The 72,089-nt window shown below is 38.7% G+C and overlaps 1 pseudogene; it reads right to left on the bottom strand.

Annotated features, from left to right (window-relative positions):
* Window positions 1-13,392: 13,392 nt before the first annotated feature.
* On the bottom strand, window positions 13,393-42,164 carry LOC119809444 (annotated as a pseudogene).
* Window positions 42,165-72,089: the final 29,925 nt, after the last annotated feature.

The raw sequence follows: 72,089 nt of genomic DNA, 5'->3' as shown, positions 1-72,089 counted from the left end.
ATTTTTAGCTTGTGTCAGTTGGTCATGCTGACTGAGGGCTGACACTAAAGCCAGCATATAATGAGATGTCATGAGTTCTTACTTTAATGCATTCACCTTGGGACAGTCATTATACCAAGTGAACAGCTCACAGCTTCTTTTCCTGTGTCTCCTAGTGCCATTTCTGCTTCCTGTGGTTCTTTCAGTCATCTTTACCCCTCTCCCACCAGCACCATCTCTAGCCAGGGATTTCTACCTCTATTGCTGAAAATTCCAGATCCTCGGGACTCCACTCATGTCTGAAGTGAAAGAGTGCTTTCTCATTGAAGTCTTTCACAGAGAGTGCCAAAGAGCAGTGCACAAAGTTAATAGGAAAAGATGCCTGGCCTTATGCACTGACATGCTTTTGCATTCACCTGCAGGCAACAGGTATAGTCCAGTGGAGCTGAGCATAACAATACTCAATGAACACCAATGTCCAGTGGTTTAACAAGCTCAGAGGCAGGGTTTAAGAATGTTGCCTAGTTCTTGAATGCAACATCTGAAAGGATCATGCTTTTTAGTGTGACCTTTAAAGGCTGTCTACCATCATTCAATTGAATTGATTTCTATTCTGCATTTTGGATTTAGCAGGTTCTCAATAATCTGTTAATGAAAATAATTGTATTAATAAAACAAGTATGAAAACACTGATGGATGTCTCTTATTCATCATAGCAGAATGAGTAAAAACAAAATGTTTCTGTGAAAATAATGTCACCATAAAAATACCTGTTTCTGACTTTTAGTGACTAAGATATAAACATATTTCATAAACGGCTATGTATACCTTTTGTTGTTCATACACTTCAAAGTAAAATTGTTGAGTTTTAAGACATTTACATCTCAGTTTTAATCTACACTTTGTTTTTCCTTTAACTTTCTACTGTAAATAATTTTTTATTGTGACATAGACTTTAAAACTAAATAATATTTTTTAACAGCTATGTAATAGTTCATAAAATCATTTTAATGCAGTTTAGTCAATTGTTTTTCTACTTTCCCGTGTTTTGGGTTATAATTTTAGAACTTCATAGAAAACATGTATAATTTTAAAACTTAATTTTGGAAGTAACCAGTTTGATTTCATTTATGGGATGCTCAAATTGCATATCAGGAGAGACATTCTTAGCATGCATATGCACCTGCTTACCACTTTATTCGAGTGGCCTTGAGAGAGGTGCTATGCTTACAAAGAGTAAAAAGCAAGGCCTTAGGCTCTCAAGCTATCATCACTATGTGGCTGGGTCAGAAACAAGCGTGGTCTTCCTCCGTCTCAAGGGTAGATACTTTTATGCTTGTGATGTTTTTCCTCCAACAACATATTCAGAGATTGATTACTCCAGCATTAGACACAGATTTATTCCTCCCAACCGACTCTTATTTTGGGAGGGTGGTAGAACCCTACTAGGTAGCCCAAAGAGTCAGATTTTCATTTCTTCTACCTCAGCCTCCAAGTGCTTGGATCAGACATGGGTCTGACTGCTCTGGCTCTTAATGGCATGTGCCCTTTGAATTTGCTGAATTATTAATTAACTTGCTACTTAATTAAATAATTATACTAACACAATTAATATATAAATAGCCAATAACCAAAACCCAAAATATCTTCTGCAGTTTTGTTTGAGGTTTATATAGGTGACATTTCTTTTGGTGACAAGGTCCATTTTCAGTGAACATGACTTTATAAATTTCAAAACCACACAATGGCCCTAAATACCTATCCCTATTCATTATTTTTCCCAGCAACTAGAATCTTCACTGTTTATTTCTTTCAACAAACGAGAGGACTAAAATTCTACTATATTATTCAATTAAACCAAAGAAACACAGTGAGAGGTACTGAAGACAGGATTACTGTTCAGAGGCTTTCCTGGTTTCATGTACTGCTTATTAAGTCATGTTTCAATTAGGGCATCATTTCATATTCCCTGGTGCCTCATGCAAATGCAAAGTGCTTAAGTTAAGGAGATTAAGTTTTTAAGAACTCCAAATTGCTTTTGAACATAAATTCCAGGAAGCAGACTCACCTTCAGAATGAAGAAGGAGCTTGTAAGGCGAGGATTGCACAGTTGTCTATTTATGCATCCACCAAATGCATTTTCTTCTTCATTTAAGCTTATTTAGAAGTGGGGCAGAGGTCTAAACAATCCTCCTGCCTCAGCTTTCCAATACACAGCTCATTGTACGAGGAACTCAAGTTTGACAAAATAAGCTTGGAAGGTTCATCAGACAACAGTCACATTTTATTCTGCTATTTCTTTTAAAAATATTTTTATTACATTTATTTATGTATGTATGAGTGTGTGGCTGCCAATGTGGAGGAGTAGTTTGTGGGAATTAGTTGTCTTCTTTTACTATGTGGGATCAAGCAAGCAACTTTACACAATGAGTCATATGACAGGCCCTCCCTGTATTATTATTAATTTTTTGCCTTTGGCTTTTGGGACAGAGTTTTATTATGCAGCCACAGCTGTTCTCAAGCTCATGGTCCCCCAGCTTCAGTCTCCCAACTGTTAAGTGGTTGGAGGTCAGCAGGTATACCTATTTTCTGTGCTGTTTGTTGTGCTGTGTAGTGAGACTATCAACAACCACAGAACCCAGGTAAGTGTACCATATACAACACAACTTAGAAGTGCTGCATCCAATAAACTCTTACTAAGCTTCATGGTGATTTAAAGCTTCTATATTTTAGGATTTCATGTTTCCAAATTCCACTGGTGATTTTGCTGTAAATAATTATAAAAAGCACAGTATATTCAGATAAATAACAATACTTAAATAAATATACATACTAAGCAGCTAATGGCTGACATGGTAATGTAAGCAAAATTAATAAAATGGCTATAATAGCTCTTTAAAACTTATTGTATTAAGAAGTACATAGCAGTAGGGTGATAGTGGTACTTGCATTTAATACCAGCACTCAGGGAGGCAGAAGCAGGCCAGTCTGGTCTACAGAGTGAGTTCCAAGACAGCCAGAGATACACAGAGAAACTTCATCTTGAAAAGCCAAAAAAAAAGTACAAAGCAGGACACATAATAATAAAAAAAGATTTCCTAATGCATCTAGTTCAATGCATGCACAGGAAATAAACAATGTAACCTCATAAATATGAGATGAACACAGTCTGTTGGCCCTTGATTTCATTATTTGTTTGGTGCAGTGGTGCTGTCACACCAGAAGGTAGTCCCGGGTCTTTGGGAGGCTGATGCAAGAGAATAGCTTGAGTCCAGAAATATGTGGATGACCATCCTGGACCGTATAATGAGATCATGCCTCCAAAACCAAAAATATATCCCTCTGATGTTAAAAACAAACTCATAACAAAATTAATTTTCTTACTAATTGTATGTAAGCAAGTACCCCCACACGGTAGCTATTGCACATTGACTAATAAGCTAATTTTCAGATACTGAAGAGGAGAGAGACAGAAATAGAGATACATAGGGAATGAGAGCAGAAATAACACCTTTATTATTTATAATTATTGCTGTTGTTTTGTTTTCCTGAGACAAGGTCTCTCTGCATAGCCTTGGCTGTCTTGGAACTAACTATGTAGACCAGGCTGGTCTGGAACTCACAGAAATCTGCCTCCCAAATGCTGGGATTAAAGGTAAACACAAACACATCTTGTTAAGGACATTTTTTTTTTTTATAATTTGTTTTTGAGACAGAGTTTCTCTTTGTAACAGTTCTAGCTGTCCTAAAATTAGCTCTTGCAAACAGGCTGGCCTCGAACTCATGGACATCCACCTGCCTCTGTCTCCTGAGTGCTTAGATTAAAGATGTGTGCCACCACTGCCTGGCTGACAAAGGACATTTTTTAAAGACCAAAACAAAACAAAACAACGGCAGTACCCAAGGAGTTTTGTTACTTTGTAAACTATTGAGATGTTTTTTTCTCATTTTTTTTTCTCATGGTTTATTTTTTTTATATTTAAAAATTTCCATCTCCTTCTCTCCTCCTCCCCCCTCCCTCCCCTCCTTCTCCCCCTTCCCTCCCCTCCCCTCCACCCATACCTCCCCTCCCTCCCTCTCAAGGCCAAGGAGCCATCAGGGTTCCCCACTCTATGTTAAGACCAAGGTCCTCCCAACTCCCCCCAGGTCCAGGAAGGTGATCGACCAAGCTGAGAAGGCTCCCACAGAGCCCGTCCATGCAGAAGAATCAGAGCCCAGAGCCATTGTCCTTTGCTTCTCAGTCAGCCCCCGCTGTTGGCCACATTCAGAGAGACGGGTTGGTCGCATGATCCATCAGTCCCATTCCAACTGGAGTTGGTGATCTCCCATTAGTTCTGTCCCACCATCTCCATGAGTGAACACACCCCTCTCGTTCCTGACTTTCTCCCTCATGTTCTCGCTCCTTCTGCTCCTCATCAGGACCTTGGGAGCTCAGTCCAGTGCGCCAATGTGGGGCTCAGTCACCTTCCCCATCTGTCGCCAGACGGAGGTTCCCTCACGGTCCTGACTTTCTTTCTCATGTTCTCTCTCCTTCTGCTCCTCATCAGGACCTTGGGAGCTCAGTCCGGTGCTCCAATGTGGGGCTCTGTCATTTTCTTCATCTATCGTCAGGTGGAGGTTCTATGGTGATATGCAAGAAATTCATCAGTATGGCTATAGGAACTGGCCTTTTCAGGCTCCCTCTCCTCAGCTGCCCAAGGAACTAACTGGGGGCGTCTCCCTGGAAACCTGGGAACCCCTCTAGGGTCAAGTCTCTTGACAACCCTCAGGTAGCTCCTTAAATTAAGATATATGCTTCCCTGCTCCCATATCCACCCTTCCTATATCCCAAGCACCCCATTCCTCCGAGCTCCCCCCGTTCTCCCCTTCACACTTTTCTCTCCCCATCTTCCCTTGGCCCAGTCTCGCCCAACCCTCAAGTTCCCAATTTTGCCTGGCGATCGTGTCTACTTCCAATATCCAGGAGGATTACTATATCTTTTTTGGGGAGTTCACCTTCTTATTATCTTCTCAAGGATCCCAAATTTATAGGCTCAATGTCCTTTAATTATGGCTAGAAACCGATTATGAGTGAGTACATCCCATGTTCATCTTTTGGGTCTGGGTTACCTCACTCAGAATAGTGTTTTCTATTTCCATCCATTTGCCTGCAAAATTCAAGATGTCATTGTTTTTTTACTGCTGAGTAGTATTCTAGCATGTATATATTCCACAGTTTCTTCATCCATTCTTCCACTGAAGGGCATCTAGGTTGTTTCCAGGATCTGGCTATTACAAATAATGCTGCTATGAACATAGATGAGCATATGCTTTTGTTGTATGATTGGGCATCTCTTGGGTAGATTCCCAATAGTGGAATTGCTGGGTCCTGGGGTAGGTTGATCCCGAATTTCCTGAGAAACCGCCACACTGCTTTCCAATTCTCATTTTTTTTTTTATTAAAGATTTCCATCGCCTCCCCTCCTCCTCCCCCTTCCCTCCCCTCCCTTCCACCCATATCCCCACTCCCTCTCTCTCCAAGCCAAAGAGCCATCAGGGTTCCCTTCACTATGTTAAGTCCAAGGTCCTCCCAGCTCCCCCTAAGTCCAGAAAGGTGAGCAACCAAACTGGCAAGGCTCACAGTGAGCTCGTCCATGCTGTAGAGTTCACGTTCATTGCCGTTGTCCTTGGTTTCTCAGTCCTCCTCCACCGTCAGCCACATTCAGAGAGTCCGGTTTGGTCCCCTGTTCCATCAGTCCCATTCCAACTGGACTTGGTGGTCTCCCGTTAGATCTGTCCCACCATCTCAGTGGGAGAACGCACTCCTCACAGTCCTGACTTCCTTGCTCATGATCTCCCTCCTTTTGCTCCTCATCAGGATCTTATTGAGATGTTTTTACGTTAAAACATTTTTTTTTCATTGAGCGAGTTACATATTTTTGCTAATACAAAGATCTGAATGAACTTTCCTTTCTGTGGATAAAATAGTTTATTTAATGTCAAAATCTTGGCATTTGCCCTAGGTTGGTCTCAGACTCATGGCCCTCCTGTTTGATCTTCCCACGTACTGGGATTACAGGGGGACACTGATATATTTAGCAGAAGAGAGTCAGTCTTTAGTGAATTCTGCAAGTAGGCTGATGCAACTCAAATCCTTCAACTTAACCCATAGTGTCATAGAATTTTCTTGGTGAAACTCACCTTGATTTAAACAGTTAATATTAGGATCTTGAAAGTCATTAGTTAGGGAGATGGTTGAGTGGGTAAAGTACTTGCTGTGAAAGCTGAGGGACTGAGTTTAGATGCCCAGCACCTAAGTAAAAGCTGAGCATAGAGCAAAAGCCATCAGAGACCACATTACATAGGGATTGGAGACCGGTAGATACTGGAACTTGTGTTACTGAATTAGTTGAGATGTGGGTTCAGTGAGCCCTGACTCAAAAAGGATGGAGAGCAGAAGAAGTAGATAAGTGATATTGTCCTCTGTCCTCCATATGAACACACGGAAATTTGTGCACACCACCCCTCAACACACGCACATGAGTAAAAGAAAAGAAATAAGGTTGAGTTAGGCATGGTAGTTGTCTTAGTTAAGGTTACCATTCTTGAGATAAAACAGCATGGTCAAAAGCAACTCAGAGAGAAAAAGCATTTATTTTACCTTATAGCTTATAAATTCATCACCTAAGGAAGTCAGGGCAGAGGTTTAAGACAGGAGTCGGTTACCAAATACTTTACAAAAAAAAAAAAAAAAAAAAAAAAAAAAAAAAAAAAAACAGGAGCCAGAAGACAGGAGCCGATGTGGAAGCCATAAAAAATGGTGCCTATTGCCTTGTTCTTCATAGCTTGTTCATCTTGTTTTCTTATACCATCCAGGACCTCTGACCAGGGGATGGCACCACCCATAATGGGCTGGACCCTTCCATATAAGAAATTCACTTAATGCCAATCTGGTGGGGTGTAGCAATAGTTTGTTTGTGTTTTAATAAATAAAGCTTGACTGAGGATCAGAATGCAGAATTAAACCACCAGAGGCCAGGCAATGGAGGTACACACCTTTAATCCCAGGATTCAAGGCCACCCTGGGCTTCACGAGACTCAGTCTGTCTAAAAAGAGAAACAGAAGTCACACAAAGGTGATCCCAGCACTTGTAAACCCATGCCTTTAATCCCAGCACAAGGGGATGGAGACAGGTGTGTATGGCTTGGCAGAGACAGGTACATAAGGAAGAGGAGACAAGAGCTCATTAGAGTCTGAGGTTTGGTGAAGACACAGTGCAGTCTAGACAGTCTAAAGATCAACCCTTCAGTCTGAGCATTGGGAGGTAAAGGTCTCTCTAGTGGCTTACTGCTCTGCTTCTTTGATCTTCAGCTTAAACCCCTATATCTGCCTCTGGGTTTTGATTAATTTGTCCAACTAGAATTCGTGCTACAGTGGGGATATTTTTTCAATTGAGGTTTTCCCTTCCAAAATACTAACCTGTGTCAAGTTGACATAAAAACCAGCCAGTACAGTGGTGCTCACAAATAAAGCCTCTATTTCCTGCCTCGGCAGGAAAGCAGCAGATTCAAGGTCCTTCGGAGCTTCAGAGTAAGTCTATGTCCCCTTAAACAAAGAAAATATTTATGCCAGATTGAGAAGACGCTGGGAATCTAGCAAGGAGCTCATGAGAGAGGAAATAAAAGACTTAAGGGAAAAGAGTGAGGAGGACAACAGAAGAAGTCATAATGAGAGAGGAAGGAGGAATATAGCAGATAGAAAGGTACAGTGGAGACAAGGGGCGGGGAGCTGGGGGAGAGAAGAGGATGAGGGACCAACCCAAACAAAGTCTGTATGAAATTTCCATTAAAACCTGATACTTCGTAAGCTAATTAAAGGTAACAACCACAGAAGAACATTGAGTGCAGGTGAGATTCACTCCTGCTAAATACCAATACTCTCAAAGGGGTTTAATTTTTGCTAAATAATCAAGAAAATACTCAAAACAAAAATGATATATGCATTATATGTGTTTTATTAACAATGATTATCTTATTGAATGAGACTTTTAGAAGCAGAATATTCCACTTATTAACACACTAGATATGATAACACTGGTGTGACTTTTAATATTTCAAAACTCACAAATGAAATAAGAATGGGTATTGTATTTTGTACCTATACATGCTATTAATTAATAAGCTATTTATAACATTACTAAGTGCATTCTATATTTATAGAATTAAGAAAGATATTAGTTCAGTCCAGTTAAAAGGAATGGACCCCACTGTGACTAGTTTAAGCAGAGCGGGACTTATTACAGGATATGGAATGGTGGCTTTGAGGGATAGACTGTGGGATGAACTTTGTAAGAGCCACGTTAAAGAACTGGTGCTAAGGGAACTGCTGTTGCTGCCACAACCAGGAAACTATCCTGTGACCTGGGAAGCTGCCTGACAAAGTACCAGCTCCTGTCTCCAAGCTGCCTCTCCTGCAATTTCTACAGCCAAGAACATGCCTGATGCCACTTCTCTGTCATTTTCTCCAGAGTCAACCTCTAGACTTGCATGAGTGCAGCTCATGGAAGGACTTGAAATTCTGAAAACTAATTGTAAGGGAACCAGAGAAGCTTTCTGTTTGTTTTATCTCTTTAACTCTCTAGGCTCTACAGTATATTAAACGAGTGGACAATTCATATGATATACTACAGAAAAAAAATAACATAAGGGAATGCCAAGGTTAAATATGTACTAAAGCTTAAATGATGGCATATATAGGTTCATTAGTTTTCTAAGTTTAGATTTAAGACATACATTACTTTTCAGAACTTGTTTAGTTGAAGTCCTAAATTCTCATTTTTGCTGAGTTTCCAAATATACTATTTGCATAATCATTCAACATCTTACATAATCTTTTTGATTTCTCACTCATTTGCTTTAGTCCTCATGTGTTCTATCTTCACAATGGCCACTTTTGTTCTTTTGGAAATGTTCTCTTGTTCATTTTCTGAGTTCATTTACTTCTGAGCTAGCTCTCAAGTGTCAACACTAAGTGGTAGTACTTCAATGAAGACATTACAAGCATCTATTTCACAATTATATTTTCTTAATTATTCTTATATTTACATGAGTATTCTGTAGCCACGTTACCCTTTATTTTGTATTGGCATTATAGACTTCTTGATTTTCAGTAAGATAAATTACTTATCTGTGTGAAAGATTTCAAAGAGTCGTTAAAGGGATGAATAGATATTAAAAATCAGTTTACATAACAGTTGTTCCCATGATTACACTATATGTGAGTGCCTAGAATGAATTGAAACAAGTTCACACTATGTAGCCCTGGTTGGCCTAGAACCTGTTTTGTAAATAAGGATGACCTCAAACTCACAGACATTGTCTGTCTCTGTCTCCCGAATGTATGCTCCACCACATCAGATACACTGCTGTGAAATCTGACTCCAGTGATGTCCAAATTACATTCCACTCAATTCAGATTTGAGGTTGTGAGTATGGAGTAGTCTTTTCAAAGTCAAGTGCACTATAACTACAGTACAAGGTAGAGCTAGTTGGTTTGCCTTATTTTCATGGTCACAACATTAAAGACCACATCTTGTTTTGCTTATGAGATGATGTCTTTCTTTCTTTCTTTCTTTCTTTCTTTCTTTCTTTCTTTCTTTCTTTCTTTCTTTCTTTCTCTCTCTCTCTCTCTCTCTCTCTCTCTCTCTCTCTCTCTCTCTCTCTCTTTCTTTCTTTCTTTCGGCTGGAGAGATATAGCTTTGACACTTACATAACATGTGTGAGTCCTTGGACTCAGTCCCCAGGACTTCTTGTGCCTCTCATAAAAATGAACTAGAAAGGGAGAGAATGCAAGACTAGAGAATGTCTACCCCACTTGTGATTGCAACCTATAAGTAGAACAATTAAGAGATTAATTTACATATTACTAACTTCCTAAAATTATTTTCGAGACAGGGTTTCTCTGTAGTTTTTGGTGCCTGTCCTGGAACCAGAGAAAGAGAGATATGGGGGTGCACATGTCAGAGAACAACTGGGGGAGTCAGTTCTTTCAGTTCTTTCCTTCTGCCATGTAAGAAATGGGGCTCGAACTCAGGTCATCAGGCTTGGCGGCATGTGCCCTAACTCAGGGAGCTGTCTTGAAGGCCTGATTGTATGACTGTTTTTCAAATCTTAGCTGGTTTCTAGGACAAGAAGGGATAGTCAGTATTTGTGTTACTGATGGTAATGTTTTTGGCTTTGTAACTGTACTGGATTGCTGAGGAATGAGGAGTGGTATGCAGATGAGCCAACCACTTTCAAACTCCTTTTCAATAAACACCAAATGAAAACATGACACTGCTTTCCAAAGTGGTTGCACAAGTTTGCATTCCCACCAGCAATGGATGAGTGTGCCCCTTACCCCACAACCTCTCCAGCAAAGGTTATTATTGGTGTTTTGGATTTTAGCCAATCTGACAGGTGTAAGATGATATCTCAAAGTTGTTTTGATTTGCATTTCCCTGATAGCTAGGGAGGTTGAGCATGACCTTAAGTGTCTTTTGGCCATTCGAACTTCTTCTGTTGAGAATTCTCTGTTCAGTTCATCGCCCCATTTTTTAATTGGGTTAATTGGCATTTTACCGTCTAGTCTCTTGAGTTCCTTATATATTTTAGAGATCAGACCTTTGTCAGTTGCAGGGTTGGTGAAGATCTTTTCCCAGTCAGTAGGCTGCCTTTGTGTCTTAGTGACAATGTCCTTTGCTTTACAGAAGCTGCTCAACTTCAGGAGGTCCCATTTATTCAATGTTGCCCTTAAAGTCTGTGCAGCTGGGGTTATGCATAGGAAACGGTTCCCTGTGCCCATTTGTTGTAGAGTACTTCCCACTTTCTCCTCTATCAATCTCAATGTGTTCAAATTAATATTGAGGTCTTTAATCCATTTGGACTTGAGTGAGGTAACCCAGACCCATAAAGATGAACATGGGATGTACTCACTCATATTCGGTTTCTAGCCATGATTAAAGGACATCGAGCCTATAAGTTTGGGATCCTTGAGAAGATAATAAGAAGGTGAACTCCCAAAAAAGATATAGTAATCCTCCTGGATATTGGAAGTAGACACGATCGCCAGGCAAAATTGGGAACTTGAGGGTTGGGCAAGACTGGGCCAAGGGAAGATGGGGAGAGAAAAGTGTGAAGGGGAGAGCGGGGGGAGCTCGAAGGAATGGGGTGCTTGGGATATAGGAAGGGTGGATATGAGAGCAGGGAAGCATATATCTGAATTTAAGGAGCTACCTGAGGGTTGTCAAGAGACTTGACCCTAGAGGGGTTCCCAGGTTTCCAGGGAGACGCCCCCAGTTAGTTCCTTGGGCAGCTGAGGAGAGGGAGCCTGAAAAGGCCAGTTCCTATAGCCATACTGATGAATTTCTTGCATATCACCATAGAACCTCCACCTGACGATAGATGAAGAAAATGACAGAGCCCCACCTTGGAGCACCGGACTGAGCTCCCAAGGTCCTGATGAGGAGCAGAAGGAGAGAGAACATGAGAAAGAAAGTCAGGACCGTGAGGGAACCTCCAGCTGGCGACAGATGGGGAAGGTGACTGAGCCCCACATTGGAGCACTGGACTGAGCTCCCAAGGTCCCGATGAGGAGCAGAAGGAGCGAGAACATGAGGGAGAAAGTCAGGAACGAGAGGGGTGCGTTCACTCATGGAGACGGTGGGACAGAACTAATGGGAGATCACCAACTCCAGTTGGAATGGGACTGATGGATCATGCAACCAAACCCGTCTCTCTGAGTGTGGCCAACAGCGGGGGCTGACTGAGAAGCAAAGGACAATGGCTCTGGGCTCTGATTGTTCTTCATGGACGGGCTCTGTGGGAGCCTTCTCAGCTTGGTCGATCACCTTCCTGGACCTGGGGGGAGTTGGGAGGACCTTGGTCTTAGCATAGAGTGGGGAACCCTGATGGCTCCTTGGCCTTGAGAGGGAGGGAGGGGAGGTATGGGTGGAGGGGAGGGGAGGGAAGGGGGAGAAGGAGGGGAGAGAAAGGGGAGAAGGAGGGGAGGGAGGGGGGAGGAGGAGGGAAGGAGATGGAAATTTTTAAATATAAAAAAAAATAAACCATGAGGAAAAAAAAAAAAAAAAAAAAAAAAAAAGAAAACATGACACTGGCCAACTCCTAGTGCACCTAAGTGCGTAAGTCACATTTGTGTGCCTAACTCTGAATGCTTGGATATGATTTCTACAAGCTGGCATTAAACACTCATGAGGTTTAAGTCTATACACAATGCTTGCTCAGAGACTAGTCAGTCTGGGAGAAGAGTAACTGTGAGTGCCACCATTTTGCAGCCAAGGAAGAGGCAAAAACTGGTTGAGAAATTCCGCAGGGCACATCACAAATTAGGGAAAGAATTAGAATGAAAATCCACAAACATTGAAGTTCCAGTCTGCTGCTTAGTCACAGAATCTTTCTTTTATTCAGCCTTCAGTCATGGTCTTCTTTCAGATTGAAAGACAGATTCCCTTATGAAAGTTGGTGCATATATTGTGATGGGGGTATGAACACAGTGAGAGTCCAAGTGGTGTTTCTAAATGTCGCCTTTGTTGACGCTGCCAAATTTAGTCAGTAAATATTTTATTCATTACTTAAGCTTATTCTTCATGCTTTTTTTGGCATTATAGTAAAGGAAGAGTTTCAATAAAAATTCAATGTTCTGCCACTTTTTTCTTTGAAGGCATGTGCACTTATTAAAAACAGTGTTCATTATATTCTAATTTTGCCATTCTTTAAAGAATGCTTTGAGATTTCAAAAAAGTAATTATAGAAGAATATTTCACTAAAAAGTAATTATTGCAAAATGAGAATTTAATGGGTGAAATTGTAAGCCTGAATACAACCTTGAAGTTGAAAACACAAAATGTGATATAAATTTATAGATTACTTCCTAGCTATATAGAAGGCTAATATGTGCTTGTTGAAATATGAGTATATATGCTGAATAATGCATATGTAAATATATTCGTTTATGTAATATAGGTGCTATGCATATTCTACATATAAAGAGAGGATGAGAGACTGAATTATTTTTTCTCTATATGTATACACATTCATAACTGGCTCAATTAGATGGAAAGAGACCAGAGAAAATACTAAAGTTTTTACTGGAATTGATTTAGCTAATAATATTTTTTAATATTAGCTACCATATATTTTGTATCTATTTCATACACAATACTTAACAAATATATTTTTTCTTCCTACAACACCTAAAAAAGATATGTCTATCTCATTCCAAATAAAATAGATATGTCTGTATTCACTTAGAGAATTTAAGTGAATTCTTCAGAAATCACACAGGTTGTTAATAATTTCATTTGAACCAAATTCTAAATTCTTTAATTCTTTTTTTGAAACAGGTTCATCTTTTTATTAGCTATGTTAACAAAACATTTAGTGAAAAAGACCAAAGTCCTTGTCAGCATCGGACTCCTCTGATTCTTCCGTCTTTGCTTTCACTTTCTTCTCAGTTGAGGCAGCAGCGGTAGAGGGGCAGCTGGTGTGGCTTCAGCTGCTGGAGCAGGCCCACCAGACCCTACTTAGCACATGAGGCTCTCAATGTTGACTTTGGCCAGGGCCTTTGTAAACAAGCCAGGTCAGAAAGGTTCAACATTGATGCCAACTGCTTTTCATTAGCATTAGTAGTATCCCAAATACATTTATAGAATTAAAAATCAATTGAACAACTCAAATAATGCAACAGATTAACAAGCAATCATGTGACATTTCATGACAGACAAAAGCCACAGTTGAGTGCAAAGTCACCAAATATGCTCCGGTCTTGTTCCTAGTGACAGATATAAATTAGTGATCGATCATAACATATTTTCCATTTTATTATTTAATTTTTTTTCAATATATATATATATATATATATATATATATATATATATATCAACCCCAGTTCCCCCTCCTCCCTTCTTCCCACTCCCCAACTTCTTCCCCATCCCACACCACATCTAGTCCTCAGAGAAGGTAAAGCCTCCCTTGGGGAGGCAGTGAAATCTGCTATACCAAATTGAGGCGGGACCAAGACTCTCCCCCCCCTATATTAAGGCTGAGCAAGGTATTCTACCATAGGGAATGGGGTCGAAAAAGTCAGTTCATGCACCTGGGATAAGTCCTGGTCCCATTGCCAGGGTCTACCCCTCTAAACAGGTCAAGCCACATAACTGTCACCCACATTCAGAGGGCCTAGTTCTGTTCCATGCAAGTTCCCCAGCTGTCAGTCCAGAGTCTATGATTTCCCACTAGCTTGGGTCAACTGTCTCTGTGGTTTTCCCCATCATGATCTTGAACCCTATTGATCATACGATCCCTCTTTCTTCTTTTCAACTGAACTCCAGGATCTCAGTCTAGTGCTTGGCTGTGGGTCACTGCATCTGCTTCCATCAGTTCCTGATTGTAGGTTCCAGGATGACAATCAGAGTACCCACTAATCTGATTACAGGGTCAAGGCCAGTTCAGACACCCACTATTGCTAGGAGTCTTACCTGGGGTCATCCTTGTGGATTCCTAGGAATTTCCCTAGCACCAGGTTTTTCCCTAACACCGTAATGGTTGCCTCTATCAAGATATTTGTTTCATCCCTTTTCCAACTCGGCCTTCTAGAGCCCTCATGTTCTATCCCCCATCCTCTCCCTTCTACTTCTCCTCCCAGTTTACCCAGGAGATCTAATGGATAAAGAAAATGTGGTACATTTAGACAATGGAGTATCACTCAGCAGCAAAATAAAAAAAAAAAAAAGATTTATTGAAATTTGCAGGCAAATCAATGGAACTAGAAAAAGCCATCCTGCGTGAGCTATCCCAGACACAGAAAGACAAACATGGTATGAACTCACTTTTAAGTGGATAATCAGGCTACAATCTACTACCCCAGAGAAGCAAGTTAAAAAGGAGCATCCTAAGAGGCACATGCATGGTTGGCCCCAGGAAGGGGAAATAGACACCAGCTGCTTTAATGATGGCAATGATCTTATCCTCCATGTGAGTCACCTAGTGCAGGATGAGGGTGGAGTAGATGCAGATGAACTCAGAGACAGAGCCACATTCCAGTCTGCCCACGTGGTGCTAATCCCCTGATTAAGTGAGGGTCTCACCCTAACGTGGCCTTAGCTTCCTTAGAAGGACAGAGCACCTTGGCAACAACTGAGGGAAAAGTCTAAATTCTTTAATTCTAAAGCCTTCCATCATGCATCAATATCCTTGGTAAAAGAAAAAAATTATCAAGGGGATGACATTAAATAAAGTTTATTTGATAAAGTGCTTGTACTGAAAACACAAGGACCTGAGTTCAGACCTGTAAAAGCCACATAAAAGCAGGCACAGTGGCAGGAATCTGTAACTTCACAACAGGGGATATCAGATACAAGGAGCTCATTGGCTAGCCAGTGTAGCCAAATCAGGAAGGGCATGTTCAATGGGAAGCCTTGTCTCAAAAACATTGGTGGAGTGCTACTGAGGAAACCCCTCTGATATGAGTCTCTGGAATCCACATGCATGTGCACACACATGCATGCACGCACACACACACATACACACATGTACACGTGCACACATGCACGCATGCACACAATGAACAAGTACACACATACATCACACACACACTAACAGAACGAAAACAAATAAATTGAAATGATGCAAAGGTCACTTCCAAATAGGAGAGTCATATATTTTCTCCTTTAGTCTTTATTTTAAACTGCTGTAAATGAAGTATAAAAGCTGCTTTTTCTGAACCTTTCCCAAAGTTACAGAGAGGAAAATAAGGAAGTCCCCACAGAGTTGGTAAATTCCTGGAGTGATCGCTCTGAGGATGGCTTTAGCAGGTGCAAGGCATAATAACACATTTTGGTGTCTAGATCTGGATAGTTTCACAAAAGGATGGATGCAATTAAAAGCCCATAATGAGGCAAACTAGTCTCTAGACTTCAGAGAAACTCAGTGACCTACTGAGCCTTATGTACACTTTTTTTACATAAATTCATGACATAATGTTGCTGTTGTCTTTTGTTATATATGTATGTATATATATATGGTTTTTCTTTTAGGTAAATTGTCAATAAAATGAGGCCTAGTATTTTGAGATTTTTAGGCTGGAAATACACATTGGATGAACTACTCAGCTTTTCATGTCACATGAAAGCATTTGACTCCAATTGGGTATCATTTTTAATCCCAAGCTTTGGGAGGCTGAGGGAAAAAAATCATTAATTTAAGGACAGCCTTCATCACACAGAAAGAAGGCATATAATTTCACAAGTTTGGCAGTAGCTAGATTTGTGTGTTTGTGTGTGTGTGTGTGTGTGTGTGTGTGTGTGTGTGTTTTCAAGACAAGGTTTCTCTGTGAAACTAAACTTGGCTGTCCTGGAACTCACTCCGTAGACTAGGCTGGTCTTGAACTCACAGAGATCCACCTGTTTCTGTTTCTCGAGTGCTGGGATTAAGGTCATACACCATCAGCTGCCTGGCTAGATATATTTTATTAAACCCATTCATTTCTACATGCCTGTCACTAGTGGTACTGCATCATTTTTTTTCTCTTCGTCCCTTTTTTCTATCCCAAGGGGCAATAGATCTGCATTCCACCACTTATATCATTTATACCTAAGTTTATAAACACATAGTTTACATGTGTTGTGTCAATATTTTATATTTATTGCTGTTGCTTGAGCCAGGGTCTTACTAGTCTAAAATTCCCTCCTGAACAATGGCGTTACAGCCACCATACTTGGTTTTATTATTTTATTGTTTGTATCCTTTCAGGATAATTATCTTCACTTTATCCAATGTTGTGTACCAATAGTTCATCAGTGGTTAATTGTTTTTTATTGCTAAGTATATATATATATATATATATATATATATATATATATAAAATGTATTCACAATAGTTTATATTGACCAACATTTAGGTTAATGCCATGGGTTCACTGTTGTATTGAATCTGCTGTAACTTTTCATACACACTACTGTATAGACAAAGAATTTCTTTTTGGTAAACACTTAGGAATTGTATAGCTGGGGTGTATTGTGTACACATGCTTAGCTTGCCAATAAGTTACCAAGTACTGTGCAATGTTGAACTGTTTTGCAGTCTCACCAATTATATGCAAAGAACACCAATATTATTATTTTTCCCCACCAAGGCAGGGTTTTCTGTGCAGTCCTGGCCATCCTGGAATTTGCTCTGCAAACAAGACTGGCCTTATACTCAGAGATTCACTTGCCTCCTTTGTGCTGGGATTAAGGTCGGGCACTACCATGTCCGGCTAGCACCAGTATTCTTGTATGTTTTTGTTTATAGGTAAGGATCTGTCCTTTTACCTTTAGATACCCTGGTCTACTTATCATTTAAAAATAATATGGGCAAGTTGAACAACATGTTTTTTTTTTGGGGGGGGGTGTTACTGTAAAAAAATGTCAAAAGACTTTCTTGAATCATTTTATGATTCATCATTACATTATGTCTGATAATGCTATAATCATTTCTGTTTAGGTATTTACAGTTAAAATAACAATTTTAAGTAAAGAAAATGATGGCTTATAGGAGATTTTATAGCTTAGTCACCCTTGATATCTTTCTTGTTCAATTCTCTCATAATATGTTAATTTGGTAGTAGGTCTTTTTATAACAATTTTGCTGTCTTAAACATATTTTAGAAATAGCATTTTTATATTTTTGTTTCAAAGGTTGTTGGCTGCTGTGGGATATTTGTACAATGAATGAAGATGTATTTGCTGTGATTTGTATAATTAAAAAGCGGAATGGGTAATAATAGGAAGGGTTTAAGTAGGACTTCTGATACAGACACTCTGAGAAAAGGAAAGGTAGAGATACCAGGAGACATGGAGAAAGGAAACAGGAAGTACAAGATGGAAGAGAGGTAAATGCCACGTGGCAGAACATAGATTAAAAATGTGGGTTAATTTAAGTTATAAGAGCTAGTTGAGACAAGCCTAAGCTAAAGGCCAAGCTTTCATAATTAATAATAATTCTTGGTGTCACTATTTGAGAGCTGACTGGCAGGATAGAAAAATAATCAATACAGGTTGTGTAAATGAATCTGTTTCATTTTATGTTTAAATTTGATAACCTCATTTCTTTCTTTTTAAAAACATAATTTCATTATTGATTCTCCAGGAATTTCACATCATGCACCCCAATCCTGCTTATTTCCCTGTCCCCTCATATTGTCTCCTCAATATTGTAGTATCCCCAAAATAAAATTTAATAACTCAAACCAAAGCAAAGCAAGCAAACAAAACAACAACAACAAAAAGAAAGAAAAACAAAACAAAAAATATCTTTGATTCTACGTCTTTCCTACCTCTCCAATGCCTCTTTATTCATGGTGGCATTAGGAGGAGTCATGATACATTACATAGTATACTTTTTTTGTTCAATCAGCTTTACTAGCAAATGCTCATGGCAAAGAGTCATTGGTCTGGTTCAGGCCTCTGGCTTCTGGTACACCATCATCACTAGATCCTCACTGAAACTTCTCTGGGATATCATGTTGCTGCCCTGAGTCATGCAGATCCTAAGGGTATTGATCCCCAGGACCAGTCACTCCATGAGTTCCAACAGGTCCTAGATAAGATAGATTTTAGGGTGGTGTGGGTATAGGAGAGGTAGCTCTGCCCTCTTGCCTGAAGAGGGTAGGCCCCAGTGGCTCAGACTGACTAACTCAACTACCACCCAGGCCCACAGCTAGGCTGTGGGTTGGTCCATTTTTAATTCTTTTCATGCTTTATCTAGATTCATTTGAATTTTTAATGCATGTGATGACATTTTTTGCAAATGACATCCTATACCTTCTTTCTTTTTCATATTAGAATGAATTGATTGTAAATACTTTTTTCCAGAGAGAAACATTTTTAAAGCTCTCTCATTAGTGTTCAGCGTTAATCAAGTAATCATATGACATGATATTTCCCAAATACCAGAAGTCTAGTCTTAAATGTTTAATATGAGTATAAATAAATGTGAGCAAGTAGTTGATTTAACTGAGTTCTACTTTTCTCATCTGAGAATAGAGATAATAAAAGTATTTAGTGACCCACTTTACTAGAAAGCTGTGAATGTAAAATTAAATAAAATATACAGAATAAGTTCTAAATGTTTTATGAATCAGAGATTAAATTATGTACTTGTTAAGGAGGAGACATGTTATGCTATTAGGTAGTATTGTTTTAAGGAAGCTATTTATTGAACATGCTTTTAAATTACTAGTAGAGTGTATAAGAGCAGGTTTTGTTCTGTGATATACTCAATCTGGTAGAAGAAAATGTAGCATTAAAAATTAATATAATAAAGAGAAAACTGTAACAGTTTCACCAGTGAAATGTAAAATATTTAAGAAAGTACGTCATGCTTTTACTATACTTCATCTCATCCAGAAGGTTCAGAAGCGATAAAGCTGTATTTATGAATGTATAACTATGTGCTAGGATATGGAGAAAAATACACTGCCTTAGTTTAGAAATCAATTTACATAAAAGCCTGAAATGCAAAGTCTTGTCACCACAAATGGCCCATACAGCACACTGGTCACTGTTGCACTTATATTTTCATAATGTATAAAAATTCTAAGAAAGCCAGATGACGTATCTATGGGAGTTTTCTTTCTATTTCTTTTTTAAAGTAGAAGAACATACAGCTACATAGAGTTGTGTAGAACTGTGCATTATAGCAAGTTCTGAAGTACTCATCAGACTAGTCATCAAGAAATGGTGGTGATCTTTGAAGTAAGACTTGCATTCTGATCACTGATCATTCACTCCTCTTGATCAAAGGCAAACCAGTTATCAAAGGAAGAAAGAAAAAAAGAAGAAGAAAGAAAAACTAGGTCAAAGGTGAAAGACAAAATGAAGAACAAATTGAAAGAAAGCATCTCTCATTTTTTAGTTCGTTAGCTTATTGTGTACTACCTAAAAAAAAAATCATTGAAAATGTTTCACTATTGCAAAATTCCATGAGTTATACCAGTTTTCATGTATATGGATCCACAAGGAGAATTTAAAATGACTACATTAGTGAATAACAATTTTCATTTCTCAGTGGAAGGTATACTTCATAACAGAAAAGCAGGATTTTTTTTTTCTGCACTAGTCACACTCAGAATCAGCAAATAAGTGTATTTTTCAACTACTGTTTTATGTTCATAAAACGTGAATAAACTAGTTCAACAACAACTTCAAGGAAGAGGAGTCTACTGCCTGTGGAGGAGAGTACTGTCAGCGTCTGAGCTGCGCAGAGTCGTATGTACTGTGGCTTGGACGATGACTTCTCAGGCTTCTGGATCAGCTAGAACGTCTTCTTTCTAAAGAAGGTTTAGAGATTCCTAAGTAAAGAAGTAATGCAATCAGACTCAATCAAGTCTTGAACATCTTCAATCTTCTATGTTATTTGTTCCAATTTAATGTAATTTGCTGCTTAGTCCTTCACTTGACTTTTCTCCTGCTGTCTGCCGGCGTTTCTCTCTCACTGTTTGGTCCACTTTGAGTGGTGTTCAGGGTTCTTGTCTCTCCCTTCTCATCGGCATTTTTCTGCTGGGCACAGCAAACAGTGGGCTCAGATTTTTAAAATCGTTTCAGCTCTGTTAAGTTTAGCCCTCAGTTAGTTTCAACTACAGACCAACCACCACATGTGAATGTTTTATGTCAACAACTTTTACAGTTATAATTTCGTGGACCTCTTCAGCTCTGTCCCATACCCTTATGAAGATGTGTTGTCCTTTCATTGTGACTTTTAGTCTTTTGACCTCTTAATGTTTCTTAATGGTTTCTGTTCAAATGCCTTTGTTTCCACCAATCTTCCTGTTTTGAAATTTTTCTAGCTCTTAAACTGTGAAAACTAATCATCCATCAACTGTGCCAGACACCATGGATTTGAAGCATCTTCATATCTCTTCAGCTACGATTAAAAATAAACTATTGTTATGTTTCCCTGTAATCAGTTTTGTTTTATTATCACAATGTACCGATTCTATTGTTATTTCTTTTTTGTTACAGAACTTATCTGACAACCCAACAAGCCAGAAGCAAATTCTCAGAATTCACCTAGTATCTAATTTACAACCTTCTGTGACATTTAACATATAATGGTTTAGGATGGAGCTACTTTTATACCTGTAGGTGATCCTGCTCCTATTTTTAAAATTTAAGGTAATGTCTTAATTTCTTTTAGAAGTCCAAGTGTCTGGGCCAGTTCCTTAAATACTGTTCAATATATATTTGTTGAATAGATGAACAAATTAATTAAAAGACACTACAAAAGGCTGAGTGTTGGGAGCCAGAGTAAGGGTGCTGAGCAATATGGCTGACATAACACTATTTTTGTAAGTAAAACAATTGAAGCTTAAAGAGGGCAAAGGGTTTCTTGGGGTCACATCACAAATTAGGAACAGAATTAAAAGGGAAACACAGAGGCCCCGAGGTTCCACTCTGCTGCTTGGTCACCGCAGCTTCCTTTCAGCTTTCAGTCATGGCTCTCCGAGATTGAAAGAAAGATTCACTTAAGGAGAATGGTGCATTTAATGTGACAGGCAATGAGTGTCTGGACCCGTAACATTTCCATATGCTCTCGACAAGATATGCTGAGCTCAGCATCTTTGTTTTTCATCTTTTCCCACTCCACCTTTCAGGCTAAAATACAACCCTCTTTCAATTTAGTCTCACAACCATGAGGATGTTTGGAGATTACTGATGCAAGACACATAATATTCTGCAAGTGCCACAAGAGAAAGGTGTTACATAAACACAAAACATGATTATCTCCGCCACTAGCAATAGGACAAGGCTGTGACACATAGTTCACAGGCTGTGGAGCCTCTAGCAAATGATGTACACTACTGCCTGCCATCTACACGGATTAAAGTGGGGAAGATTTCCTTCGGGATAGCTGGATCGTTTATTCCACTTAAGTGTTTTCTTTTGGGAGGTGTTAGAGAGAGAGGGGGTTTGAAGTGATATTAATTTTAGATTAAAACAAGCATAGGAAACTGAGCAAGAAAATATGTATAAAGGGTTAAAAATTAACATAAAATTGTGCTCTTTTAGGTTTTTTGCTAGCATTTCTTTTGTGGCACAGAACTGTTTTCTGAAACGAAGTATTGGATTTGGTTGGAGATGTAGAATAAAGATTATGAGAGCTCGTAAGAGAAGGGACTTCAGAGCTCATTTTAAGAAACATTTCAAATCAATCATACCTTTAATCTTTACACATTATTCACCTTTACATGTCCTATTAACATTCATATTGCAAGGCCTTCGATTCAGAAACTTGAGGGTTTTTCTTTCTTTTAATTTTTCAAGACAGGTTTTTTTTTTTTTTTTTTTTTTCCCTTGTCGCTTGCTGTCCTGGAACTTGCTCTGTAGGCAAAGTTGGCCTTGAACTCAGAGATCCTCCTGCTTCTGCCTCCTGAGTGCTGGGATTAAATGTGTGTGTGTGCCACCACCACCAGGCACACTACAGTTTTATAAAAATTTTACCCATAGTCACCAAGAAGTCTACACCAGATTTTTATGTTCTAATGATTCTAAATCATTAGAAAATTCATGAAAGCATTATTGTCATTGCTTTAAAGCAGTAATGTTTGAGGCTAGTATATGTCAATAGTATCATGGTATGTGTTAATTATATTACAAGAAAGTCCTCAGATATCCAGTTACCAAGACAGTCTCATGAAGACTTCATGATCTCCACTGAATAAGCTCCCCTTCATATGCTTCTATTTGGACAACTACTGAGAAGCACAGATTCTGGGCATCTGGACCATTCTTGATGATGCTCTCAGCTATTTAGAAGTGAGGTGCACTTGCATTACACCAAGGATAGCAACATCTTCCCTGCATATTTACAAGACTGCAACAAATTCCATTTTAACTACTGCAAGTGCACCAAATGCTAAGAATGGCCATGCCATTCATGACATGCTCACATCTGGAGACCTTTCAGAACTCATTCATCATCATTTGTCAAAGGAAGCTGCAACTCTTTACTCTGGACAGGTACCCTTAGAATAAAAAGAGGGAAGAAAGGGGACTTTGTCCCTCAAATTTCTGAGCAAATAGAGGTCTAAGAGAGCAGTTTCTTATGAAGTCATTCTCTGTATCAGCTAACCATTATCCGAAGCACAGCTATTTTTCCCACACACCAGATCTTAAAAAGCTGATAACATCTTCCCAACGTGATTCCTAGCATTCATTCACTGACACGCAGTCCAACTGGAGCGAAGTTTCTCAGAGTGAGCAATTCTCTACACAAACATCCAAGGGTAAATTATTAGCATGGAGGTGAGAGGAGGCCAGTTCCCAGTTGGGAATTCTATCGCACAAATTCCTGATCTGCTTAGGACAGCAAATAACCTATCAAAGCAGAATAAACCCAAACCAAAGGGCACACAATGTTCAGTAATTACAAATGTGGAACTTAAAATGTATGCGCATGTATTTTCACACATATTTACATGTAACAAAAAGTCTGGGTCAACACGTGTTGCTAAAGCTTCAAGATTTTTCATCTTCAACATTCTCCGGGAAGGCATCTGGCCCTTGGTGGAAGGTTTGTGGCAGTGATGACAGCAGTCAGAAGCACTTTCGTGTGGAAGTGCTCAAGGGGCAAATACGAACACAGGTACACAGAACTGAGCGTGGGAGGCTGGGGATCGATGAGAATCAAATAACATTGCTTTATTTTTCTCAGCTTTTTCAGAACCAAAACCAAACAAACCATACCAAAGCAAAACCAAAACCAAAACCAAAACCGAAACTAACCTACCAAACCAAACCTCTTGAGGACACAAACCGTATGCTGTAATCCTTTCATAGCCACCGTCAAACAAAACGAAAGATAAAAGGGCCCTTTCTGTTTGTACTTTCAAACAAATGCACAGTGCAGCAAGAAGGTATTGAGCTGTGGCTTCTTGGGAGAAACGAAAACTGGGACGAAATGAGGCCTCCAGCAGCTGAGTCTCTATGTGAGGTCTGCCCATGACCAGCAGGGTGTGCTCAAACTGAGCAGTTCGCTTTCAGTCTCCGGACCCCACAGTCCAACCTTCTGTCCGGCATCATCCTGTCACCACCTCACAAATCATTGGTTCACTTGTAACTGTGTGGCACCGCTTCACACAGCAACTCCTTCCCTTCTCGAAGAGGATGGTATGTTGAGGGCTGTGTGGAAAAACTCATGGGTTCCATGCCCACATAGCTTCGAACTCCTGAAAATCTATTTCGCTGGGAATGTTTCTAAACAGTGTTCCCAGTTCTCTGTCGGAACACCATCAGGTTTCATTGCATTGATGGCTTGTACAAGGTATTTAGATGCATCCTGAACTAATTTTTGTGCTGCTTCATCCACATCCCAACCAAAATTTTCCATCCAGGTTACTATGATAACCATTTTTATAGTGATGTCCAGATGTCCACATTAACAATATTGATTTCTATCTGTCTGTAAGACCATGGTAAATGATTTCATGCACTGAGGTACAGCAAGACTTTGGGAAAATATCATAATTCAGGGGAAAAGGATAGTAATTTATGGCAATGCATGCTAAGTACACAGCACAGTTGATTTCTTCAGTAGTTATATATGCCTGGTACCATTAACTGGGTGTGGTGGTTTGAATAGGGATGCCCCCACACCCATAGGCTAATACATTTGAATGCTTGGGCATTAGGGAGTAGTAGTACTTAAAGGAAGTACTTGATGAGGAAGTGTGGCATTGTTGGAATAGGCATGACTTTGCTGGAGGAAGTGTGTCTGTTACTTGGAGTAGGCTTTGGGATTTCAAATGCCCAAGCCAAGAAAGTCTAGTTGTTCTTTCCTTGCTGCTTTCTTCTGATCCAGACATCGAACTCTAAGTTACCTCTCCAACACTGCGACTGCCTGCATGCCACCATGCTTCCTACCATGGTGGTAATGGATTATAAGCCTCTGAAACTGTAAGCTAGTCCCAATTAATTATTTTTTTTTTTTGCTTTTGTTTTTGTTTTTGTTTTCTTTCGTAAGAGTTGCTGTGATCATGGTGTCTCTTCACAGCAATAGAATATTGACTAAGACACTGGGTCAAGCTCTCATGGCTGGGCAGATCACAGGCCTTAGTGGGGAACTTACTGCTAAGATTCTGTTAAATGAGAGCAGTATTAGACTGCCTGATTAGTACTTATATGTACACCCATTGACTAATGCAGCACTCAAGTCTTATTAGGTCATCTTTTTGCAGTAGATGGTGAGGAATACAGAGACCCACACAGGTCAACATGTTGATATTTTCAGACTGTAGAGTGTTCAGTTGCAAATGGGATGTCTATATTACTCATTCCTTCCTTTGAGGCTGAGAGACCATCATAGAAGTCAAGGCAGAAAGACCGTAAGAGTCAGATGTAATGAATGAACATAGTGAAACTGTTTTCTGAACACGACAGGGCTGTTGCACACACGGATACATAGTGATTGTAACTATGTGTTAAAAACCTGTGTAAGATAAAGCCAGGTAAAATACCAGAATGAGATAGGAGGGTTTCAGGAAGCCTTATCCCTCCTGAGGTGCTATTGGCAGTTGGTGGACACTGGATGAGGGAGTTAGTTTTCTCAGGGATGTGGCTCCTGAGAAGCTACCCATGCTCTAATTGATATCCTTACACTCATGCACATGCAGGCACTATCAAATGGACTAAGTGGCTTTAAAAGCAAAGTGCATGAAGTTGGAAATGAAAATTGGTGATTGTGGTAATTGGAAAGGAATTGGAGGGGAAAGAATGAGGAATGGATATAGTGAAAACATACTATATGCATATATTAATTTTTCAAACAATAACAAAGTGACTAACATTCACTGATTTATACTATTTGAGACTAAGTCTCACTCTGCCACTCTGGAATGTAGGCAGTAGTTTCTGTTTCACTAACAGCTTCACTAACACACTGAGGCTTATAGTAATTACAAATACTTGTCCAATAGCTCAGGCTTATTACTAGCTGACTCTTACATCTAAATTAAGCCATATTTCTTATCTATGCTCTGTCATGTAGCTTGGTACCTTTCTTCAGTATGGAATTTTCATCTTGCTTCTCCCTACATCTGCTGATGTCTCCTCTGACTCTAGCTTTCTTCGTCCCAGCATCCTTAGTTTGGTTGTTCTGCCTATACTTCTTGCCTGGTTACCAACTAGTCAATCTTTATTAACAAATAAGAGTAATATACATTCATGGTATACAGAAGGATTATTCCACAACACTGGACCTCTATGTAGGTTGTCCTGAAAGAAATGTGCCTGCCTTTGTCTCTCAAGTGCCAGGATTAAAGTTATGCACCACTATGCCCAGAGAGGAAATGTTATTTTTCAAATAATGTTATATCTATTTGTAGGATGCCTTGAGTTTTTTGCATCTCTCAAGTCTAAAAAAATGTGATTCTAGGATTTATGAATGATATAATAACATTTAGTCATGAGTGAGACTGGCTGATAATATTTGCTGTTGTTGAATGTTTAGTTTTGGAATCAGATTAATCCTGGCTTCATAAAAAGTTTGGAAATATTCTCCCCTTTTCCATTTTGTGGGATGATTTGAAGAATATTGATGTTAGTTCTTTGAAGATCTTGAAGAATCTATGCTGAATTTATCTAGGCCTGAACTTACTTTTAGTTGGGAGATTTTACAATTACCGCCTTTATTTCATTGGTTGTTCTGGGTTGGCTTAAATTATTAATTTCATCTTGATTTTATTTTGATAGGCCATACATAACAAGCAATTAATCAATTTCAAAAGTTTTTTCAGTTTAGGGGAGTATAGAATTTTTAAAAGTATGTATGATTCTCTGAATCTCCTCAGTATCTGTTGTAATATTTCTTTTCATTACTGGTTTCATTGAATTGAATATTATCTCTTTCTTTTAGCTAATTTGTGTGTAAATTTTGTTAATCTTTTCAAAGAACCAATACTTGCTTTCATTAATTTTTTGTAATGCATTTTCTTTCTAACTTACTAACTTCAGCATTGACTTTTACTGTCTCTTCACATTTTTGTGTAATTTTTCCATTTTCCAAGGTTTTCAGGGGTAGCATTAAGTTATTAAAATGGGATCTATCTAGTTTTTGATGCAGTTGCTTAACATTATAAATTCCTTTCTTACTACTGCCTTCATATGTCCTTTATATAAATATGCTGTCTTCATTTTAATTCAATTATCAGAATTTTCAAATTCCTTTCTTACTTTCTCCCTTGATGCAATTTTTATTCAGTAATGTGTTGTTTAGTTTTCATGATTTGCTATACTTTCTGTCATTTCTGAATATACATATATGTATATATATACATGTATATGTATATATATCCGTAGTCACAAGAAAACATGCAGGATATTATATTTTTCTAAATTTGTTGAGACTTCTTTTGTGTCCTGATATATGGTCAATTTGGGAGAAAGTTCCATGGGCTGCTGAAAAGAAAGTATATTCTTTAGTGCTTGGGTGAAATTTTCTGTAGGTGTCTATTAGATCCATTTGATTTATGATGTTATTTAACTCCTAGGTTTCTATTTGCTTTTTGCTTGGATGATATTTCTATTGATGAGACTGGAGAATTGCAGTAACCCTCTATCACCGGGTCAATCTTAGGTTTAGATCTAATATTGTTTGCTTTATGAAACCAGCTGTCTATGTACTTGGAGCATAAATGTTTAGAATTGTAAAAATTCTCATGAGAGATTTTTCCTTTAATGAGTATTAAATATCTTCCCTCATATTCTGATTATTTTGGTTTGAAATCTTTTTTTTATATTGATATTATTGAGCGCTATATTTTTCTCTGCTCCCCTCCCTGCCTCTCCCCTCCCCTTCAACCTTCTCCAATGGTCCCCATGTTACCAATTTACTCAGGAAATCTTGTCTTCTACTTTCTATGTAGATTAGGTCCATGTAAGTCTCTCTTAGGATGCTCATTGTTGTCTAAGTTCTCTGGGATTATGATTTGTAAGCTGGTTTTCTTTGCTTTATGTTTAAAAACCACTATAAGTGAGTACATATGATATTTGTCTTTCTGGGTCTGGGTTTCCTCACTTAGTATGATGTTTTCTAGTTCAATATTTTTGCCTGCAAATTTCCAGATGTCGTTATTCTTTTCTTCTGTGTAGTACTCCACTGTGTAAATGTACCACATTTTCCTTATCCATTCTTTGGTCAAGGAGCATTTACCTTGCTTCCAGGTTCTGGCTATGACAAACAAAGCTGCTATGAACATAGTTGAGCACATGTCCTTGTGGCACAATTGAGCATCCTTTGGATATATACCCAAATATGGTATTACTGGGCCTTGAGAAATGTTGTTTCCTAATTTTCTGAGAAATTGCCATACTGACATCCAAAGAGGCTGTACCAGCTTGCACTCCCACCAGCTGTGCAGGAGTGTCCCCTTTTCCCCACAACCTCTCCAGTACAAGTTGTCATCAGTGTTTTTGATCTTGGCCATTCCTACAGGTGTAAGAAGGAATCTCAGAGTTGTTTTGATTTGCATTGAAATCTATTTTTAAGTTCTTTAAAATAGCTATATTTGCTTGATTCTTTGCTCCATTTGTTTAGAATTAGAATACCTTTCCCTTTCTTCCATCCTTTTTTCCTTTTTCTTCTTTTTATTTTTATTTTTTTAATTTTTCAAGACAAGGTTCCTTTGTGCAACCCTAGCTGTCCTGGAACAAACTATCTGTGATCAGGTTGACCTTGAACTTAAAGATCTTCCTGCCTCTGCCCCCTGAGTGCTTGAATTAAAGGTGTGTGCCACCACAACCTAGTAGGATATTTTTTCTTATCCTTTTACACTAAGTTGGTATCTGTCATTGATGGTGACATGTTTTTTGGAGTTAGCAGAAAGATGGATCTTGTTTGTCAATACAATCTCTTCAATTGTGCCTTTTTCTTGGAGGGAATCAAGACAATATTTAGAATTATTATTGAATAATGTTTATTATTAATTTCATTTATTTTGTTGTGATGGTGGTACTGTTTTATTAGACATCTTTTGACTAACTATTCAGGGATTATTTATTCCTTGTCTCCTCTTGGGTCTAATCTTTCCTTCAGACTGAAACATTTCTTCAAATGTGCTCTGTAGAGACAGAAGACCTGAATACAGTAGTCTGAGCTGGCATCTGCGGTCTTTCAGAACTTGTAGAACATTTATCCAAGCTTTGCTAGCTTTCAAGTCTCCAGTACAGAGTTAGGCATTTTTCTAATAGGTCTGCCTTTATATTTGACTTGGTCTTTTTCTCTTGCAGCTTTAATATCTTTTCTTTGTTCTCTACATTTAGTGTTTTGACTATTATGTGATATGGGGATTGTGTTTTCTTGTCCTGTATATATCCCTCTTGCACTTTAATAGGCATGCCTTTCTTTAGATCTGGGAAATTTTCTCCTGTGAATTTGTTGAAAATAGTTTCATTGCCTTTCACATGGATTTGTTCTTCTTCCAACCTATTATTCTTATGTTTGATATTTTCATTGTGTCCCAGATTTCCTAGATGCTTTGGTCCTTTTTAGCATTTTCTTTGATAGACTCATTTCTTTTGCCTTGCCTTTGAGTCCTGTTTTTTTTTCTCTTCCCCTTCATTCAACCTTTTGGTGAGTCATTCCTTTGAGCTCTTTGTTCAGTTTCTTAAGATTTTCATGTTGAATTTCATTTGTTTGGCTTTTCTCTAGATACTCTTTTTATTAAATACTGCTATCATATCTTGAATTGTTTTCACTTTTTATACAACTCTGTTTTCATGGTCTTCATTCATACATTTATTCATATTGTCTTTACCACTTTAAATTTATTTATAATTTCTATGTTGAATTCCTTGTCTTGTGTATTAACTAATTCGCTTACCTCAGAGAATATTGTGGTGGTCATGCTAGTTTCTAGAGAAGATTATGGTCAGGTATTTTCATGTTTTGCTGCTGTTGTTTGTACTCTGATTTCATGATGTGACGTAGGTGTCTGGACTTAGGACATTTATTTTGCTTCTTGGTATGGATAACTGGTCTTATATTTGTTGAGTAGATGCTTGAATCTTTGCTGTTACCTTAACTTGTCAGACCAACTGATGAATGTTTGGCTTTCAGCCTTGTGACTTCTCTAAGTTTTTGGATTTAGACTCGAAGTGGTTCCATGTAGGGATGGTGGGTGGGGTTTCAGACAGTTGAGTAGACAAGGGATGTACTGTCTGAGTGTTTCTAAATAGGGTTCCAGAATAAGATCCATGTAGTTTTTTCTTCCAGCAGTGGGAGTGGTGGCTGAAAGTTGAGTAGGATGGTGGATTGGTTCTGGGAATCCCTTCCCAGAGTTCTGGTTTGGATTCAATACAGTCCTAGGTCAACTCTTTGGTTGGGCTGGAGGCAAGTAGGTGGATGGGGATAAGATTGGTTCTGGAGGTCTTTAATCTAGGTCTTTAAATTTTGGTCTGATTCCATCTGTTCTTAGGGCCCAGCACTGGTTGTGGTTACTCTGGTTGCTGATAGTATGAAGAATGGTTGAACTGGATCTGGACATTTCTACCTTTTGATCTGGTTCAGACTCCAGGTTTGAACTCCAAATGGTCCTAGATTGGCATAGTGTGGATGGGGCCTTATATGCTTTAAAATTATACATGTGTATATATGTATCTGTGTATGAGAATGCAGACTTGAGTGCAGGGTGTCAGATCATCCAAGCTAGAGTTGTAGGCTGAGAAGTTCACCCTAGGTGAGTGCTGGGAACCAAACCAGCTCAGGCCCTTTAGAAGCACGATATGCTTCTTTATTTTTTTTTTTTACGATATGCTTCTTAAGCACAGAGTTATTTCTCTAGCCCACCAATATGTAATCTTTCAAATGAAACATGTCTTCTTATGCTTATTAGTGATAGTATCTATAGCGACAATACTTTTGAGAATATATAGCATTTTATTTCACATTATTGAATCTTCTTAATGTAGTCATAGTGCAGAAAATTTTTCTCATATGTAGCTTTACCAAAATCTTGAATCATTCAAGGAAACTCCAGCAAATGGTGTATTTAAGTATATTTTATTTCTGTAGAGGGTTGCTAGAAGGATCACTAATGATTTTTACATGGGAGTTCCTTTAAAATTCAATTGACACATAGTATTTATACATATTAGTAGGATATACTATAATCATACACATATATGTGATTTGCAGCTTGTAGTAAGGAGCAGCGGACTGTGTTCCTTTAGCCCAGCTCCCTGCTGCCTGGCTAGCTTATGCCCTGAAATAACAACACACAAATTGTATTCATTTAAACACTGCCCAGCCCATTAGCTCTAGCCTCTTACTGGCTAACTCTCACATCTTGCCTAACCCATTTCTAATAATCTGTGTAGCACCACAAGGTGGTGGCTTAATGGGAAATATTCAGCATGTCTGACCTGGTGTCTGGCTTCATAGTGACTGTCTTACTGCCTTTTTCCTCCCAGCATTCTGTTCTGTCTTTCCTGCCTACCTATGTTCTGACCTATCAGGCCAAGAAGTTTTCTTTATTAATTAACCAATGAAAGCAACAGATAGATAGAAGACCCACCTACATCAGCAGCTCATATTTATTTTGAGACATTTCTCAATTTTTATCAAACTTTTGAGAATTTTGCACAATATATTCTGGCCATAGTCACTCCTCTCCCAGATCCACTTCCCTTTTTCTACCAACCCAACTTATCTATTTATTTTGAACTAATGTAGCAAAATTTATCTTTTCTCTAATATTCATTATTACGTGTATGTGCATATATTCATACAACAGAATATGTGATTTGAGTTATAATATACATGCTACCCTAGTTTGGCTATGAAACAATAAGTGTTTGACAAGGAAGATGCTACAACTGAGTCGAGGACTTCAAATGCGTTGTCACTATGTCTAATACCATCTCTCCAGCTGAAAGGATTATTTTTGTAAAAAAGAAAATTGCAACTTTGGGTTTAGTTCCTAAGAATGAGCCTAATATGTTTTCTGTTTGTAAATTCATCTTTTTTAGTTTCTTTTTTATAAAAAAATTATATCTACCAAGTAACGGATAGTTATTATTTGAAAACACACTTAGAGTCAAGAAAGATAGTTCATTGAGTAAACTGTTTGCTAGAACCTACATAAAAAGCTAGATGTGCAGAACCTACATAAAAAGCCAAAGCTGGCACTGTGTATCTATAACTGCAACCCTAGTTCTGGTGACAGGTGTACACAGAGACAGGAGGACACTGTTGTTCATTCACCAGCCAGACTAGCTAAACTGGTGAGCTCCTGGTTCAACAAGAGATTTTATAAGCTGGAGAGTGATTGAGAAAGACATACAATGTTGACCTTTGACACATACACACACAAACACACACACACACACACACACACATGCATACCTGAACTTGTAAACACATGTGTACCACATACAAACACCATACAAACAGCCAAATTTCTCAGTTATTCTACTACTTTTCAGTAAACAAAGGTTAATGTGTAGCATATAATTAATGAAACTTTCAAACTAGCTTCTTCACTCTACTATTGATGTTGGTTTTGGGGATCAGACTAAGGTCTTTGGGCCTCCACAGCAAGCACTTCCCCAGTTATGATATCTTCCTAGTATTTGAATAGTTTCTTTTTAAGGGAGGATTCTAAAAGATTCTTTATACTATTCTTTCAAGATTCATAGAAAAGGGATGCCAGATGTGTTTTTATTAATGTCAACATAGCAAGGGAAAAAGATCTAGCTCAATGTCTGAAATGATTAGTGGAGAGCTGTGTTCTGATTTGGAATCAGAAAACATTCCAGAGAAACAAAAATAGTTGTGAAAATGATCTCTGAGAAAAAAAATGTTTAAGAAAGAAAATTTGAAACAGTTAGGTGAGGCTAGAGAAAGAGTAGTTGGTAACAAAATTCTCAAGTACAATTTGTTAGAGAGAATGGTTTCCAGAAAGCAGCCAAGAAATATTTTTTTCTTCCTAAGTGAAATTATTAGATCCTTTTTTTCTCTATAAGTAGGCATAAATCAAACAAAATCTGCTGTGGGATAATGGTCTTGTACCCTGTAAAGATTTGTCACTTGTATTGTTTTAATAAAATGCTGATTGGCCAGTAGCCAGGCAGGAAGTATATGTGGGGTGTACAGGTAGGAAGTATAGGCGAGGTGATGAGAACAGGAGAATTCTGGGAAGATAAAGGGATCAGTCTGCAGTCTTCACCAAGACACAGAGGAAGTAAGATGAGAATGTTTCTCTAATGAAAGGTACCAAGCCACGTGGCTAAAACAGACAAAAATAATGGGTTCATGTATAATGTAAGAGTTAGTTAATAAGAAAGTCTGAGCTAATAGGCCATCCAATTAATGAAGGCCTCTGTGTGTTTCTTTGGGACTGAACAACTGCGGAACCAAGTAGGACAGACACCTCTGTCAACAAAAATCCTGGTATATTACAAAAATGTACTTGTTTTAGTGGTAAATCTCTATGTTAGAACAAGTTTTGATATATTAATCACTCTTTGAAGCTGAAGATTATGCAGTAATATAACCTGCAGAGACCTCAGCTGCTGCCTCTGATTCTCCATCATCATCTCCTTTTAATCTCAAGTCTCTTACCTTTTTAAGACCCATTGCCACAGGGCATCCTCATATTCCCCATCTACACTTGATGTTCTTCGTATCTGTGACTTTGTATGTACTTGGGCCTTCTGCCCTTTATTTTTTCCTATTATTTAATAAAATTCATTATTAATTTTCAAGTGAAAGTTTTCTTCCTCTAGGAAACTTTCCTTGACATTTTCAACACTGAAACTCATTTTTCTAGTAATAATCAATGTTCAATAAATAATTTTTGGAAAAATCTCCAACTGAATGTCTTTGGAGATTTCTACATGTGTTCCTAGGGAGAAAAATCTTCGAGCAACTTTATAAAGACCCAATGGGGTCACAGTTTTATAACAGCTATGGGCTGTATGAAAAGCTTTTGACCATTGGGTTAGGCAAAGTTATTCCAGAAAGATAATGTAGAAGCTGGATAAATGGCGCAGTAGTTAAGAACACTGGCTTCTCTCCCAGAGGACCTGGACTTGATTTCCAACACCCATGTGGTAGCTTACAACTAACTGTAACTCTAGTTCCAGGGGATCCAACACCCTGTTCTGACCTCTGTTAACACAAGTCACACAAGTGGTACAAAATCTCCCAACCTCTTCTCTCTCTCTCTCTCTCTCTCTCTCTCTCTCTCTCTCTCTCTCTCTCTCTCTCTCTCTCTCTCTCACACACACACACACACACACATACACACACAGAGAGACACACACACACAGACACACACACACACAGAGAACATCCATATGCATAACATACGAATGAAGAAATTAAAAAATGACTATGTAAGTAACTAGGAGATATTGAAGTGAGTGTTTTAATATAACAGCAAAAGAGCTTAGACTTACTGCAGTGAGGCATCACTAATTGGGAATTTTATTTCATTTGATACATTTTAAAATAGTTTCTGTCATTTATTTGGTTGTCCATATATCTACTTTTGGGAACGTACACTAAGCTATGAGAAAACATGAATAGTGATAACACATATTGTGTTCTGAGGATTACAGTCTGGTTAAAGGTAGATAATTTTATGGCATGAAGACAATCCTACAGGGATAAAAACATTTGACTAAGGAGAATGTAACAGATTAAGTGCAGAAAAATGGAAAAATAGGCGACATTGGTCAACTCTGAAGACTGAGCTGGAAGGTGGCAAGGTAAAAGTTCTCAGAAAACATCAGGCTAAGTAAATCATTTATTTTCCTGGAAATGACTTTAAGAGGTATGAGAAGAGCACTGTAACAAATTACGACTGACAGGGACTACTGTGGTGTTAGTGAAAGGGTTATACCTCTTTATAACCTTAGGACATTAACATGAACTAAGTCTTGGTTTCCACATCTGTAAGGCGAGAATGGAAAAAGGAAACGTAAAACATAAAACCCTATGCAGACACAAAGAGAAAAATAAATGAGACACTGTTTTTTTTTTCTTTAAAAACCATGGCCATATTTCTAGTATGCTTTTATATAGTACAAACACTCTGGAATGCTGAACAGGGCATCCTATTCTATGTGGGATGTCTCTGACAGAGATCCTGTGGGATAGCCAATTCCAGAAGAGAAAGCTGAGGGAGACTGCATTGAACTTGCTGCCCAACATTGCCTATCATTTCTGCATTTGTAACTTGCATCTTTACCCTTTTATCTTCATAATGATGGTTTATGTTTAATTTAACCATAAATCACATTAACAGAGTTGTGACTGGTATGTCAGAGGGCTGAAAAACCAAGCTAATGTCACTCTAAGAGCTAAAGAGTTTATAAGGTCTGACATGTTTGTCAAGATGATCCAGTCAAGTATGGAGAGATACTAGGGAGGTTATTTAAATTTCTTCAGAATCTGAAGGGTGGAAATTGATTTAGCAGAGAACATTTACTTTGTATTAGTTAAGATGAGGATTTATGACTGTTTAAAATGACATTAGCCAAGGCAAAAATGTCTCTACAAAGCAATAAATTAAATATTATGCTTATGTTATTTTCTAAGGAATTTGCTTACGTGAGAAAGCATCAGTGAAATGCTATGTTTCCCCCACATTACACAAATGTATAATGGCAATGACAGACAGGCATTAAATTTTCTGTACTGGAAATGGTAGCTCTAGAAGTCAATGATTTCTTTAAGAAAAAACTAATAAAGACTTCATTTTTTAAAAAAAATGCTATTATTACAAAATTAACATGTATTTAAGCAAGAAAAGTATAAAATTAAAAAAAATTGGTGCTACTGTTGACATTCTGATGTGTAGTTATCAGTCATGATATGGTATCTGTTGAAACATACACTGTGAATAGGTATTGGTTAGAAAGCAGATGCCTTTTTATCACTCAGCATTAGGGCTTCTAGGGACTGGTGCGTGTGCATTGTTGCTCTGCCTCCATGTCACATGGCATCACTCAGCAGGGCGTGCACCTCCAATCTCCAGTCAAAGGAAATGAGAAGGTAGGTACATATGTTATATGGCAGACTACACTGGTTCTGGGAAATGTGATCTAGCTATGTTTTCTGCCTGCAGGAGAGAGATGTTTGTTGTGCATCTGACATTCTTTGCCATAGTAAACAAGCTTGGTATAGCTGTACATTTTGCTTTATAATACAATTTTTCTTGTAGTCTCACTGATACAGATGTTTGTAGAAAAATTATTTTTATAAAATACAAGTAAATTTTCTCAAATTCCTAAATAAGTATTACAAAACTCCTGGAGTGTAAAGTACATGTTTTTGACAATATTTCTGATGTTACCATTTTAGACAATGCTATTTGCAAATATGCTAGGTGCACACGCCTTAGAACCTAAGAGGGGCTTAAATGGAACAATATTACTGTGTGGCTGTGGGAGAACTACTGATTGATTATATCTAATCTCATGATTAGATATCTAACCTTAAGTGATAATAGCACCAGAATCAAATAGAGTTGAGCTTGTGTGGTTTAGATCCAGGGAGGCTTGAAGGTCATGAAGGAGCAGATGATCTGAGAGTGAGGAAGCAGCCTGCTATTAGAGATGCGCATCAGCAAATCTTCTCCAGAGAGGAGGATGTTTGTAAGGGGCTTCCAGCAACTGGGGTGTAAAGGGCTCTGCTAGAGCAGTGGAAGGAGCAACTGCAAAGGCCTGGTGGCATAAGAATGATAATAAAACGTGGTGTGCCTTGTTCAAGACAATAGAACAGCTGCAGAGTTTGGAGCTGACGAGCACACCAAACCCAGCTGCTGAAGAGCCCTGAATGAACAGCTACAGGAAACACACACACACACACACACACAAACCCACATGTCTGGAGATAAAGGGACCAACGTCCATGAAGAATCAATGTGTTTAGAATGTAATGAGTGATCATCCTGAACAATGAAGATTAAAGTCTAGGGAGAATTGTTTTTTTTTTTTTTTTTTTTTTTTTTTTTGGTTTTTCGAGACAGGGTTTCTCTGCAGCTTTTTTAGAGCCTGTCCTGGAACTAGCTCTTGTAGACCAGGCTGGCCTTGAACTCACAGAGATCCACCTGCCTCTGCCTCCCGAGTGCTGGGATTAAAGGCGTGCGCCACCACCGCCCGGCAGGGAGAATTGTTTTGACAGTTATTTTTGGCTATAGAAATGTACTGTAAATCTACCTTAAAACATGTTCAGCTCTCTGCACTTGCTTGAGTTGGTTGTGGTCCAAATTTGCTGTAACTAAAACACTCTGTGATCTATTTATGTGGAGGCTAAAGAAAATCAGTTTAATCACCATACAAATAGTCCCAAACTCTGAGATAATTTCCATAATTTTAAGATATTTATCATAATTATAATGTACAGAACTAAGCTAACTTTTTCTTCATTGGCGATAATGAGCTTTTAAGACACACTGTTTGGTATAAGAATGCCTTTCTACCTTAGAGCCATTAGAGGTGCTGATGTGGATTTAAAGCAAAACCATATTCTCTCAAATGTCTTTTCATCAAATTATGTAGCATTTCTCTCTTTCTTTTTCATTTTTGCACAACATAATGTAGTCTGACAGAGAGTAAGTGTGATTTTAATTGTTAGACTGTTTATTCCAGAAAGCACTTATGGTAATTAACATATTTTCTTCAGTCTTCTCATTTTGTTAATGATATCTTTCTTATTGAAGGCAGTGCAGTAATTACTGCCCAGTGAGGTACATACACTGAAACAAATTAATGGCCAATGACCAATAATGATTACACTTGTAATTATCTATTGTGAAGTATAAGCAGAAAAAATAAAATTACAATGTTCTTTGAAGATAAAATTAAACTGTTTTGTTGAACTGAGAACAATCATATTAATGACGCAACTGAGAAATAATATTCTATGGCTTTATCATTTCTGTCAGTTTTGTAAAAATTATCAGAGTCTCTGCCTTTTCCAGTATTTTGCATTTTCACCCTGGGGAACAAAAGTAAATGTGTTAGAGTAAAAAACATTTTATATTTACATTTATGTATTTTTATGTACTTAGGATATTTTAACTCAATGTCAGTGATGGTGGAAGGTTAATTTTTCGTTTCAGTTTTTAGGAGGAAGTTTTACATCACCTATCCACTTTGGAGAAATTCAAGAATACCTTATGTGGTGAGAGTGATTGTTAGGTCTCTGTTTCACCTCATTGGTATATTGAGATAGTAAGTAAATTCAGTGTCCTCTCTCCAGTACATCAGGAGAGAGAAGTGGGTGAGGAGACAGACTCTCAGGCTATCCATGTGATACAGTTTGAATGTACTGCCAAGTGGCTTGAAGCTCCTTTCACCTTGCACTAATTAAACATGCACATTTTATGTGAGGAAAATCTTTATTGCAAACTTTATCTGGGAATTAGTATGATGGCTTGTTGGCATTTACTGGACTGGACTGCAGAAGACCTGGGGAATAAATCTGTGTGGCTACCTCACTGGCTTCGTCATCTTTGGAACTTGACTTTCTGAGCTGAGGAATAGAAGCATGTGCATTCTAGAGGCTACTTACAGGCCTTGAGCTCTAACCATGTTCAAACAGAGAACACAGAAGATCTTATCAGTAGCTAAACTCTTGTGAACAACTGTCCTACTGAGATTTTCAGAAGATTTAAATTCTTTGTAGTATAATTCATAGCCAAAATTTCTTATGTATAATTATCAGATCTTATTAAATATCTAGGATATGGAATAGAATAATATATTTATTTTCTTCTGCATAGAAAAGCTGACAATAGCACTTAAATGTACATAAGTAATTTCAATATATGTAATATATTTACGATATTTCAAAATGTAGTTTTAGTAACAATAATTATCACCTTACTGCATAATGACATTTAATTTCTTAAAAGAATTTGAGGTTCTATAAATTATAATTGGTGTTTATGTATTTTTTGTAACATGACTCATGAGTTTTCAATAATTTTTTAAAAGAAGATAAATGAATGTTAAAATGTATGTTTCTTGTCATTTCATATATTGTGTTGTTTTAAAGTGTTTTGAGTGAAAAATATCTTGCTTCCAACAAATTTCATCATACAACGAAACAAAGCTTGTTTCTTTGAGTTAAGTTTATTATCTGGATAGTAATAGCACAATGAAATTGTTATGAGTTGAATAGCATATTCAAATTACAATTTTCACATATAAAACTTGAATGTGGTAAGAGTTAATTTGCTATATTATTAATATCTAAATCTCAGCCCTAGAGATTTTAGTTTACCAACTAAAGATCATTAATAATAAGTCCTATTTATAAGTAATTAATGAAAAATGAGAAAAGTTGCTGTGTCCACTTTGAAATTCTTTAGGACTTCTGACTGAATTTAAATTTTCCTTTTAGTTCCTAAGAACTGATCTTTCAGGCCCATGAACTTGATTCAGATTTTTTTAGGTTTTTTTTAATTTCATATATTTCTGACTTTAGATGGATTTCAAAATGTCCAGACCACTCATATCTGAGTAAACACGGCCCAGTGATTTATTCCAAGTTTCCATGGTACCTCTAATTAATATTGTCAGTTTCTACAGATTATCTTTATCTTGATAAAGCTTTCACATAGAGTTTGCTAGATAAATTACTAGAAATTTCAAAAAGAAATGTTTCAGGATAGATCTTGATGGCAAATTCATTGTTTGGGACAAATGGGAAGTGACAGAACAAAGGTGTTTTCTCCTTTCTGATATGAATCTCAAACAAAGTGGCTTTCTAGTCCCTCCCCCCTAGCCTGACTCTGGAGGGCTGGCAAACTGAAGCGGATGGGGTGTACACGTCACAGATAAGTTAGCCTTACTGTGATCAGGAAATTTTATTTATGTCCAACCTTGGTATAATATCATTGGTTATATGTTTTAAGAGCCCAAGCAAGTCTAAGAAAATTATTATCTAGAATTGTGATGAGAAAAATACTGTTGTGTCTAACACTGAAATGGTAGAAATGTTGATTTTCATCGTTTGGTTTATTTTCTTAAAGCCACTTAAAGAAAGTTATTGAGACAAATAAGCAAATACACTTAAGTTTTCAAATCTGAATGTTAGCAAATGGAGACTGTGGAGAGGTCTATAAATGCTTTATCTGCCTGCTAAGCTTTCTTGTGACCTTCTGTAAGCAGATTGTCATCTAAAAGGTCTCTGTCTTTTACTGATGTACCATTTGGGGCATCACTAAAGTCCTTCCAGGAAACATTTGCTGTCTACAGATGTTAGTGTTAATGGCTCAGTAACATTATTTTTGTATCGTTCCAAATTATAAGAATTATAGACATGGTCTCAATGTAAAAATATTAACTGTGTTATCCCTGTGCATGAAAAGAAATCTAAAGGAATAAATTCCTTTCCCTACTCCCCCACCCCCACACACATATTCTGAAAACTTCTGTTCAAGTCGTTTCCCTCAGTGACTGGAATTATGTCCACAGTAATACCACTTTTATTATTGATAGTTTTGGAAACAGTTCAATATCTCTGTTCAAGGACTGGCTGGATCATGTTTACTCAGGCTCTTCAAGGCATCTGCACTAGCTACAGCTGAAAATGGGGCCTATGGTGCAGACAGGGAGAATCCACCTAGAATTTGTTGAATTAAGTTCTTGCACCTGGCCATAATTGTCGAGCTGCTGTGTTGGGGTTTTCTTAAGCTACCAGTAAAACAAATTAGTTCAATTTAAACTGGCATCCAGTAGAGAAGCAACAACTTACTTCATATAATGTTTTTCAAATAATTATTTTTGTATTACCAGTTTTACCTCATGAATATTTTCCTGGGGCCCAAGCAAGAAAAAAAAATGTGGTTAAACAAGAGATGTGATAAAATTCTGTTGAAGTTGTAGTCTCTGATATTATCGTAGTGTAATTAAGATATGGGTGAGTATATGGGAGTAATTTCAGTTACGGTGGATTTTTCCTTGCTAAACATGACAAAGATTCATGTATTTACTTGTGAAGTAAATTTGAAGAAATAATCTCATATCTTTATGCTGATTTCATAACTATTGCTATGTTTTCTGTGGATGTAATGCTGTAACTATTTTTGCAAGTCGATAAAAAGCATGGAGGAATCACAATACCCAGGATACAATGTTTACTTGTGTTTGTCAGTAGACCTTGTGAATCTCATTTTGTTATGCATTTTCAAGTTATTTATCCTTGGCAATAGAATTCACAAACTTTTGGAAATCCAACAAACTAAAATCTTTAGTGATTGAGAAGAGTGGGGCTGAGCTTTATAGGGTTAGGAGACCCGAACACATTTTCTATGCATTCATGCTTAGCCACCTAATTCAAATTTCTCGGACACCAAGTAGGTGTCAGGCAGGATTCTTAGCCTGGAGGACACAGCAGGAAAGCCTGGAAAAGTATTTGGTTACTTAATTTTTTATTTTAACTAGGGAGGAAAAGTCCTTCAATTGAAAAGGAAACAAAGAAACATTGTTATTTCAGTCAGTGTTGAGGATTATGAAGAATATAATAGACTAATTTAGAAGACACAGTTTAGTAGAAAGCTTCTTAGAGCAAGCGTTTGTGATGATTTATGTGTCATTATGAATTTACCTTACCAATGTCCATGGAGCTTTGTCTTGTTCTTTTGTACTCTGAATGCCTTGCCACTGAAGCATAAAACAAACAAAAGAAAATGCTACACTTGGTTAAGATGGAAGGTACCTGAATTTACAAGGTAATACATGGGTGGATGTCAATTATTAACCAAATATACAAAACAGAGAATATCATCATTGTAAAATAATTATGAGTATTTGGGCATAAATTCTTACAAAAACTTTCATAATTATTTTTCTTCAAAATAATTTGTATATAATTTTTATTTTGTATTGCATTGACATTAGTATTATACAATTTTTTTCTTTTGATTTTGCTTACTACCCTATCTTTGTCTTTATATTTCCAGCCTTACACCATGTCTATAAGCAAATCAAGTGTTCTTCCTGGTGTGTAATAGAAGAGCTTTTCTTGCTCTTTAGTGTAAATGTTCAGAACCAATAACATGGTAAAATCTCACTTGTATGCTGATGTTCTGATAGAAATGGCTATTTAATGTCTCAAAAGTGATTCTGAGTTCCAGAACTCCAGTGAGCCAACCCATGCTTACGGTTGGCAGAAAACTTTGCAGCGAAGTGTGGTTGGAATGCTGCTGCTCCTACTGCTGCTGCCACTGCTGCTGTTGAGAAGAGTTACCATTTGTCAACCCTTTCTAAGATTTTTTAGTGCATAGTTTCACCAAATAATGACAATGAGTCTATGAGCTTAGAATGACAGTCACCATTCCTGCTTTATACTGAACTATACTATAATGGTATACTGCATTCTACTTATGAAGTGTATAGCATATACTAAAAATAACACAAAGTTTCAAACTAAAAAGATACTCCAAAGATGGCAAAAATGATCAGTATAAGAATCTCTTCAACATCACTGATCAATAGGGAAATGGAAATCTAAGTCAGTTTGAGATATCCCCTCACATCTGTTAGGATAACTGCAACAACAAACAGAAAGAAAGAATCAGTTTGGGTCATGAAAAAAAGGAAATGTTATTTACTGTTGGTGGAAATGGTGATTAATGAAGTTATGGGAAATGTATAGAAGTTACTAAAGATAGTAAAAATAGAAGTGCCAAAAGTCAACCGTCAGTGTTCTGGGTATACAGCTAAAGGAAGAGAGATGATGTCATACAGGCAACTGGACCCCATGCTCACTGCAACTCTAAAACACTGCAATAGCAAAAACATGTGCTGACAAACTAGGTTTTCATTCCTGAGAAAGAAACTGGACAAACATGCCCATGCACACACACACACACACACACACACACACACACACACACACACATACACACACATACACAAACATGTACATGCATACACGCACATGTGTTACTGTAATTCTTACTTGATAAATGCTTTGCATATGTGATTTTATTATGTTAAAGATAAAACCTTTCTTCTTATTAGACAAAAAAGGGGAGATGATGTGGGATGTCCTTCTGTATATGTGCTCCTTTTATTGCTTAACAAATAAAGCAACTTTGGCATATGGCAGGACAGAATATAGCCAGGCTGCAAGGGATACATAGAGAAAGTAGACAGAGTCAGGGATGTAGCTGCCAAAGGAGAAAGATGCCGGCTACCAGTCAGAACCTTACTGGTAGGCCACAGTCTTGTGATGATTCATAGATTAATAGAAATGGGTTAATTTAAGATGTAAGAGCTAGCTAAATATGCCTGAGTCATTGGCCAAACAGTGTTGTAATTAATATAGTTTCTGTGTGATTATTTGGGTTTCAATGGCAGGGAAATGAATGAGCAGTCTCTGCCTACAAAATTCACGCACACACATACACATGCATAAACACATACACAGCATGGGATGCTACTAAGCCTTTAAAAAAGGTCATCTTTCTGCTTTACACTGAGAAACAAATATTCTTGCTTATATGTAAAATCTAAAAAGCAACATGACCTATAAATACAGACTAAAATGATGATTATCAGGGATTAGGTGGTAGGAAATAGGTAGATGTTTGTCAAACTATGTAACACAAAGGATAAACTAGTTGAAAGATTACATGTGCACTGTCAGAAATAAAATCAATAATATTTTGTTATTTCAGTGTACTTTCTAAATGAGCAGGTATGAAGGACATATTCATTTATTCTACCACAATAAGCATGTTGTTGTATTTGCCTCTATGATATTTCCTGTACCTTAAATGCATGCAATAAAACTTGTTTGCAAAATTATAATATGACTGCTTTATATATGTAATATATGTAATATGTGTTCATTGCAATGACATATTATTTTTAATGTTTGTGAGAAAAAGATATGAACTGACAGGCTTTGAATTAGCATGTACTCATGAAAAATGCATGTCTTCATCTTCAGAAATGTCCTTCAGGGTTCCAGGTCCATAAAGTGTTCACCCCTGTTTCCAAAGCACAGTTCACTGTGCAGTGCAGACAAAGTATTTGCTAGATGTTTTCTAGAAACACAGAGCAGCTCCATACATAGGGAAATCTATATCATGGAAGCCCCCAGTGTTTTTACTCCCATCAGTTGTAGAAATAGCACACATGAAATGCAAAACAAAATGCCCATTTTTGCTTTTAAAAAATGTAATAACACAATTCTTTATTAATTCTTTTGAGATTTCATACCATGCACCCCAATCCTGCTCACCTCCTAGTAATTCCATATTCTTTCCTCACCCCTGCACCATCCCCCCAAAAGAACCATCCTTCAAAATCAATAAAAAACAACACACACACACACACAAATGCACTTTGCTCCTCTATCTTTCCAACACATATTAATTCATCCTAGTGTCATTGGGGGTTGTAATATGTCATGCAGCATACCCTCTTTCCAATTACCTCTACCCACAAAATGTTCATAGCAATGAGTCATTTGTCTGGTTCAAGGTCTCTGGCACACCATCACAACTGGATTCTCACCAAAACTCCTCTTGGAATCTTTATGTTGCTTCATGGAGATCCTGCAGTTATTGCTCAGCAGGACCAGTCCCTTCATAACCTCTGACAGGTCACAGATGTGGAAGATGCTAGGGTGGGCCAATCCAAGGCCCAAGATGTGGGTCTGGGTGGTAACTGAGTTGATCAGTCCTGGACACTCAGACATTTCCCTTCAGGTGAAGTGTGGAGTGAGTTCTCCTAAGCTCATGCCACTGGGGCCATGCTTGTCATGGAAATGGTGAGGGGTAGGGTCATCTGAGTTCAGGGTTTCATCTCTCACATAAGAGTGGGGCCATCTCTCCTGCTGCAGTGTCCAGCAAGGGGCAAGGCCTGCTATCCCAGGGACAGTGAGGAGCAGGTCTGGTTCAGCATAGCCCTCAGAGTTCATCATGCATGAACCCACTGTGGCCACATGGACCATGGACATTATCACAGACCCCAACTGCAGCAGGTACATGAACCCAGAGATGGCCCTCAGCAGCAGCTCAGGCCCAGATGTCACTATGGCCCCAGTGGCAGCACAAGTCACCCAGGACAGTATGACCCCAGAGACATCAAGGCTCTCAGACATCAACATGATCTTCAGTGGTTGTTCAAACCTTGGGTATGCATGCAGCTCTTGGTGGCAATAGGAGCTATGGGCATCAACCCAGAACCAGGTCGATATGGCCATAGACCCAGAGAAGACCTTAGGCCTAGGACTGGGCACACCATTGCTCTATATGGCAGTGTAGGCAACCATGTGGCAGTTCAGGCAACCCAGATTGACATGGCCCTAGTAGTAGCATGGCCCTCAGGCACCAACATGGCCACACATTGTGACCTAGACCCTGGGAGGCATCTGTATGGTCTTTGGTGTCACCATGGGCTACAAACATCAACACAGACCCTGGATGTTGTATGACCACAGGCCAGACATGGTCTTTATCAGCCACCTGTCCTGGAAATCATCATGGCCCCAGATGATAGAGCAGAGCACATAGACCAGCATGACCCCTGACCCCTGCAGCAGCATGCCTGCCAGATACCAACATGGCCAGAGGTGGCAGCCCAGACCCCTGGTGTTGGCATGGCCTTTGATGGTATCAGGACCCACAGACATCACCGCAGACCCTGGCTAAGGTGGGGCCAAGGACCCACACATGGCTTTCAGCAGTGGCCCTGGCCCAGATGACACAATGACCCCAGGTGACAGCACAGGTCCCTCAAGTTAGCATCACCCTGGTTGGAGGATGGTCCTCAGACCTCAGCAAATCTCCATGTGGGGTCCCCAACCCTGAGCATCCACATGACCCCATTTGGTAATAAGTACCATAGACACAAACACAGTCCCAGGCTGTGCAAGCGCAATGGCCCCTGGCAGCAGCTAGAGCTGGTCAATACCATGGTCACTGGAGGCAGTGCAGGACACTTAGATTGTCACAGCACCTTAGTTGCCACCTTGACCTAGAACCTGGGCACCAATGTGGTTGCCCTTGATGGCAACTTGGGCCACAGACATCATTACAGACCCTGGCTGCTGGATCATCATGGACCCAGACATCTTTCTTTGAAATAGCCCAGGCTGGATGGAACCATGGCCCTGGGTGGAAGAATAGGAAACTCGGGTCAGCATCATCTGGACTATGTCATAACACGGCCACAGGTCTGGACTCAGATCATGGGCATTCACAAGATCTCTTATGGTGACAGGCTCCATGGACATTGACATGGGTGCTGGCTGCAGTAAGGCCACAGACCCACACATGATCCCTGGCTACAGGTCAAGCCTGGACAACTCCATGACCATGGCTGACAGCCCAGGCCAATCAGATCAGGATATTCCCTACTGTGGTGGCCCTACTTCACCATGTGTGGCAGCCTAACCCCAGGACTCCTCATGGCCCTTGGTGGTAACAGGGGTTAAAGATACCTACACTACCAGGGCTACAGTAGGTCCAGGGACCCAGACATGGCCTTTGGTAGCAGCCCAGAACCTGATGACACCTTGTCCCCAGGTATAGTGTGATGTAGGAGTATTTCTATCTATCTGTTGTTTCATTGGTTAATTAATAAAGAAACTTCTTGACCTGAAGGTCAGAACATAGGTGGGTGGAGTAGAAAGAACAGAATGCTGGGAAGAATGGAAGTGAGGCAACCACCATGAAGCAGTCACCATGACTCTCCTCTCCGAGATGGATGCAGGCTAGAATCTTCCCAGTAAGGCATTACCTGGTGGTGCTACACAATATGGGTTAATCAAGATGTGAGAGTTAACCAGTGAGGAGGCTAGAAACTAATGGGCCAGGCAGTGTTTAAAAGAATACAATTTGTGTGTTGTTATTTCGAGGCATAAACTAGCCAGGCAGCCCAGAGCCGGGCGGGAATACAGTCCCCCCCTGCTGCTCCCAACTCTACAGAGTGGTGCCCAGACATGGATAACTGACATATTTAGTAATCTGTGTAGCACCATGAGGTGGTGCCTTACGGGGAAGATTCTAGCCTGCATCCATCTCGGAGAGGAGAGTCATGGCGACTGCTTCACGGTGGTTGCCTCACTTCCCTTCTTCCCAGCATTCTGTTCTTTCTACTCCACACACCTATGTTCTGACCTATCAGGTCAAGCAGTTTCCTTATTAATTAACCAATGAAACAACAGATAGATAGAAACATTCTACATCAATAGTGGCATTTGAATTATATTTTAATAAAGAAAGACTGCCTGAAGATCTGAGAGTAAAACAGTACCAACCACTGGTTAGCCTCACAGACTAGGTTATGGTAACACATACCTTTAATCTTAGTAATTATAATGACACACACTTTTAATCCCAGTAGCCACAGTGACACACACCTTTAATCTCAGTAGCCAAACTAGTTGCCATAGAAAATGGGCAGTGCATGCCTTTAATGATGGTGGTTCACACCTTTAATCCCAGCCCTAGATAGGAATATAAAACAGGGGAAGACAGCTCTCACCACAGTTTCCTTCAAGATTCCAGGAGTCAGGATTGCCATTTCAGACTGAGGTTGAGGTAAGAGCCAATGGCTGGATGTTTTGCTTTTCACGTCTTCAAGTTGAACCCCAATTTCTGACCCTGAGATTTTATTAATCATGCTTTACCCAGGTAGCAAACAGGCTTCCCACATCAGTCTGTTCTTCACAGCCTTCCCCTCTTTAGGCCCATCTATCTCTCTCTCTCTCTAGCATGTGAACCTCTCTGTCTGCCTCTTTTTTCCTCCCATACCCCATTGTGCATTTGCTCACCATAATGATACCAGACTGCCCAGCTCCACAAGGTGCCTGGTAGGCCCCTGGCTTCTTCTTTTCCTGCCCAGAGCAAACGTCTCTGAGCAGTTGTGTGTGTGTCCATCTCTGGCTGCTAGGTTTTAATGGTGCTGAGCTCAGCTCCTGCATGGCTCCTGTTACCATTTAAGGTGAGGATTAGATTGCCCAGAATTCCAGTGGCTACAGCCCTAAGGAAAAACTGGTCCTGCTCCTCTCCAGCAGCAGCACTTGAGACACTGAGTCCTGCACCTCACCTGGGAAACACAATAGAGCTAAGACTGTTTTAAAGCAGTAGCAGTCCCTAATACCAGACCTCAGGAGGATAATATGCAATACTGCTCCACAATAAAGGTAATCCTTGTGAAAGCCACCAGAACTCACAGCAGAGAATCTGCTTCTTATCTCTTCAACTATGTTCCTTCAGAAACTTGAAAGAAATAATACCAACCAATCCCATCTCTCTCTCTCTCTCTCTCTCTCTCTCTCTCTCTCTCTCTCTCTCTCTCTCTCTCTCTCTCTCTCTCTCTCTCTCTCTCTCTTTGTATTTGATGACAGATTCAGCTGAAGACCAGCTGGCTCCAGTGCAGTTTTCATACGCCGTATTAGGAATGTTAAACTTTTCCTTAAATGGGAGAAAGACACATTAAGATTAATTGCTAGGATTTCCTTCTCACATGATCTTGTCCCGGTTCTCTTGGTTATTTTGTGGCCCTTGCAACTTCTAGAGTTCAGCTATTACAGATGTCTACTTTGTTGAGGGTGTTCCATAAAGTTCTCAGATGTGACTGGCAGAGCTCAGACTCCTTTGCATGGGAATGTTTTGGGGGTTTTTCTTTGTTATAAACAACTCGGAACCAAGTCAGCCCATATGCATTAAGATTTCAGCCATCTTGATATTTTCTTGTCGTAGATCTTCTCAGATACAAATTATCATTAGGCCATAGTTTTCTCCTTTATTTGTTTTATAACTACTAGCATTCACATTAGAAATGTATTGTAATGTACTCTTCTTCTGCCTACTAGTTCTGTGATAGTAGGTTTCAGGTGGTATCATAGTGATTGAAGATTAACTTAAGTATTTAATTTTCATCTTTCTCAGATCCATTTGACATCTCAGATTCACTCAAAACTATTGATGTCAGTCTCATCCAGAGTGTCTTTCATGAATGCAAATCATATTTTATTTCTAATAATAGCCATAATCATTTAGTTAATCATTTGATTCCTTCTTCCTAAGAGTTCAAGATTATATTAGTTAGACCACATATATCCTATGAAATACAACAGAAAAGATGAGTTTATTCTGTATTAATTGCACTTTTTTATATCTGCTTTGTATTAGATAGGGTGTTAGAATGGTACTATTTTTTGCTTCATAAAATTAAAGATTGAATTTCATTTAATAATATGCTTCCCTATTTTTTTTTGTTTTTTCGAGACAGGGTTTCCCTGTAGTTTCTAGAGCCTGTCCTGGAACTAGCTCTTGTAGACCAGGCTGTCCTCGAACTCAGAGATCTGCCTGCCTCTGCCTCCCGAGTGCTGGGATTAAAGGCATGCGCCACCACCGCCTGGCCCCTATTTTTATTTGAAATATAACTTAAGGTGCAAACACCAGACCTTTAGAGAACATGAAATATAAAAAAGTATACAAGCAATATGGGATACTGTAAAAAGACAATATGAATAATAATGCTAGATACGAAGAGGCCCAGATCAAAGGCACAGAATATATTTTATATATGTTGAGGATATACACCAACAAAGACACAGTCATTTGATTCTAAGGTGAACGTTCTTTGTTGGTAGTAGGAGGATATCTGCAAAGCTTTTGTGAGTACATTAAAACACACTCACATAAATTATGGAGATTACACCATAAAAAGTCGCCTCTGTCACCTGAAAGAGGACCTCTTCACATGTCAGCTTTAGTATTAGTGTAAAAGCATGTTCCAGATGTGCAGCTGCCTGACAAATTCTCCCACTGTAAGACAGCTCCAGGGAAACTCTACTACATGACTCTAACTTAAAGTCACTCTTTTTTTGGTGTTATGTAGATTCAAGGCACTCCCAGTCTGAAGTTATTCCAGGGGATCTGCTGAATCCTAAAGGTTCCCTGGCAAATAGATGTGCTTGGATAGAATAGTGAATACCAACAAAGAAATTTCTTCAATTAATTAACAATTTTTTTTGCCATCATGATTACAGTCCCTCTCTCCCTCCACTCCTCCAAGAACCTCTCCCCAACTTCCTTTCTTTCTCCCTCATCCACTCCTCCTTTTCAGAAAAGGGCAGGCTTGTATCAGTCAGCCATGGCATATGAAGTTGCAGTGAGACTAGGCACCTCCTTTACTATTGAGGCTGGCCTAGGCAACCCAGTAGGAGGAAAGGTTCCCCAAAGCATGCAACAGAGTCAGAGACAGTTCCAGCTCCCACTGAGGAGTCCCACTAGAAGACTGTGCTACACAACCACAACATATGTGCAGAGGGCCTAGGTCAGTCCCATGTAAGCTCTCTGGTTGGCAGTTTAGTCTCTGTGAGCCTTTACGAGCCCAGGTTAGTTGATTCTGTGGGTTCTCTTGTGATATCCTTGACGACTCTGGATACCACACCAAGAAAAAATTTAAGTTAAGGTTGGAAAGATTCCTTTCAGATCAAGCTTGTGAGAATGTAATTTCTAGCTGGCTGCTTGAGTTTCTATGCAGAATCCCAGAGGTACCAGTTTTCTCATTTTTAGTCACACCGATAATAACAAGAGTGGTAATACATATACAAGTAAGTTCCCAGAGGAGTCATGATGATTAATTAACATACAGTCTAGCACTGAGTAAATCTTAGCTAAATGCTATTGGTGTTGCTGCTACCACTATTATATTGCTATTCTAAGTTTTAATAGATAATTGGTCCATAGTTGTACAAATACTTGGATTTTCTAAATCGACCGCATACAAATTAACAGTGTAGTTATAATGATAAATGCATTGACATACCATTTAAAATGGCTATGGTGTTCTATTTAAAAAACACATTTTACCTTTAAAGAGATAAAAACGTTGATATTTTAAGTCAATTTACTTCAACATTGAACAACATTTTCATTTCACTTAGATATAATATTTAAGAGCATCAATGCATACTTGAAGAAAGTAACTACTGAAGTGAACTATTACAAGTTATATTCTCTAAGGTAACTTCCTGCAAAAAATTAAATTAGGTAAAAAATTTCCTTAGTGTTACTTTAGCATTTTATAACCCTTCTTATATAAAATACTAAATATAAAGAAAAGTCCTGTTCATCTCTTCTTTCAGTTCATATTTTTAAATATATTTGTCATATTCTTTTTTATTATTATTATGTATACATTGTTCTGCCTGTATTTCTGCCTGCAGGTCAGAAGAGGGCATAAGACCTCATTGCAGATGGTTGTGAACCCCCATGTGGTTGCTGGGAATTGAACTCAGTACCTCTGGAAGAACAGTCAGTGTTCTTAAAGTCTGAGCCATCTTTCCAGCCCATCAGTTCATAATTTTTTTGCTATATTCTAGGCCTGATATAGGAAACTTGGTATCAAACATACATCTAGTAAGCAAAAGTTCAGATGTGATCATTTTGAGTGAATATAAAATCTGACAAGAAATTTTACAAAAGCACTGAATATTATTTTCTAAAATGACTTTTTATCCTATATTTTATTCTCATTACTGTTGTAATTATAATTCACAGCAATGACAAATTGCTAAAGGCCAGAAAAACTGAACAAAAGTTAAGGAATGTTAATTTATTTAAGAAATCTCCATTAGAAAGGCAAGGAAGATATTTATTACTATATGCATTCTTTACATGTGTTATTTTTACCTGCTGAGAACCCCAGTCATTCAAATAATTATTATTCTTAATTGTTTTTTTCTTGGATTTGGCCAAGCTGATACAAGGACAAGATGTCTGGAAACCAGCAATGTCTCTCAACAATCAAGAGTGGGCAAGCTCTGGGGAGCTCTGCAGGGGTTTAGTATCATCACTCAGTGGAAGGAAATGCTCTGGATAAATATGCCTTTGGCTTTTTGACCCAGAGGAAGTTATTTTTTTTTTTTTTTTTTTTTTTTTTTTTTTTTTTTTTTGGTTTTTCGAGACAGGGTTTCTCTGTAGCTTTGGAGCCTGTCCTGGAACTAGCTCTTGTAGACCAGGCTGGTCTCGAACTCACAGAGATCCGCCTGCCTCTGCCTCCCGAGTGCTGGGATTAAACCAGAGGAAGTTATTTACCATTCTCCATGTCCTCTTGTGAATGAGAGAAGGACCTTCCTAAGCTTTTCTTCGTGGAGAAGCAAAGAGGACAAGGCTTGTAAAATATTTGGTAAATAAATGTCAAGTGCCATTCCTGGTAAAGCTGTCATGGTAGTTCAAAGGATAACTCCACTTTGAATCCTGGTTCTCAAATGAGATTAATATTTCCATTCTTATTCTCTCAAGGTTGGTGAGAAAGAAACACTACACATAAACCAGAAGGGATAACCTTGCCTGCCACAGTTTTTATTAGCTGAGAATTTTATACAATATTTGATTATATTTATTTCTCACTCCTTAGAATCCAGCCTCTTTCCATACCCACTCAACTTTTTTTAAAAAAGGTTTATTTATTTATTATGTATACAACATTCCTTCCATGTCTGCCTGCATGCCAGAAGAGGGCACCAGATATCATTATAGATGGTTGTGAGCCACCATGTGGTTGCTGGGAATTGAACTCAGGACCTCTGGAAGAGCAGTCAATGCTCTTAACCTCTGAGCCACCTCTCCAGCCCCTCCCACTCAACTTTTTGTACCCCTCTTTAAAAGCCATCAATACAGTTGGTCCTAGTCATATACTTTTGGATTTGTGGCCCTTCTTCAAGGGCATAGACAAGTCACTAGGGGCCACATCCTTAAAAATCCTGACTATTCTCCCTCTTAGAACAGCCAACTGCCATTATATCTTTGGCAATGGGTAGGAGTTAATACCCAGTTCCCTTCATGCTTGTAGATTTTGTCTGACTTGAATTTATACACATCTGTATGTATTGTTACAACTGTCGTAACCTGATATGATGACTTCCCTTGTATGCTTAGGTGACACAGTTTCATTGTAGTTATTGTCTCTGGTTCTTAAAATCTGTCCATTCTCTGCGATGGTCCCTGATCCTTGGGAGGTGGAATGTTATATAAATTTGCTGTTTAAGAATGAGATTTACACAATCTCTTATTCTCTGCACCTTGATGAACTGGAGCCTTCTGTGTTAATCACTGTGTACTGCAAAAAGGAGCTTCTGAGATGTGGATTGATGGTGTGGGAGTTCCTTCTGTCTATGTGTTGCACTTATCGGTTCATGAATAAAGAAACTGTCTTGGCCTGCTGATAGGGCAGAATTTAGGTAGGCGGGGAAAACTAGACTGAATGCTGGGAGAAGAAAGGCAGAGAGGGAGAAGCCATGGAGCCACCACTGGAGACAGAAGTGCTAAAATTTTGCTGATAGGCCATGACATCTTTGTGATATACAGATAAAATAAGAGTTAGCCAATAAGAAGCTTGAGCTAATGCGCCAAGAAGTGATTTAATTAATACAGTTCCTGTGTGGTTATTTTGGGCTAAGCTAGTGAGATGGTCGAGGACCAAAAAACTCCCTCCCTCCAACAAATTGATGCCAACGTGGTCAGCTAAAATCCACTTAAAAACCTGAGAGAGATTGAAAAGGAATTCTAGACACAAAAATACAGAGTTTAACACAGCATCTTGCTGTTTGCTGGTGGTGTGCTGCAGCTCCTTTAATAGAGGTTTTATTGATTCAGTGGTAGCAGCCACGGTTTCAAAACGGTAGCCTCCCAGCTGCGGGCCATGCTGCTAGCAAGAACTCTTTTGGGAAACCTAGCATTTGGATGGTATTTGTGAGCATCATGCTGTGGCTTGCTTAATGTTGACATGGACTGGCTGTGTACCTGAGAATGGGGCTGTGTGTGTGGTTATTTCAGTTCTGGCAGTGGGGAACAAGCAAGCAGCTCACCCAACGGGTTGAGATATGTACTAACCTATTGGCATAACAACAAGTCTTCAGGGGTTGACCTACTGCTATATCCTTTATTAGAGTAATAGTAGTAGATTCTCTCCCATAGGACCTGTGTCCTGTCTGACCACATCTTCATGGTTTGTTTTCCAATCTGTGGATAATTCCTTAAATCTAATACTTGCATCCATGCAACTATTGCAACAGTGAGCATGTCTTGTCTGATCAATTGTTAGTGTAGATCACAGGGTTCACAACTAAGTAAGATCAGTGATTACTTTTTTCCTTCAGCACTTTACATAGGACCTTTTAGTATTATGGAAACTAGTAAAGATATAGGTTTCAGTTCAGTACCAGCTTGAATTCTTCATATTCTATAACACAAGTGTGTGATGTCTTCAACAATAGGATCTTACTGTCAAGTTCTGGAGGCCAACAAATAACATTGGCAATAATCTGTAATATTCAGGGGTCTTGGGAACAATTCTTGTGCGTGAATAAATGTGTGTGTGTGTGTGTGTGTGTGTGTTATACACCTGTGTTGCTATATATGGAATCCAAAGGTGGGCTTGTTTTATGGAGACAGGAGCTCTGAATGTGGAGCTCTCCATTCAACTAGACTATCTGGCCACCTAGTTCTTAACTCTTCCTGTCTTGCTACAGTGCTAGGGTTACAGGCATGTGGCACTATTCTTGGATTTTTCCCAATTAGTTCTGGCAGTCCAATCCTAGGTCTTCATTTTTTTTAGCAGACAATCACTGAGCCCCTGGGTGAGGCAATCTTGCTACATATTAATGTTTTTTGTCACTATTAATTCATAAATACTTGTTAATGAATATATTTAATATAGATTTCAAAAATGACAAGCATATGAGGTTTAAGTTTAAAACATTCGCTATAGTAGTCATAGTTCTCTAGAGGAACATAACTGATAGAATGAAATATATATTATACACATATTGCATAAACATATATAACATATATACATATACTTACACATATACATATGTACACACATATGTGTATATGTATGGATCTATTATATTGGCTTACATGGTTCAGGCTGAAAAATTCAACAGTGGTGTTCAGTCCATGAGGATGGATATCTCAGCTGCTCTGATCTGGTGATGAGGCCAGGATGATTCCTGGAGAACTTCAGGTCTCTAGTACATGCTGAAAAACTGAAGAAATTGGGTTGCAATGAATGTGAAGGATTGCAGAAGTGACAGCAACGTCAAGTTGGATGTAGTCACCAGCAAGGAAAGAAGGCAGGCAAAATGCAACAGCTTTTCCCTCAGATACCCTTATGTCTAGGGCACCAGAAGAAGTACCACTCATTCTGGGGGAGGGTCTCTCTTTCCAGTTAATCAGCAGCCTGGGAGCTGTTCTGGGTGCTGGAACATCTGGGCTATCATTCCCATCAGAGACCTCCCAGGAGGTCTTACTTGGTCAAACCATATTAACATGGAAGGAATCAACAGCTTCTCATTTTCTATGGAAACAAAAGCAGAACCTCTTCCAAAGCAACAAATTCTTAGATCCAAATTTCAAAGTCCAGATATCTTTAAAATATCCAGGTTGGTTTAACTTAGCAATCCCCACAATCAAATGTCTTTCAGCAATTAGCTCATTAACAGTCAAAAAATTCAAGGAAAATACAATAATATAAACAACCTAGACTCTCTGTGTATTTTTTATCTTTACATGACTTAGTATAACTTTTTATTTCTCTATTCCTTTTTCAAATACCTCATTTTATTATCTTGGACTTACTCTTTTAATCTATGAATGTCTCTATCATTTTTCCCCTCTCCCAAGCCTACACATGTTTTTTTTTTTTTTTTTTTTTTTTTTTTAAATACACTGTGACCCATTTAGAGGTCTTCTTGTCTGAATCTGTCATTATTGTGCATCTGTATTGTTTTAGATCTCATGAGAAGCATCTGAAAACTGCCATGTTAGCTGTCTGTACTGCTCAGTTTAGTGAACGGTGCTAGCACAAAGTGGTTAGTTCCTCTCAGAGTGTCCAGTTTCATGGGGCATACCAGTGAGAGTCACAAACACTGCCCCAACTCTGACATTCCATAGCCAACAAACTCCAATCAAGTTATCTGTAGCACTACCACCCCACAGAGCTATCAGTGCCACCAGCACAAACCAGGAAGTTGCTTTTTAAAGGAGCCATGCCTCTGTAAATGGAGCCTACCAGAGAGAAGATGGTTACCAAGAAACTGTGCTTGGCTCCATTTTTTTGTGTGTGTTTCAAATCTTGTTTTAGGCTTTTTTAGGTCTTATGTGAAAATTTCTGCCCAAAGGTGGGTTCCATATGTAATCAGAAGTTTTTCTGTCCTACCCCATCCTGCATCTGCTTTAAATAATCACACAGAGGCTTAATATTAATTACAGAATGTTTGACCTATAGTTCAGGCTTGTTACTAACTAGCTCTTACATGTAAATCAATTTCTATTAATCTATGTATTGCCATGTAGCCATGGTGTTACTGGTCTGCTGGAATCTGGCTTCTTGAGTATCTGGCTCGTGTCTCCCTCTACTCTATCCTTTTTTCCCCTGTCTTCAGTTTGGTTTTCCTGTCTAACTACATGCTGCTTTGTTATAGTTCAAATCAGATTTTCTTATCAACCAATGAGAGCAACATATATTCATAGTGTAGAGAAGGGTTATCTCACAGCAAGATGCAGAAAACTAATATATATATTTGTATTCATGAATACACACACATTTATTCATAGGATTGCACAATAAAACTACAAATAGTTTCAGGAAGGTTATGCGTATATAAATTCATTTGGTCATTTTTCTGTTTTTGTGAAGAGTAGTATTATTGCTGTTTTTATCAACTGACTTATTCATTAGTTAGTCTCAAATAATTATTTCCATTTAAAAGGATATTAGCATAACTTAAAGGCAAAATATTAAAACTGGCTTTAAATCTCTTCTGTATGGTTAATTGTTCTAGAATCAATATTAATCACTTAAGTGAAATAAGTCAATGCCAAGTTTGTTGGATAAAACATACAGCACTTTGTCTATTTGTACTTTTATTATTCCTTTGGGTTATAAAATCATATCTATTGGTTTTTCCTCTCAATAATTTGTATGTTTCTTATTGGTGACTAGCACTTACCTGAAAAATTAGAAAGGCTAAGAATCTGTGAAAATAAGCCTCAAACTTAAGAATCAGGATTGCTAGACTATTATCTTAATTATTGTATCTATTATTATTCTTCAAGGCTAATGCAAGCAATGTAATATCCAATTCTAAATTTTATACATGGTTACATTTAAGTTAATCTTTGCTTACTTTCTTTGTATGGAAAGGTACTGTTACTTCTCTCATTTCTTTGGAGGGTTTAGCTGACATTCATGTACTGGGGACACTGCAAACATTTCTACAATGAAATATTTATGAAGAAACAATGTGCATAATACTATCTTTTCTAAGAACAAATAAATGGATTTAAGAAGAAAATACCCCTTTGAAATCATATATAGTCCATGTGGCTTAATTAAAAACAATGTAAAAGCTTATTTCAAAAATTTATAAAAGGTCAGCAACAATCTCTTGTCAAAATAAATAAAAAAAGGATTACAGTAAAAGCCCAAATACTGCATCAACTGGGACCCAGTAAAGCAAACAAAGAGGCCAATTCCCAGGAAGTTCTTGATTGCACATTTCCCCTTCTTTGCTCAAAGGTCAAAAACTGAAAATTATTCTGGAATAGGAATGGCAACTCTATGACCCGTTGCTTAACACGTGTTTCTAAACTGGCTAGTAATTACCAGATTAATCTCAGGGTATATTAAAAACCTATTTGCACAATCCACGGGCATGTAGGCATGTAAAGAAGGGGGCAGCATGCTTTACCTGCACTGGCTCAAAGCAGTGCATAACAAGGATTTGTTTTCGCAGCTCTTGGAGCACGTGGAAGGAATAAATATAAACAGCAGGAAACGCAAACAGTCCTTGCGGTTAGAGGTTGTCAGAGAGCAGAAGATGAATTCTGCCAGAAATAAGCATTGTCTCTGTAGGTGGAAAAGCATCCGTGCTGGATCAGCGCTCTGAGCCATCCTCTCAGTGTGCTTATCCAGTGTTTATGGTAGTCTTTGTTTCCCAAACTTGAAGGCAACTTGCCCCCACCCCCCGCCTTTTTGCCATACTCTTACATTAACTATTTAGGCATTAACTTTTTCATATATCTTTTTTCTTTCAGGATCTTAGGGCTTTGGGCAAAAAAATGTTGAGGAGATGTCAAATGTCTTATATACATTTCTTGTTGTCTATAGACAACAAGAAAGAGTAACTGTTGATAATTTTGGAAGCTGAATAATTCCTATTTTCCATAATTGATTTTTTTTCTTTTTGATGCCCCTTTTGAAAATATTTTAAGAACAAATTTTATTGTAATGTAACTGTTACTCACTTAAAGTTTCCCAATATATTCCTTTACTTAAAAAGAGATGCACTTGTCTTTTTTCCTCTTTGTTTTTGGAGGCATGGCAGGCTTAGTTCGATGTAGCTGTGGGAAGACTGGTGGTGGGAACACCATGGTTATGCCAAATCACACCCATGGAAATGTCAGATCAGCTGAGTGAGGAGGGACAGGAAGCTGTATACTTCCGCCTCTTAATAAGGCTGAAGGGTTTAACCACCATCGTGGCTTCTAGTAGGAATTATATGAACACTTTTGATAATTCACTTACCCTGTAGCTATCACTGAAGACTGCTTTGTTTAAGTAGTGTAGATTCTAGAAAATGTTATAAAAACAGGATCCTATTGTGAAGAGGACTTCTGGGCAATCAAGCATAAAGGCATTAGAAGTTCTTTCAGTATATCTCATTTGCACAGGCAGAGGGAGTTGTACCATGGCTAAAGAAACAATAGCAATTGTTTTACGAGCACTGAGAAGGCAGTAAGCTGTGGATTTCTTATGCAAGTCCAAATGCAGCAGCTGGATTTGGCTTTATGAACCATGAAAAATAGTTCCCATCTGGAGGTTGGTGTTGAGTAAAGATGCCACAGTGAGACAGCGTTTTATACACGTCTAACACAATCATTGATGCTTTCTAGTTCTAATTGGAAAATAATTATTGATGGTCCATGAATTTTAATATCAAATACTCAAAATGCTCTCAGCCTTTGTGTATGATTTGTTTTATTCATTTGAAATAAATCAGGCAAAAGCAAAAACCATCATTAAATTTCTTAATAGATAATTAGGCACTTAGTTATACAATTATAAGTACTTATCTTGAAATAAAATTCCTTTGTTAATAGTGGCAAATTATTTACTTCTTGAAAAAATGTATGTAGATATGCACAATTCCTCATGATATAGCATATGATGAATTATGATTTCACCTTAATAAACCTTCTGTATGACTACATAATCTTGGAAGTTATATACATGCATAGAATCTTCTAGGCTATTTTACTGTGTGTTTTTTTTAAGAAGGCATATGCTCAAATACAGAACAAATGTTTGACTATAACTCCAGTTTCACAAGATTAAGACAGTACACAGTAGCATGTTTCAATCCTTTCTGAATTTGTTATGGAAATCGATCAAATTATTGCTTACTGTCAAGTCTTTTAGTAGAAGTATTGCATTTAGCAAAGATAGAAATAATCCCCTCCCTTCAGTATGTTTTGGACATAATAAAATTGAAAAACTGAACATATGAGTCTGGAAATATTTGTAGGTTGTCATGGACACTACATTACTTGAAATAAATGACTGGACTTAATTTAGTCAAGCATGCCAATATTATTGCTTAATGTCTTTGCTTATTGTTTCTTTAAGACTTTATTACTGAAATTTTAGATTTTTTCTTTAAAAAAGTTCCTTTAAAAATTTCTTTAAAAAGGAATTTCAGTAAAAAAGGCAACTTAAAAATAATGTTATATATGTATCCTATATTTACATAATTTCTCCCACTTTTCTTCCCTCCAACTCCTTTGTATCATCACCTCTCAAATTCATGGAATCTTTGAAAAATTATTATTGTTTTACACACACACAAGCACACACACAAATAAAAATAAAACTCTCTCAGACCATTTAGTGTTGCTGCTATGCATATGTTTTGAGGACTATTACTTGGGACTGGGTAGCCCATTAGGAAGGTCATCTCTGGCTAAGAATTCTCCCTTTCTTCGCAGACATCATTTCCTGTAGTGACTCATGAGTGGTGGGGTCTTATGAGATTTCCCCTCACCCTTGTGGGCTTGTCAACTGGTGAGATCATTTTTATTCAGGCTTGTTTAAACAGCCATACTGTTGAGATTTCATGGGTGCAGCTTGTCTTATAAAGAATTCACAATCTTGCAGCAGGCATCTCGGCCTTAATATATTCACCACTGCTTCAGCTGTGTCTCCTGAGTTTCAGGTGTAGGGGTTCTGTTAGAGATGCATCAACTGAGCCTGGGTAATTTGTTCTCTGTATTTTGATCAATTCAGGTTCTCTGTAATGGTCTCTATATGCTCTATAAGTTCTTTTGGTGACAGATGAGAACTAAATGAACCTATGGGTATAAGAATAAGCACTAAGAATGCAGTTAGACATCAGAGCTCACTTAGCAAAGTAACAATAGTGGGTTTTTGTCAGAGACCAGCCTCAACAAAAATACCTCTTGCCAGGGTAGAGGCAAGGGGATTTAGAAAATATTAGTAAAGAATATGAAGATGCAAATGAAAATAATAAAACAGAAACATATAGGATAGTATAGAGATGGAATTCTAGTGAGTAATTCCAAAATTTGTCTACATTTAATTTTTTAATGCTTAATATACCCCTGACCTCAAAAGCTAGTAGTAAGACAAAATACTGCATTAACATGATACAAAGAAATGAACATACCAACTGAAGGTCACGGGCTACATTCATAGTTAAACCTTCTGTTGCTAGAACAAAACAAATCACGTTCACATCCTAGACCAAAACAGGTTGTATGCAAACCACTCTCTGGGTGGACTCCAAAGTTATCTCCATAAAGAAACTGAACCCTTAGTCAAATCCTTAGACATTGGTTGGAGGTAGGACCATACTTACTTCTCTGTTCCTGAAGTACAAGGTCTAGCTATTAGCCACACCTGTTGACAATAACCTTGAGAGAGATGAACTTTCTGGTCTAAATCTAGGTGGGTCCTTTGTTTGAGGTAGAAGCACAATAACCTTGAAGGAACAGAGGTAAGTTCCAACTCTCTGACCTTTGGTCAACATGCAAATAAGCTCACGTTTTCAGGCCTCCACAGGTTTTTCTGCTAGAGCCCATGACATCAGCAGCCAATAGTAGTTGACTAGGTTTAGAGTATGAGACATGAATTCCCTCCATGTCCTGTCTCTCCTTGTCTGGAGAGGTGACTCAGTGGTTAAGAGCACCATCTGCTCTTCCAAAGGGCCTAAATTCAATTCCCAGCCACCACATGCTGGCTCACAACCTGTGTATAAAGTGTATCTTGTACAATTGTGACCAAACCTGAGGGTTAGGAATAGTGTAGGCGAGTCTGGTCCGACCTAGGTTAGTGTACAGAATAAGCTACTGTAATCAGTCCTGGGGCTTGAGGAGGAACAAGAAGAAACTCCAAAGCCAACTTTATTTCTGAATATTTCTGAATAAAAAAACCTCTTTTAGTGTCTTTTTAGTTATAATGAAAATGCCATATAATAAAGAAGGCCAGAGGCAAACAAGAATATTAAAATCAACTAAACGTTGTAGTAAAATTTTATTTATTTCACAATTTACTTGGTAATTTGCCCTGTGCTGTGGTTTTCCTGAAATGTTTAGTTCTAAAATTAATTTTCTAACTTGAAGCCAGTCCACTGAATTTTAGAACAGTGTTCTTATTATTTCAAACTAACTTTTTTCCTTTCTTGAAATTACATGTTATATTTAAATTTACTTAAAATAGCTCATGTTTCCACAGTGTTTAATCTATCCCAGTGAGTAGAAGGTAGATAATATGCATGGTTGCGAGGGGTTTGATTTGATTCGTTTTTCTCTATTTGCCCCACTGTGCAGTCACACAGCACAGAATTGATCCATCCTCCACATTCTTTCCCTGGCTACAGCTTTGCAGCATCACTATTATTCTTAAGGACTACTATAAAGATAAATAATGGCTAAAGGAACTTAAGAGCTCTAACATAAGGCTGTGGACCTGATACAAGTTGTGAATGAGAATTCAATGATGTACATAGCGACAATACTGCCAGACTGGGGACTCAGATCTTTAGCAGGATGGAATAGAATGACTTGAAAACTATAACTTAAAAATCTTATTTCTGAAATCTCATATTTAATGTTTACAGGTTGAGGTTAATCACGAATAATTGGACCGTGAAATCTGAAAGCATAAAGAAGTGGAGTTTACTTCATGTAGCTTTACATTTTCATTATAACATACTTGTACATGTTAATGAAAATGAATATCCTATCTTTAAGTACAACAGCCTTTTTAAAAATTGAAACATTGTTTTCAGTTTTATGACTAGTGAGCCATAAGTATATAACAAACACTGGTTGTTCTTTATGCTTGAGGAAGCACCGAGTCAGTGACTGTAATGGTCTGTCCTGTCCCTTTAAGAGACAAGCTCCACCCACTCCCTCCCCTGTCCACTGAGGCTTGCAGATCTTCCTTCCACCTGCAATGTGAGCTCCTTCCCTTCTGTCCCTCTCCTGGAGAGGCAGCTTCTGCCTTTTTCCCTTCTCTTCACTTCTCCCCCCCCCCCCCCCTCTCTCTCTCTCTCTCTCTCTCTCTCTCTCTCTCCCTCCCTCCCTCCCCCCCTCTCTCTCTCTCCACTTCTCCCTTCCCCTTTTCCCTTTCCCCCCTATAACTCACTCAATAAATATCCACTCTGCCTGAGGTGCCTAATAGGTCTTTGTCTCTCACCTGCTGCGTGGCTTTGATGGTGACATCAAAGATCTTTGTAAAAATTCAAACTTTAAAAATATTATTTTGGAAGCCGGGCGGTGGTGGCGCACACCTTTAATCCCAGCACTCGGGAGGCAGAGGCAGGCGGATCTCTGTGAGTTCGAGACCAGCCTGGTCTACAAGAGCTAGTTCCAGGACAGGCTCCAAAGCTACAGAGAAACCCTGTCTCGAAAAAAAAATATTATTTTGGTATTACTCTTTTCTATTCTCTCCTTCTCCTTTCGAATCAGCCCTCCCACCTTCCCAGGTTGAGGCCACTCCTTGTTTTACCCATTTCTCTTTGCACATCACCTGTATTCTGCTATTCCTTTTCCAAGCCCTTCCTCCATGACCTTTTAAACTTTCATGCCAGGAGCTCGGAACCTCAAAGGAGAGAGAACACGTGGGGTTTGTTTTTCTAGGTCCGAGTTTCCTCTCTCAATGTGATTGTTTCTAGTCTTGTCTGTTAATCTGTAAATTTTGTGATTTCATTTTTCTTTCGAGTTGAATAGTAGCGCATCATGTATCTGTACCACATTTTCATTACTCATTCCTTTGTTGAAGAACATGTAGGTTGTTTCCATTTCCTAGCTGTTGTGAATAGAGAAGCAAAGATCTTGACTGCGCAAAGAGGTTTGGCGTAGGATATTGAGCCCTTCGGGCATGTGTTGAGGAGTGGCATAGCTGGGTCATATGCTAGATTTCGTTTTCCGAGGCTTGTTCACGTGTCTTTCTGGCGTGGCTGCTTCAGTTTGCAAGCCATCAACACACAACCTTATCATCATTTCTTGTCACTGTCACTTGTTTTTTTGAACTCAGCCATTCCGACTGGGGTAAGATGAAGCTCAAAGCTGTTTTCATTTGCATTTTCCTAATTGGAAGGGATATGGATATGAAAGATGAACATTCGTCATGGAAATTTATTCAGCCAATAGCCTTTTGGATACCAGCCCAATTAGCGTGTGGTCTGAGGTGCTATAATCACAGACAGAAACATGTGTGCTCTCTCTTGGTTGGTGGTCAAAGTTTGGTATGCAGCTTCCAGCATCCACGGAGGACCGTGACTGTCTACCCTATTGTGAGTTTTCCCCCAAATAAATAAACTCTTGTTATCCTTTATTACAGGTTCTTTGGACTTCAATAATTTTGCCTACAAACATTTTTTGAGCTATTTCTTATCTATTTTTATTTCTTATACTGAGAACACTGTTTAGACCTTTAATGTATTTTTAAATTGTGTCATTTACTTCCTTAACTTTCTGGTTTTTGAGTTCTTCATGTATTCTTAATAACTCTATCAGATGTATAGCTGACAAAGATTCCCCACTCTGTGGGTTTTTTCTTCATTCAGTTGATTGTTTTCTTAGCTATATAGATGTTTTTCAGTTTTGTGAGGATTCACTTGTCAATTATCAATTGTTTACCTTAATTCCTGAGCAAATTGAGTCCTATTCAGAAAGTCTTTTCCTACACTTAAATCTTATATGATACTGCTTATGTCTTCTTTTAGCATCTAAAGTTTTCTTTGCTAGAGTTTTTTTGTTGTTTTTTTTTTGTTTTGTTTTTTTGTTTGTTTTGTTTTGTTTTGTTTTGTTTTGAGACAGGATTTCTCTGTGTTGCCCTGGCTGTCCTGGAAAATCCCCACCCCCCAACTGGGCTGGCCTTGAACTATGAAAGATTCACTTCCCTCGGCTTCTAGAGCGCTGGGATTATAGGTGTGTGCACTACCACCATCTGACTTGCTCTTCAGGTTTTAAATTGAGGTTTTTGAACCACTTGGACATATTCTTGTGTAGAAAGATAAATTCAGGCTTAATTTCACTCTTCTGCATGTGGAAACATGGTTTCCCCAGCACCATTTGTTGAAGATGCTGTCTTTTCTCCAGTGTATGTGTTTTTGCCTCTTTGCCAAACATCAGATACCTCTAGTTATGAGTCTTACATTTTGTATTTACCTAATCATACATTATACCTACAAAACCCCAGTACCAATCACAAGACATCTCCTTTAGAATAGTTTGTTGTGGTAGTCCAAGTGATTTTCAAAACAGTGTAGACAGTGGATGTTGTTCTTGGTTGCTGCTCAGAGGTTTAAGGTAAGGCCCTATTGCAGAAGGCATCACACACTTAGTCACAGGATTCAGATCATTTGAGCTGGATTTGACTTCAAAACTTATTCCCACTTTTCTCTTCCCATTTCCCCTTAACCCCTCCCACCCCGCCCCCAAGTTCCCAATTTTTGCCCGGCAATCTTGACTACTTCCAATATCCAGGAGGATAACTATCTGTTTTGCTTTGGGATCACCTTCTTATTATCTTCTCAAGAATCACGAATTATAGGCTCGATGTCCTTTATTTATGGCTAGAAACCGATTATGAGTGAGTACATCCCATGTTCATCCTTTTGGGTCTGGGTTACCTCACTCAGAATAGTGTTTTCTATTTCCACCCATTTGCATGCAAAATTCAAGATGTAATTTTTTTTTTTTACCGTTGAGTAGTACTCTAATATGTATATATTCCACAGTTTCTTCATCCATTCTTCCACTGAACATCATCTAGGTTGTTTCCAGGTTCTGGCTATTACAAATAATGCTGCCATGAACATAGTTGAACATATGCTTTTGTAATATGATAGGGCATCTCTTGGGTATATTCCCAAGAGTGGAATTGCTGGGTCCTGGGGTAGGTTGATCCTGAATTTCCTGAGAAACCGCCACACTGCTTTGCAAAGTGATTGCACAAGTGTGCATTCCCACCAGAAATGGAGGAGTGTACCCTTTACTCCACAACCTCTCCAGCAAAGGCTATCTTTGGTGTTTTTAATTTTAGCCAATCTGACAGGTGTAAGATGGTATCGATGGTTGGGATACAGGAAGGGTGGATATGGGAGCAGGGAATTATATATCTTAATTAAGGGAGCCATTTTAGGGTTGGCAAGTGACTTGACTCTAGAAGGGTTCCCAGGTATCCAGGGAGATCCCCCAGCTAGTTCGTTGGGCAGCTGAGGAGAGGGAGCCGGAAAAGGCCAGATCCTATAGTCATACTAATGAATATCTTGCATAACACCATAGAACCTTCATCTGGCGGTGGATGGAGATAGAGACAGAGCCACACATTGGTGCACCAGACTGAGCTCCCAAGGTCCAAATGAGGAGCAGAAAGAGGGAGATCATGAGCAAGGAAGTCAGGACCACGAGGGGTGCACCCACCCACCGAGACGGTGGGGCTGATCTAATCGGAGCTCACCAAGGCCAGTTGGACTGGGACTGAAAAAGCACAAGATAAAACCGGACTCCCTGAACATGCCGGACAATGAGGGCTGCTGAGAAGCCAAAGACAATGGCACTGGATTTTGATCCTACTACACATACTGGCTTTGGGTGGGGGGCTAGCCTGTTTGGATGCTCACCTTCCTAGACCTGGATGGAGGGGGGAGGAACTTGGACTTCCCACAGGGCAGGGAACATTTACTGCTCTTCGGACAGGAGAGGGAGGGGGAGTGGAGGGGGGAAGGGGAGGTAAATGGGAGGCAGAGAGGAGGCAGAAATTTTTAATAAAAAAACTTAGAAGCCAAGGACAAAGGCGCTGGGCTTTGATTCTTCTGCATGGACGGGCTCTGTGGGAGCCTTCTCAGCTTGGTTGATCACCTTCCTGGACCTGGGGGGAGTTGGGAGTACCTTGGTCTTAACATAGAGTAGGGAACCTCAATGGCTCCTTGGCCTTGAGAGTGAGGGAGGGGTGTATGGGTACAGGGGAGGGGAAGGAAGGGGGAGGAGGAGGGGAGGAGATGGAAATTTTTAAATATAAAAAAATAAACCATATAAAAAATACCATAGAACTGAACATGTTAAAAAGGTAAAAGTTTTGCCATGTAAATTTTACCTTGGTAAAACGATAAGCAAATCATAAAGCCTTTTGTAAATGAAAAAAAAAAAACTTATTCCCTATGGTATAGCTTCCACATTATCAGAAAGTACTATACAAGCTGATAAGGCAGGGAAACAATCGATAGTTCTACCCAGGAATGACACCTACAAAACTCAACAGTGACCAGCATGACAAAATATTCACAACAGTACAAGAAGTAGCACTTATGTGTTGTTTGTCTAGTTAAATTTAAAGTCTACTCAACAAGAGGGAAAGCATGTCTGGTTCTAGAAACCTAGTCACCTACCTAGGACTTGTGAGGTCATGGACCTTAGAAAAAAATCTACTATCACCACTTTGCTAGACTAGATTTTTTTTTTTTTCTTTTCAAAACAGGGTTTCTCCATGTAATAGCCCTGGCTTTCCAGGAACTTGCATTGTAGACCAAAGGTTGCCCTCAAACTCGCAAAGATCCACCCATCTCTGCCTCCTGAGTGCTGGGATTAAAGGTGCACCCCGCAACCCCTCTGGCAAGATTCTAAATCTTATCCTTATATGCACAGACAAGTATAGCTACTGTCCGTCATTAGAGAAGCTTCTTTTTACAGCAAGTGGATAGCATTGCAGAAACTACAGCTGGGTACAATGTAGAGATCAATAGACTGTGCGTAGCCCTGGCTCAATGGATTCACCTACGGTCATAACTCCTATATTTACTGCTCAGTGTTAGGAATATTTCTTAATGCGAGCTCCCTGCCAACGCAAAAATTCCAATCAAGTCAAATCAAAACAAGCCAAATTAAGAAATATCCAGATTTAATGGGAGATCTGCGCTCTTGGGTGGCCCCAAGGGGGAACCGGGAAGCCACGGGAACGCGACCCCCAGGAGGAAGAAAGGGAGACCGCGTGTTCCTCTTTTGGGGGATCACTTAAATACTCTGGGGAGGGGTCCAGACCCCACCCCCAGGGAGGGGTCAGGACCTGGCCTGCTGGGATAGAAGCTAGGGACTGGGGCCTATGCTCCCAACTTGACACTCAGGAGACATCACGGAGGAAGAGAGGAAAGATGGTAAGAGCTCCAATACCAGGAAGAATGAAAAGTCTATCACAGAGATGACTTCATAAACAAGATCTGATCAATGACTATGTAAATAGATTTGCTAATGTGGAATGAGAAAAATCACACAGGGTCACAAGCCTGGACAGGAACTACAGGTAACTGGTGACTGCTTAGAGATGGAGAGTTAGCTTTTCCCAACTGTACACACACGTATATACGTGTGTGTGTATGTGCGTGCGCGCACACACTCACACACGTAAGAACATGTTAATCTGGGAATAAGGAGCTATTAATTTGAGAGGTGTAGAGGCATGGAAGGAGTTGGAAGAGGGGGTCTTGGAGGGGCTTGAGGTAGCAAAGGAAAGGGAGAAAAAATTATATTTGAGTTAAAATGTATGAGAATATATTATTTGTTTATTGTGTGTATTATGCATGTGTGCACACACTCGTGTGTGTGTGACTTTGGTACACTTGTGTTATGGCACATGTGTGGAGTTCAGAGGACAAGCTTTGAGAGTTGGTTCTCTCTTTCCATGTGGTTTCTGGGGATAAAATACAGATTTTCAGACTTGTGTGGTAAGTGCTTTTATTCCCTGAAGAATCCCACTGGTTCACAAATCCAGATTATGAGTATCTACACACACACACACACACACACACACACACACACACACACAATTTGTGAAAATGTACTTTTCTTGCAGAATGTCAGCTACTAGCATGCCTTGCCTTCTTAAAGTTATATTACGTTTTTATATGCATGCTTCAGTGAGCTCACTTTTTATTATGTAGAGCATATCAATCTGCCAAGTAGCATCTCCTCTTGATGAAAGTGGACACCTAGAAAGAACAAATAGAAGAGTCAAGAATCCACTTGTTTTCACCAGTCAGAAAGAAAGCAGAACTCAAGTCAGTCCTTAACCTACACAGTTTAGAGACCTGGCATGTTCACATTTTGCTTATTGCATCCATCTCCTTCTCCAGCGCATGACCTGGGCTAAGTACTTAGATGAGTATTCTTGTGTTATCTACTTGACAAATGTATTAGAAACTCCATTCATTTGTACTGGATTTCTGCCAGCTATAAATTCCAGACTCTTCCCTTTGAATGTTTTTCTTCTCTGCAGAACTGCACATCTCATGGGAAAGGACATGTTAATCCCATCTAAGGACAGTGGTGGGCTGAGATTGCAGAGTGTGGTTTTGGACCCAGAATAAAACTTTTATACAGCCATCCTTTCCACTGACCCTTTGATCCCCATTTGTGACAGAGTCCTGGTGGGGGATGTGACATAACTTCTGTGTGTTCAATGAAAAGTCTCATTTTTCTTCATTCACAACTGTAGAGCAGGAAGCATGGTGAGGAAAGGGGCCCCCAAAACATATACATTTTTGTGAGTATTGGTAAATTATGTGTTTCTTTGTAATATTTAATGATCCTTTGTAATTTAAAATGTGGACATACTTGGGGGCTAGAGAGATGGCCCAGAAGTTAAAGTGTCTGGCTGTTCTTCTAGAGGACTGGGACATCCTCTAGAGGACTAGCACATCACAGCTCACAACTAATGTTGTTTCAGGGGATCTGGTGCACTTTTCTGGACTCGAGACACAGAGGTGTATAGACACACATTCAGCTAAAACACTCATACACATAAAATAAAATATGCAATATTATAAAAGTAGAAATATTAGAAACCAACATCTAAAGATCCTTAAAATATTTTACAGTATCTCTCACACACCTATAAATTGCTAAGAGAAATTTTATTGCTAGTAATTTGTTGCCAAAGACCAGGCAAACATTGATGTTCACACGTTTTAAAACAACCTTATATGTGTTTCATAGAATAAAATCATGAAATTTTTAGTTTAGTAGGCTAAGTATGTAATTTGCTTTATACAGTACCTTTAAATTCCAAGGCTTGTATTTTATCACAGAACATGATTATGTTATTTTACTGGAAACCACTCTGTTGACACATACTTTACATTTCAAAATATATTATTGACAACAATACTAGTAACAGTAATACTTTTCAACATAATCTAGACAGCTCTGATCCTTAAGACAATGTCAAAAACAAAGCACAGACTCTTTTCAGGGCAGGGACATGGCTCAGCTGATAAAGTGATCGCTTTTCCAAAGAAGCACAGGACCTGAGTTCTGATCCCTACTACCCTTTACAACTTGGTGGGAAGGCAAGCACCTTCTCCGTGCCAGGATGGCAAGTCAGGAAGATTCCTGGGGACTTCAAGACCAGCCAGTGTAGCTGAACCCACAAGCTGAATCCATTTTACATGAAGTTCTGAGGACCATCTGAGAAGCACTTGCTCTGGTAATGTAAGAAAGCTTAAAGAGGCAAATTTGTATGTTACCTAAATTGGTCTATATCCAATAGGGTCATGTACCCCAACCACAAAACCTCCAACCCACGACCTGTCCCGCCTGAAAGATGGCCTGGGACAACAGTGGCTCAGAGCTTGTGGGTGTGACCAGCCAAGGACTGGTCAAGAACAGCCATAAACTTGAGACCCTCTCTTAAAAATTAAGGTTGACAGAAATTAAGACATTGATTGTTCACCTGTTGCCTCCATGTACATTCTTATGCATATGCACCAACACATGCTTATACACACAAAAAAAAACATTCACATACATACTCAAAATATTTTTTAAGTATTCTTTAATTGCATTAAGGAAGAAAATGTCTTTTTCTGATAGGCAATTTCAAATGATCAGAATTGCATTTGCTCACATTTCAAACTCTTATGATAAATTTTTACAGTTATTTAAAGAAATTCTGTGCTGTTCATTATTCTTTTTTCAGGGTTTTATATTTGCTGAAAAAACACCCTATTGCTGATTTACATTCCCAGGCCCCTGTGTACTGTTAGATATGCTGTGTACTGTTAGATATCCATTTTTTCTCTTTTCTGCCTCTTTATTCCTGTAAAACTTGTATAATACTTAGAACTTTTTTTTTTTGCAAAATTCTTTCCAATAGCTTATTATCCCTTCTAATCTAGTTTGTTATAAATGCATGCTAAGCTGTTTGAAAAATGTTTATCTTAATTTTGAACTTGACAATTGCAGACACTTCAAAGTATATGGCTATAATTTATCATTCTTTCTGGCGAATGGGGACTACTGTTAAATCATAAAAAGAAATACCTAATTTCTTTTACTCATGGAAATGATGTACCATTTGCAAATTGTTGTTCCTCATTAGTCCTGTTTGGCCTAGACACATTAATGTGGAAAATAATGTGGACATATTTAATGCACAAAAATATGAGACCCTCAAAAGAATTAGGGGTTGAGAGCACAGATGATTGAAAGAAGTAATGCTCTGGTCTGTATTAAACCCTGAAGAGAGTCTTGGGGCTAGACCCCAAAGGCTCCTGTTAAACTAGATTACTAAAAATTATAAAACTAGGAAGAGATGAACGATAATTACTAGTTAGATATTGTTTCTCCAAGAAATTTAATGACAAAGAGGTAACACTATAAATAACTTACATGAAGTTAACCCTAAATAAGTTTCTTGGCTAAAGTCACTTGGAGGAAATTTCTTCTTTATTCCTAGGGCTGTCATACCACAGCCTGTGAATTCCTGAGTATTGGAATTAAATTCCATTTTTCAAATGGATAAATAAAATGTGATACATTAACACAATGGAGTATTACTCAGTTGTAAAACAATAATGACACTATGAAATTTGCAGGAAAATGGATAGAAATAGAAAAAGAAAATCCTGAATGAGGTAACCCAGACCCAGAAAGACAAACACGGTTTGCCCTCACTCCTAAGTGGATACTAGATGAAAAGCAAAGGATAATAAGACTACAATTCACAGCTCCAGAGAAGCTAGGTAACAAGGAGGACTCCAAGACAGACACTTAAATCACCCTGGGAAGGAGAAATAGATGAGATCTCCTGGGTAAACTGGGGTTGGGGAGAGGTACAGGGTGGGGATGGGGGATGAGTATATGAGGGAATAGAATGGTTGAGTTGGTGGAGGCACCAAGTGGGAGAGCAATGAAAGAGATATCTTGATAGAGGGAACCATTATGGGGTTATGGAGAAACCTAGTGCTAGAGAAATTTCCAGGAATCCACAAGGAGAACCCTAGCTAAGACTCCTACCAGTAGTGGAGAGGGTGCCTGAACTGGTCTTCTGTAATCAGATTAGTTACTACCTTTACTTTCTTCATAGAGTCGTCATCCAGTAACTGATGGAAGCAGATGCAGACATCCCCAGCTAAGCACCAGGCTGAGCTCCAGCAATGGAAGAGAGGGAGGAGGGATTATATGAGCAAGGGGCCATAAGACTATGATGGGTAAATCTACAGAGACAGCTGACCCAAGGTC

The sequence above is a fragment of the Arvicola amphibius genome, chromosome 3 (genome assembly GCF_903992535.2).
Source record: "Arvicola amphibius chromosome 3, mArvAmp1.2, whole genome shotgun sequence".
NCBI lineage: Eukaryota > Metazoa > Chordata > Mammalia > Rodentia > Cricetidae > Arvicola > Arvicola amphibius.
Note: the sequence above shows the minus strand (reverse complement) of the source record. Positions and strands in the feature narration are given on the sequence as shown.